Source organism: Miscanthus floridulus, chromosome 6, assembly GCF_019320115.1.
Source record: "Miscanthus floridulus cultivar M001 chromosome 6, ASM1932011v1, whole genome shotgun sequence".
NCBI classification, from domain to species: Eukaryota; Viridiplantae; Streptophyta; class Magnoliopsida; order Poales; family Poaceae; genus Miscanthus; species Miscanthus floridulus.
The window spans coordinates 25,338,552-25,410,342 of NC_089585.1; the positions used below are offsets into that span (position 1 = coordinate 25,338,552).

Genomic DNA, 71,791 nt, shown 5'->3' on the forward strand with positions numbered 1-71,791 from the left:
AACCACCGCGACGGCGCGATGGTTCCTTGGGGCACGTGTTGGCGGTTGGGCCGCCTATAAAAGGGTTCCTGGGGGGAGGAGAGTCGTGCTCTCCCTTCCTGCCCAAGCTCTCAAACGGGAAACGTCGTTTCGTTCCGTGGATCTTCGCTCGAGCTACTTCGGCTTACTTTGCGCGCTTCGGGACTTCACTCTTCGCACACTTCTCGCAGTTGAGTTTCGTTTCACTTCTAGCTATTTTGTTTTCGCTTGGAATTCCACTGCTTTTCCTTTTTCGTTTGTTTCACTTCTTTATTTTTACTATTTCGCTTCGTTCGTTCATTCATACTGCACTTGCATAGATGTCAAGTGAGTCGACGTCTGGCGACAGCTCGTCCAGCTGGAGCTCATCTGGTGGGTCTAGTTCTGAGTCTCGGACGAATTCGCCAAGTCGAGTGGAGAACTTGGTTGTCGATTTGCCCCCTAGGAAGAGCACTGACATGATGCCTGAACCCCATGGCTCGGTTAACATCCCTTCGCCCGGTGAAGAGATTGATGTAGAGATTGTGGAAGAAGGCAAAGAGGCTGAGACTGCGGCCCCGCACAGCCCGATGCGAAAGGCCAGCCGAATTTGTTTCCCGCCAAGTACCGATTGGGCCGGTCTCGGGTGACGGAAGAGGATCTTGATTCTTGATGAATATGTTGAACACCGGCTCCTTAAGGGTTCGCTTCGCTCTTGTTGTAGAGCTCCTAAAAGAGAAGTGCCCTATCCGGAGGCCTATGAAGCCGTTGTGTTTCATGATTTTTTTCGAGGCGGGGCTCCATTTTCCTTGCGAAGATTTCATCGACGAAGTGCTGCGACGCTTTAGGCTACAGATTCATCAGTTGATCCCCAATGCTTTTGCTTGGATGGGGGTTTCCGTTATGGCCCTAAAGATGGTTGGATGTGCTCTGAGCGTTGATACCTTCACTCGATACTATGAAATCCAGTGTAACACCCCTAGTGTTACGAGCTTGCTTAGCACCGAGATTTAGGTCCGAGAAGGATTAGCCTTATAAGTTTCCGGGTTTTAAAAATTTATAACGCAGGCGAAAAACAATTTCTATGAACAAGGATCAAACATAACATGTATTTAGTACTTAAATAAAAATTGAAGTACAAGTTTAGTAGATGGAAATGCACCTTTAACTTTTGAAAAATAGATGTTGTTAACTAGTGTTTCGGGAGCTCAAAAATCAAATTTAAAAATGTACAGCCAGGTCCGCTGTCATCGCCCTACAGCGGCTGGTTGCCGCGCTACTGCCCCCGCTGCCACCTTTTCCACCTCTCGCTGTGGTGCTATAGGTTGTCCTTCTTGCTATCAGGCCCATGGGCATGTCCCTGCTGCCGGCACCGGCGCCGGCACATCCGCGCCCTCTGCAAACCTATGCCGCTGCGTGGTCCCTATCCGATGGCACTGCCTCTGCCGCATGCGCGCTGCCGGCCTAGCCATGCGTAGGGCCAAGCCGACTCCGCTGGCAGTTGCCGTCTAGCTGTCGTGGCGCTCGCCTCGCCGTTCAATTCATCTACCCGCTGAGTCACTGTCTGCCTCGGCTATCTTGTAGCGCTGCGATCTCTCCCCCACTGCCATGCCGCTCACGCACCGTTGTCACCTCGATGCGCTGTGCCTAGCGCTCTTGCTTGTTCTGTTCCATCGTTATTCCCTCACTCACCGACGTGCCTATGTTACCGCCTCCTCAGGTCGTGTCCCCATGCGGCTAGTGCCCTTGTTGTGGCTTGACCGGTCCGCGTTAAGTCGAGGCCACTGTCCACAACATAGCAGCGGCAGCACACCATTCCTTCCTTTCAAAATCACCAGCTCAGGCTTCGCAGCTCAATTCCTCGTATCAGTGGGTGGCATATGTAGTCAGCTACTGCGCCCTGTTCTCCTCAAGCCTGGTCGATCACTACCGATCGGCAATTTGGCATTTTTCTCGTCGTCGGCCAGGTGAGCCGCCGTGCCAATGAAATTGGGGTAAGGTCCGAATGGGTTCAATTATTTGTATCCACGAGTTCGCTTTGACCTCCTCTATTTGGTGCTCGCGCCATTTGGCCAGGGCGCTTGTCGGAGACGTGGTGACTGCATCGGTATCTAGCTCGGGGCATCTCCGTCAGTGGCCGAGCGCACAGTGGCCAGACCGCCACAACGCTCCCTTGCTTCAACCGTTAGTGGGGCGTGCACCATGGTGAGCCACTAATGCTTATCCACCACTTCTACTCCGCCGAGCGTACGTAGGTTCGCCGGAACAAGTCACGTCGCCGCCACGGATAGCCGGTCGCCGCTGTAGGCTGCGACAGTGTGCCTCCGATTCCCTAACCGCTGCCCATCCTTGCGCATTTAGCTATAGATGGTGGTCGGCCCCTTACTCTAGTCATAGCATGCCTAGGTTGCCCGACGTGACCGCCTTATGCCGTCGGCCGTAGCGCCGGCGCGCACGGGGTTCCCAGAGTACCTTCCCGTGGTAAAGGTGAAAATATCCGAGGGTATAGTGATGAGATTACTGACTGTAGGAATAATATGCATAGTAGTCATGTTATTATCTGAAAGCTTGGGGGCTTTTCTGCAAAGCCGCCGTCGCGCTGCGGGCGCCCCTGGCCTTGGGCCGTGCTGGGCCACCACAATGCGCGCGCAGCCGCGACGCGCTGGGTTGTCGAGCCAGATTGGGTTGCTGCCGGCCCTTTGCTTTTTCTAATGCATTTTCTAATTTAGTTTCTAAGGATAAACTTATAAATTCAATAGAGATTTGTGTAGTTGGCCAAAAATTATAAAACTAATTTTGTTAAGTTTCTAAAATCATGATCTATCTGCTAGTATATTTTGTTCACATAGTTTTATAATATTTTTAGGAGTTATCTAATTAATTTAAGATACTTAATATTATTAAAATATAAACTTGTAGAAATTGTTGTGATAAATGGGTGATAGTGTTGGCTCTGAAACTTTCACAGTAAATTCCTATCATTATTAGGTGTTCACTTTAATTTTTGTAGCTCCATAATAATTAGTTTGCTAAGGTAGCTAAATGAGCCCTTGTTTAAAAATATTTGTTTAATCAATAAAATACCGAAACACCTTGGAATTTTAGAATTAAAACATTTTTCTGGAGACAAAGCCTTACTTGACAGCTTGGATACGTAGACTAGTACGTTGGTCATTAAAGCCAGCTCGTTAGCTTACGAAGCGTAATCATATTTTAGAGTTGTGGTTACCGTTGATTAATTGTGTCTGCGTTGTATCCACATATATCATAATAGGAACAACGATGGATCATGGAGTCGACTAAAGTAGCGGAAAAGATGATGCCTTGATGATCGTGTCACTATGATGGAATGCTAACTTTTGGTTATATCTTATCCAGGCAAGTCCCGGTGCTTAGCCCCTATTATTCTGCACTTTATTTTATACTTGTGCATTAAGTTTTAAGGAGTTGAATAAAAACCCACTTGCATATATATATCCTTATCCTATGAGTCCTATAAGTATGTCAGGATCATGTGGATTGCTATGTTATAGGATCTGATAGAAGTCGAGTGGTTACCCGTCACTCGCGAAAGATAGAAAATATATTATTGTTGTTATTATATTACTTATCACATGAAATATATATGAATGATAATTGAAGACCGGACAGAACAGTACTTTGGAGCTGGACTTGGTTAGGCATTCGAGTGAGGCTCAAATTGCACTTGTTCTGCCTATGTCGATTGAGGACCGTCCGTTGCTGTGGATGGTAGTCAGGTCACAGACTTATTATCCTGAGCACATACTTGCTTATGGGAGCGGGAAGGCTCGTTACGCTCTTGTCGTGGGTTCCTGGCTCTTTCCGGACCGACTGATTGGAGGCGGGGAAAGATGGAGGTCTAAGTACCATACTGAGACCGGGTCTCAAGTATGGGGGCTTGGAGTCTAAGTTTGGATGGAGATCTGGACCCCAGTGACAGAAGTGGAATGGGTTGGTCTTGTTTGTGCCTGGGATACAAACGGGCGTGTGTTTCGGGGTACCCAGCTGGGATACATTGGTTTGCGAATCACCGTTTCTACAAGACGGTACGACTTGGCTATGGTCTAGCACCGTAGTAAGAACTAGAACTATGGAAGATGGTAAAATTATTCTGATTGCTTACCACCTGCTTGAAAGTAGCATAGGTGCTTACATAGAATGGTTAGTTAATGAACTAATGATGACTGCTAATAAAATTGAATATAAGGGGGACGTATGTTTAGTAATGCTTCCGCAGATGCAATAACCCATAAGCCAAATGAGCCTTGCATATCCTTGGAGTCTTTTATTTTCCTCCTGTCGGATAAGTCTTGCTGAGTACAATAAAGTACTCAGGGTTTTATTCCTCCCTGTTGCAGGTGATCGGATGATACTTAGAGCTGACTCTTGTGTGTGAAAACCTCCTAGGTGGGCTCAGAGAGGACTCCTTTCACGCTACGACCGTAGTGTTTATTTATAACTCCCACTAAAGGTTTTTATAAGAAAAGATGTAAAATCTGCTAGCACCTCTTGTATAAAAATGTCCACTATGTTAATGCTCCACCATGTCGTTAAATTAATCTTGCTTCCTCTATAACTCTGATAACATTGTTATATTATCAATTGAGGTAATATTATGTTACTATAATAAAGTGATTTAAGAAATGACTTAAGAATGTTGTAAGCTTTATTCTCTCATTTATGATCCAGATGGAAAAATGTAGATTTTCGAGTTCTTCCATGGGGTGTGCTCGATGAAACTACGTAGTTTAGTGTCCTCTCTTGAGTACTTAGTGTCTAATGGAAGATAAGTACTCCTAGGAGATATTGGATTAGGCGGTTCTGCCACACCCAACTGCACCAGAAAGTGATAGAGGATAAGAGGACGAAGAGTGAGATGGTGGCTCACTATGGGTCTTACAATTTTGTTCCAAAGAAGACCCGAGGCACAGTAAGTATTGTTCCATCCTATCGTAATGAATGGCCACGCTGGACGAACTATTGGTTCTACCATCGTGTTTGTACAGACGATATGGTTGCTGAATCCATGTCTAAGAACCCTCCAAGGACTAGTATCCTGGTTTCGCAAATGATCCCAATGGAGGGCTTGCGTTTGGCTGAATTCTAGACAGTGGGGGAAGAGAACGTTGTTGTTGCCAATGCTTTCGCTCTGACGTCCCGCTAGAAGATTAGTCGGGACTTGGTTGAGGAATGGATTGCTTGTGACGGTCCACCGTTGAGCAGCGAAACTCGATTTTCTGGGTTTGAGCGGAAAGACGGTTACATATGTCCTGAGCTTGGGGTTGGCGTGCCAGATGCCATCTCCACGGATTTTGATTTCATCAATTTCATCGAGCACAAGGCCGAACAAATCATCAGGCTTTATGGGGACAAGGAGCACAAGGCGCGGTGCTAGTGCCTGGGCGGTAAAAGACGCTTTAACCGTGTATTCGACGCGATGAGCCTTTGTAACGCCGATTGTGAAGGCCCCTAGACCAGCCTTCCTGTCGACGATGACGCTCGAGGAGGTGAAGGGAGGGCCGCTCGAAGAGGTAGGGGGAGAAAATCGACGAGAGCCCATGGGTCTAAAACAGCCGTGCTTGAATCGCGCAAGCGAAAGCGCGGTGGTCAAGGGCAGGGCTCTTCTGAGTCGGCCGATATTCGAATTGGCAGGGAAATAGCCGGCGCTATTGGTAACAATAAGAAAGTTGTAATTCGAACCTGTCGCTTCGGGCAAGTTTGGACTCGAAATGGTAGTCGTGCAGTCGTGCTTTCTTTCTGTTTTTTGTTCCTGCTCACTCTTTCTTTTTTGTCTTCGTTGTTTAAGTTGATATGCTGACATACTTGTTGGGCACTGCAGGCTATCGGTGGCTCCGAGAGCATGGGCAGCAAGGGAACAGTGCTGATGTTTTCGATGCCTTTGCCCAAAGCGATGCCATGTCTGTAGGTGATGTGATTAGGAAAAAACCAAAGAGAAACTCCCGCAATTCCGTTGACCCTCCAAGGACGCTAGGTCGAAGAGGCCCAAGCTGATTGCGGTGCAAGATGTCGCGTCCACCCATCTAGCTACCGCCCCTTCGACGTCTGTTGATGTCTCTAGCTCTCAGCAGCAGGGTCAGTCTCGATTCTATTTGGAGTCCATTCGCTTGAGCGACAGCGTAGTTCGTTGGCAGCCATTCGGTCATGGGGAATTGCGACTTCGCTCTCGATCCAAGGATTACGGTGAGATAGGGGTGCATTCGGGGTTGAGCTCTTTTGGCAAAACCAGCTCGGCGAAGGAGGAAACTTATCGCATTGCTCGTTCTCTAGGGTCTGCCTCGCATTCCCGGGTGATCAGGAACATCGATCATCTCGTCATTGGGCTGCTGCCCAACAAGGATGGGGCTGAGTTCGCTGACACCTACGCTGGCTCAGTTGTTGCTCCGAAAGTGCAAAGGGACCTCCTCAAGGTGTCGGATGCTTCTCTTGCGGAGGCAATGAATTACCACGCCGTCAATGTAAGTGTTCGCAACTTACCTTGCTTTTGCTCGTTCTTCCCTCCTTTTTGTTCAAGTCTGTTTATGCTTCTATCTTTTTTCTTTTCGTTGTAGGCTATGCTTCTGGCTCCAGGGCTCCAGAAACAAGGGCAGGCGTATCGCCAAGGCCTTGATAAGGAGTTGGAGAAGAGGGTCGAAAAGATTCGGACCCTTGAACAGGAGCTAGAGGCTTCAAAGAGGCGGGCCGAAGAAGCTAAGAGGCTTCAAAGAGGCGGTCCTTAACTACTAATTTTAACCGCTAATTAAGACATAAAAAGAGGAGAAATTGACATACTTATGCACATATGCTTTTAGTATTAACCAAGTTCCACATGTATTTGGATATTTCTATTTTGCAGGACTTAAAACCTGAATACAGTGGAAAATACATCAAAAGGCGCAATCCAACAAGGCGTAATGCAGATATGTGCAAAGAAATAATAAAAGGCCCATCTATCCAGATAATTTGGTCAAAGTACCACCCAAGGAGTAGCCCAACCCAAGCCAGAGGCCCACCACTGCGAAGGCGATGGTGAGCTGGGCCAGCCAGGGTGCGGCCACACCCTAGGCGTGCCCGCACCCCTAGCACCGCCTCTCTGCCCCACCTTCGTCATGGCGGTTCAATCAATGCTCCTAGGACGGTTGCATGTGGGATCTCCTCTCAATATACTCTGCAACCGCCCTTAGCACTAGTATAGATAGATAGGGAGGGGGAACTCTCTCAACACACACCATTTGGAGCAACACATAATTCCTACCTTTGTACTTTTACATTTTAGTAGTCATTTAGAGGAAGGCAAAGCTACCTTGGAGGGCTTGACTCCTTAGGGGAGAGATCTTGGTATGAATAAAATGAATCATTTCTCCAAAGTCTTGTTCCTTACTTATAATTATAGTCATACTTATGAACTACAGTATAGTCTTTATGCTATGATCATAGCATATGAACTAGCACATAGTTTTTATGTTATGAGATTAGCATATATGACTTTATACTTAATCATTCATATGATTAATATGATTAGAATTAGAGCTCAGTTGAGGTGGCGGTTCATCGTGCCTTTGGGTGTGCCCATTTCCTATGCTTGTCGATCCGTAGGGTCAGACTCCCGGGGGGATTTGGGTCATTTCTGTATACACAAGCGTGGTGCTTGGGTATGAAGGAGCAGGTGAATGGCATTGTCCTACTCCATGGTTGAGGGGTAGGTGGTAGGTGGTGACAGCCCTGTTCGTCCCTTGTAATCCCCCATGTTCGTTCACGGGTGTAGGAGTCTAAATTGTTACATGAGGTTGCTGGTAGACCAGTACTCGGTGGCCTCCCGACCTATCTCATACTTAGAACTAACTCTTATTATGCAACTTGTATGATTATCAACTATTAATTCTTGCATGACTAATATTAGAACATGCCTGCTCTACTTAGAATTATTCTTTTATTCTCTATTTCTATTTTATCCTTGAGAAAAGCCCAAGTGTGTGTCCACTATCTTGATCATATCATATTTACCCCTGTTATGAATATTGGATCACTTTACTAGCATGTTAACTTGTTCATATCCATACTAGAGACTTAGGCTATGTTTGGAGGGGCTCCGACCGGCGCCGGCTCCTACACTGTAGCTGCACTGTGACGGAGCCGGCCGGAGCACCCAAAACCTAGCTCCTCGGGCTCGTGTCTAGTGGCAGGCGAAGCCGAAAGCCTTTTAAAGGCAGTGCACAGTGACGCACAGGACCAAACAGTGCAAGCACAGTAGAGCCGGAGCCGCTGAGAGCGTCACCAAACACAGCCTTAATCAATTAATCTTCCTTTAGGGAAAATATAAATAATGATACCCAGAATACTTTCGGGTGAAATGCTATAGTGATAAATCCGTGCATTTGTGGATAAATATCTAAAATTGTTAAGATCTATTATTAAGACATTTATGGCGGCATTACTAATTTTTAGTGGTGACATTAAGAAATGCCAACAGACCATCTCGACAAGTTCGAGGTCAAGGAGCCCATTTCTTACTGGAACGCTCCCGACTCCGCGCATGAGGCCGCCACAAAGTTTTTTTTGATGGTTTCTGGCACCCTGGTGAGGCGAGATCTCGCTCTCCTTAGAGCCGTCATGACTGGCGGCAGGGTGAGTGCCTGTGCCGAAAGCTTTGTTTCTTCCTTTTATATTGTGACAATATTCTTATTTGTCTAAATGCGATGCAGACTCCGGAGGAATGAGCGCCATCAAGGCAAAGGTGAAGAAATTCATCGCATCCTGGGACGCCAAGGAACGTGCGGCGGGGAGCGGTTCGGGTGAAGCAAATACTTCATCAACCCCGGATGCTGACGCCACCAGCACCCCAGATGAACAGGCAACTCATGAAGGGGTAGAGAATTAGGGCTCGAAGTTTGTAGCTTGAAAAAGAGTGTTAATTCGGTTGGCTATTCCTGTAAGAGTCTGTTTAAAACTCTGTTGGTTTCGGCGCGCAGGTTCCTGACACGGAGCCTGCGCAACCGTTAATGATTCGCTGCGGCGATTTCTATGTTGGAGGTGCTTCTTAGCTTCGTCATCGCCAGAAGTTTCCTACTTCTGGGATGACGAATTTTCTGAGGTCGCGATATCGGCGGATGCTTAGGAAAGAACGAATCCTTAAGGATTTCTACTCGGACTTTGACTCCGTTGTTTTGGGCGAACGAAAAACCCGTCGCGAACAATCCCAGCGAGAATGCGGGGAGGAGTCGTCATCGGGCTTGAAAGATCTGAAAGAAGAGCCCGTCGAAAATATGACGTTAGACTTGGAGAATCGGCGGTATAACTTTTTCCTTCGCCCTGCCCGGGGCGGTGATTAGTTCGCTTCGTGCGCGAGATGTATTGTTTGAAATGACAACTGTGTGTGAGAATGTTGTTTTGAGATACATTTTCTTTTTGTTTGAAGTAACGAGTTTTGCGGATTAGTCGATGTTGCTGCGTTTTGTTAGGCGTTGATTGGCTTCTGCGCCAGCCCTCGGCACTTGTTGTTTAGCGAAAAGACGTCGTCCGCCCCCAACCTTTCTAGGCGAGGGGATGAGCGAAAAGCCAAACACGTGAGCGGACTTCTGCGCCAGCCCCTCGGCGCTTGTTCTTTAGCGAAAAGACGTCATCCCCACAACCTTTCTTGGCAAGGGGATGAGCGAAAAGACAAACACGCGAGCGGACTTTTCTGCCAGCCCCTTGGCGCTTGTTCTTAGCGAAAAAACGTCGTCCCCCCAACCTTTTTGGACGAAGGAATGAGCGCAGACACAAACACGCTAGTGAACTTCTATGCCAGCCCTCGGCGCTTGCTTTTAACGAAAAGACGCTGTCCTCCTAACCTTTTTAGACGAGGGGATGCACTACTGGAGACGGCCTCTTTGCCGAGGGCTTCTGGGTTTGCCGATGGCTAGATTTCGGGCACTCGACAAAGGGGGTCCTTGCCGAGGGCCAGCCCCAGGAGCCCTCGGCAAAGAAACGGCCCTCGGCAAAATAAATCTTTGCCGAGGGCCTAGCCCTCGGCAAATATGGCCGGATGGGTCACGCGGCCACTAGCGTCAGTCTTTGCCGAGTGCCCGCCGTCAGGCACTCGGCAAAGTTTTTTTTAAATATTCTTTGCTGAGGGCCATTGGCCAGGCCCTCAGCAAAGATTTTTTTTTGTCTGTGGGCGGGGAATTCGGGCCGCTGGCCGATTTAGGATTGGGCCCTTTGCCGAGGGCCCAGATCTAGGGCCCTCGGCAAAGGTTTTTATTTTTTAAAAAAATATTATTTGCCGAGGGCCATTGGCCAGGCCCACGGCAAAGACCCCCTTTGCCGAGGGCCATTGGTCAGGCCCTCGGCAAAGATTTTTTTTTGTTTTTTGAACCCAATTTTTTTGTGGTGCTATAATACATTATTTAAAACCCTATTTTAAAATTTGGGCCAAATTTGACTTTTTTGATATATTTCCCTAATTTATTTCTTTTCGTTGATTTTTTCGAATATTTCAAATTTGAACTGCAGGTGGATGGAATAATGCAATTTAGTGATTCGAAAAATGTTATTCATGGTATTTGGTGTATGTTGAGTCGCTATTCATGAACTCGCATCAAATTTCGGGCATCTTCTTCACGTAACATGACAAGGAACTTGTCGAAAAAGTGTTTTTAAATTATATAAAATCCATACGAAGTCCGAAAATCATGAAACTTGTCGAGTTGTCATGTTATCGCATGTGTAGGCTGTGGTAAAAATTTGAGAATGTTTTGAGCAAGTTGTGACGTCGGATGCCTAAACCCCAGACATCGCCCCGCGCCCCACCGCCCCGCGCGGCCCGCCGCAGCGCGCCCTGCCGCCCCACCACCGCGCTGCCCCTGCGCGCCGCTCCAGCGCCGCCCCGCCGACGCCGCCCTACCGCCCCAGAGCCGCTCCGGCCGGCCCTCCGGCGGCCCCCCACGCCGGCCTTCCCGCCCCCATCGCCCCTCGACACCAGCCCCTAGGCCGCCCCCGTCGCCGGCTGCTATTGGAGGGGAGGAGGCAGAGGGTGAAGTAGGAGGAAGAAGAGAAGGAGAAGAGGAGAAGGAGGAAGGGGAAGAGAAGGAGAAGAGGAGGAGAAGGAGGAGAAGAGAGAAGGGAAGAGGGGGAGAGGAGTACTCCGACGCCGCTCGACCTCGCCGGAGAAGAAAGTGACCCCCGCACCGCGACGCCCGACTCCACCGCAACCCTAGGTAAAACTCTCGTTGTCGGCCTTCGTGCCGTATGTGGTTGTGTGGGCCTTCGTGCCGTAAATTGATATGAGGGCCTTCATGACGTTGTGGTTGTCGGCCTTCGTGTCGTTGTGAATGTCGGCCATCCTGTCGTTTTTTTCAGGTTTTGGAAAGCTCCCCGTGCAGGTCTGTCGAAATTTTTCAAGGCCGAAGAAGGACTTGAGGCCCAGGCGGATCTGGCGGCTGTCGCAGCTTGTAGGAAATACGTCACCGAGATGCACCATCATGGGCGCGTCCAAGCCCACATAGACTACTACAGGTCGGTACTTAAGCAGTCCCTCCCCAAGCCTCAAGCAAGACTGATTACGCTGACCTAGGACCAGTACCTTGAGGTAGGCGAATAACATTCATAATGATTCATTTTGATATTAAGTAGGTTCAATTTCATCTTCTTATATGTCAAATACTCGATGACTTGTAGGTGATTCCCTGGTGGTGCCGATCGTATCCCGAGTGCTGGGCCATGATCGTGGACAAGTGGTTATCACAGGACTTTGTTGACACGCACAAGAGGCAGCGGGAACATCGTCTGATGAGGCAAGGTCCAACTCACCATCAAGGCAGCCGCAGCCTCCCCGGATACAAACAAGCATACGTAAGTGATTTTTTTCATTTATTTTGATGCTCAATTCTGCTTGATTTCTCACCATCTTCCCATCTTTCTCGCAGGAGGCTGCGCACCCGGGCGAGGAGGTCTCGGAGTTCTCTGCGTGGGCTATGTCCCACATGGGCAGGGCGTCGTCCCCTATCTCCTTCGACCCGGCTGCCCCGCCCCAGGTGTACTCCGACCCGAACGTGTACACTAAAGTCCAAGAGTACACGTCCTCGGTAAGGGAGATCTATGGGAAAGATTACAATGTGCGCACTGAGCCCATTGATGCAGAGACGATCATGAGGCTCGGAGGAGGCAAGAAGCACGGGCGGCTGTGGATTGCAGACGGCGCCATCGACTCCACCACTGTTCCCTCCCTCGACGCTATCCGAGCACGGAGCACGAGCTCCAGCCAGCCCATACGCTCACGGCCTTCTCTAGCACTGCAGCAGGTCTAGGCACTCCAGGTAATTTCTGTTTTACTCGTCGTACGTTGATATTTACACACCTAAATTAGATTTGCATTACTGATACATTGGAGTAAAATATTATAGGCCGAGCTAGAAGAAACAAAAAGGCAAAGTCAAGAGCAGAACGCGGAACTGACCGCACAGCTGCAGGCCCAGCAGGTCGCGTTTGAGGCCGCGCAGAAGCAGATGGCGGAGATGATGGTGATCATGCAAAGTCTTGGGCAAGCATCGGGTGTACCTGTGCAGTTTTCAGCTCCTCCACCTCCTACTCCTGCAGCTATTCCTATAAGTATGAAAGTTCACTTTTCGCTTGTGCTTTGCATGTATGTCGGCCTTTGTGCCGTTGTGGATGTCGGCGTTCGTGCCGTTGTGGATGTCGGCGTTCGTGCCGTTGTGGATGTCGGCGTTCGTGCCGTTGTTTCTTGCAGGTTTTGGAAACCTCCCCGTGCAGGGGAGGTGCTGCCGAAATTTTCAATTGAGTCTAATCTTTTTGTATTCCTAGATTACTAGATGCAATCTCTAAGTTCCAAAACTGTTTTCCCGGATTACTCACACATGCAATCTCTGCTCCTTTGTGCAGCATCCGTCTGCGGGTTCCAATCATCCCGGTAGTGCGTCACCGGCTGATCCCGCCTTTCCTTCACCACCGTCTCATAGGCTACCTTGATGAGGACTAGTGCTAGGTGATGTGGATGGACTTTATTGTAATATTTGTGGTTTATGGTTCTGACTTGTGCTTGGATTTCATGAACTTGTCGTAATAAACATGTGAATGATGATGAACATGTGACTTGTCGTTGTAATATATTGTGATTTGTGGTTCACAATTATGGTTGTGATATATTGTGAGAAAATGGTTTATGTGTGGTATATATATGTATATATATGAAATGCTTGTGTAGATGGAATGCAAAAAAACAAAAAAAATTAAATTTCTGTCTCTTTGCCGAGGGCAATGACCAAGGCCCTCGGCAAAGAAGGGTCCTTTGTCGAGGGCTGTCCCAGTGCCCTCGACAAAGATTTTTTTGAAAAAAAAAATTCTGCAACATTTCTTTGCCGAGGGCCATGGTTGGAGGCCTTTGGCAAAGACTTTTTTTAAAAAAAAATCTTTGCCGAGGGCCTGCGTGGAAGCCCTCGGCAAAGATTTTTTGAAAAAATTCTGCACCTTTCTTTGCCGAGGGCCATGGTTGGAGGCCCTCGGCAAAGATTTTTCAAAAAATAATAATAATTCTTTGCCGAGGGCCCTCGAAAACGGCCCTCGGCAAAGACTCCATCCCAGGCGTCGGCGCCGTGACGGCTGCTTTTCTTTGTCGAGTGCCGCTCCAGCCCTCGGCAAAGGCTTTGCCGAGTGCCCGATAAAGGGCCCTCGGCAAAGACCCTCTTCGCCGACTCAAAATTCCCCGAGAGCTCTTTGCCGAGGGCCGCCCTCGGCAAAGAGGCCATTTCCAGTAGTGATGAGCGAAAAGACAAACACGCTAGTGGACTTCTATGCTAGCCCCTCGGCGCTTGTTCTTTAACGAAAAGACGTCGTCCCCCCAACCTGTTTAGGTGAGGGGATCAGCGAAAAGACAAATAGGCGAGCAGACTTCTGTGCCAGCCCCTCGGCGCTTGTTCTTAGCGAAAAGACGCCGTCCCCCAAACCTTTTTAGGCGAAGGAATGAGCGTAATTTTTGAATGTTTTCAGCCATTCTTTTGATAGCTTTTCCAGTTTTTGCTTTCGAACAGACGTTTTACATTGTTTGCTTTCGCTTAGGTGTATCGGCAGAAATGCACAATCGGTATCTTTCCTTCTACTTCTTGGCTCGCAACATCTTGCATGTTTGGGAGATCCACTAGGGTGAATTAGCTAAGTTGCTAGGCGAATTAGTTAAATTGCTGGGAGTTGTTGCCTTCAAACGCTTCCTCACCCATGGCGACTACCAAGATACAAATGACTGGAGTCGCAGAGTTTTGAGGTGTGGTTTCGCACAATCGGGGATGTTACGTTTTTTTTCCTTGTGTTTGCTTGTCGCTATGAACCTGGTAATAATCAGGCGCTTCTTCCTCTCGCGCTGCCTGTGGTCTTTGGTTTACGTGTTTTCTCGCGGCATCTATATTTCGCCGCAACTAAATTTAGGTCTATACATTCTCTTGTCCCATGTGCGACATGTTAAGCTGCTGGCGAAAAGTGGCGCTTCCTTTATGTTCTCATGCCTACTCGCTATCTTCATGGCTAAAGTGATGCTATGCTAGAGGGGTTGAGATCTGTCCGTATCCGAGTCCAGATATCCAACATCCGATACCGTATCCGTATCCGAATACTCAAATCGTATATTTATGATGTCGATATCCAATCGTATCCTATCCAACATAGTTGACACTATCCGTATTCGAATCCGAATCTGGACAAAAATATGAAAACAAATGTAATATCGGTGATATCCGTCCGTATCGATCCGTTTTCATCTTCGCTCCTGGTGCCTAATCTGGCCTTCTTGGCTTCCTGTAGGGCGTTGTATATATATATAGGGTGTGTTTAGTTGCCCAAACTTTGGACATCCAAAAAGCACACAGTGTATTTTGTTTGTATTTGGTAATAATTGTCCAACCGTTGACTAATTAGGCTCAGAACGTTCGTCTCTTAAAGTACAAACAAATTGTGTAATTAGTTATTTTTTTACCTATATTTAATACTCCATGCATGTGTTCAAAGATTTGATGTGATGTGATATGATGAAGAATCTTATACTGTGCAAAATTTAGAGGTGCAAAGTTGGTGGAACTAAACAAGGGCATAGATGTTTTGTGGTACGTAAACGTTAATTCTGGTTGGTGTGTTAGGTTACAGCATTCGGCCTGTTCGCTGGTTGGTTTCTGGGCTGGTTTGGGCTGGTTGGTGCTGGTTTTACGTGAGAGAAAAATACTATTGGTTGGTTGGTTTGAGCTGGTTGAAACCAACGAGCGAACAGGGTAATTAACTTTTGGCCTTACGGCTTTGTTTAATGCCCCTGTCCTTTGCACAGTGTTCATTATTGCCTGGCAAGTTTGCTTTTTGTTAGTGGCCCCCGATGGGTACGTGGCATTTTTTATTTGAGCTCATGTTTTCGTGCGCGAAAATGGCTTCTGCGCGGCTTTTTAGTCTTTCGTCTTCACACCTATTTACGGTGCGAAATGCTCCTTTCGCTCCCGTATTTTCCCGTGCTTTACATACTTTTCGAAATGCCGGATTGCTTGATTGACTTTTAAGCCTTTTGACTTCGCGCTCTCACATTTTCGGACAATCGAAGCGTTCGAATAGCCCTTAAGCTTGATTCGTTTATCCTCGCACTTTTTGGAGTGACAAAACATTTGTTATGCCCTTGGGCCCGTTGCCTTCGTTTTCTCACATTTTCGGAGGATCGAAGCGCTTATCAGCCCTTAGGTTTGTGGGGTTGCGGGGCCGTGGCCGCTGTATGTATGAGGCGGGCGCAGGACGGCGCAACCTTATTTTGCGGATAGCATCGTCGATAGCCAAGACCGGAAGTAAATGGGTCTTGTTTCGATGGTACAACACCGAAAGACGAATTGGGGAAAAGCGAATCTTAAATTGTTCAAGGGGTATAAAGGGTCACCTCATTAAAAAACATCACACCTTTTTGCAAAGGCTTCCCCTGTTAGAAAAAAGAGTGTGAACCCCCTTTTGTTTACTTTGTAGCTGCGAAATAAACGTAAAATTACAACCCACTCGGGGCGAATGTATGAATGTTGTTTGAAGGGTAGAAGCGACGCAAGTTGTCTGTGTTCCATGTGTGACTTGCTTCAACTCCTTTGTTGAGCAATATGTATACTACTGGCTTGACCATGCTTGCCACGACGAAAGGGCCATACCATTGTGACTGCAACTTGCCTTGCTTATCAGGGTGGCGAATGATCACCATGTCTCCCGGGTCGATGTTTTTCACAAAACTTTCTGTCTCTCCAGGTCTTTGTTTCTTGATGATACTTGTCAAGATTTGCTGCGGCTTGCAATTTAGTGTTTTTTGTGACTTCGAGCTCAACGTATCGCTGCATAGGGGTGGTTGCTGCTATTTCTGTTCGAAATGGCCCCAGCTTGAGTTCTTCTGGCGTGATTGCTTCCTCGCCGTACAACAAGCGAAAAGGTGTGAATCCCGTTGTTCTGGTTTGTGAGATGTTATGAACCCAAACAGAATTGACGAGTTCTTGCGCCCATTTTCCTTTCGCTGAGTCAAAAAGTGCTTTTGATATTGCTGCGAAAATGAGGCCATTTGCCCTTTCGATTGCTCCGTTACTCTTGGGATGATTGACTGAAGCGAATGCAAGCTTGATTCCCAGCTTGTTGCAAAATTTTTTGAACTCCATGCAGTCAAACTGCTTCCCATTGTCCACTATGATGTAAGCTGGCACACCAAAACGATATATAATCATTTGCCAGACGAAGCTGATCAGAGTACCTAAGGTGATTTTCGCTAATGCCTTAGCTTCAACCCATTTTGTGAAGTATTCGAGGGCTACGGTGGCGAAACGTAAGTTTCCCGGTGCTGCTGGTAACGGGCCCACTATGTCAACTCTCCATCTTTGCAGAGGCCATGCCGAAATGATCGAGTTTGTTGGATTTGCTGGCACTTTTGCTTCTTGGCGAACATCTGGCAATTTTCACAGCTGCGAACTAGCTCTTTTGCATCTTCGACTGTTGTTGGCCAATAGAACCCCTGCCTCATTACTCTATGGGTGATTTCATGCAGTCCTCTATGAGCTCCACACATCCCTGAATGCATTTCGCCTAACAACCGGATCCCTTGCTCCTTATACATTTGAGCATTGGAGCTCTCACTCTTGTATAACTCCCCTGCTAGGATGGAGTAGTGCTTGGTTCTGGAATTCATCCTTTCGATTTCATGCTTGCTTCCTGGTTCATAAGTTTCAGTGAGGTATGCGAATATGGACGATCTCTAGTCATCACTTGAAATAGTGTGTATGCTACGCAGATGGTCTTCTTCTCTTATAGCTTTGATTGTTAACGCTTGATAAAACACATCTGCTGGTAACGGCGCCTTTTCCGCGGCTGCTTTCGCCAGCTCATCAGCCTCTAAGTTTTCGCTTCTCAGGATGTGGCGAAATGAGAATCCAGCGAAATGCTTCTTCATTCTTTTTACTGCCGCTAAGTACTTGATTAGCTTAGGTTCTTTTGTGGTGAACTCCTTTTCGACATGTCCCAGTACAACTTGCGAGTCTGTCTTGACTACACATCTGCGAACACCGAGCGCCCTAAGCTTTCGCAGTCCCAACAGTACTGCCACGTATTCGGCTATGTTGTTGGTGGTGAGGAACTCCAATCTGCCTATGTAACGAAGCTTCGGCCCATTTGGCAGCGTTAAGATTGCTGATATTCCTGCGCCAGACATTCCCCATGCTCCGTCGTAGTGTACTGTCCATGTTGGCTTTGTCAAACTGTAATGTTGTGTCGAAAGCTGTTGGTGTCCGGTCCGCAATGAAGTCTATGCGTGCTTAAGATTTGATTGCTGATTTGTGCTCAAAATTGACTACGTATTCGTTCAATTCGGTGGCCCACTTCCCGATTCTGCCTATGGCTTCGCTGTTGCGAAATAGTGCTTCGAGAGGTTGCGCCGATAGGACCTTAATGCGATGGGCCTGGAAATAGTGCTCCAGCTTTCTTGATGCCATGACCATGGTATACGCTATTTTTTTCTAGCTCCGAGTAATTCAGCTTTGCTCCGGACAATGCCTCCGAGACAAAAATATATGGGGAACTGTTTCATTTTATTTTCGTGCTCCTTCTCTTCGACTAATACCGCACTAACAGTAGTGGGCGAGGCTGCCAAATATAATAGCAAGGTGGCTGAAGGCGAAGGCTTGGCCAATGTTGTTAACTTTGTCAAATAGCTTTTGAGGTCTTCGAAAGTTTGCTGTTGTTCTGGTCCGCATTCAAAATGTTCAGTGTTTCGAAGAATCCTAAAAAATGGCAGGCCTCTTTCCGCCAATCTCGCGATGAATCTGTTCAATGTCGCGAGTCTTCTAGTTAATCTCTGCACATGCTTCCTGCTTGTTAGTGGTTTCATGTTTACTATTGCTGCTATCTTTTCTGGGTTCGCCTCAATACCCCTGGCTGACACCAGACAACTAAGCAGCTTCCCTTTCTTGATGCCAAATATGCATTTGTCGGGGTTTAGCTTAAGGCCACTTTTTGTCAAGTTCTCGAATGTCTCCTGGAGATCTTGGATGTGTGTCTCCTTCTTGTCGCTCTTTATGACGATATCATCGACGTAAGCAACCAGGTTTTTCCCTTTTTGTTTGCCAAATACTTCATCTGTCATTCTAGAGAAAGTTGGGCCAACATTTCACAATCCTTCTGGCATTCGCCGATAGTAGTACGTGCCGCCAGGAGTGATAAAACTCGTTTTTCTTCGTCTTTAGGATTCATCCAAATCTAATGGTAACCGGAAAAATAGTCTAGCAAACTCATCATTACGCATCCTGCAGCGATGTCAACCAGATTGTCGATTCTGGGTAGCGGGTATGGGTCTTTTGGGCAGCACTTGTTGAGATCGGTGAAATCCATGCACATTCGCCACTTTCCATTTTTCTTTCTGACCATGACGACATTAGCCAACCACTCTGGGTATTGCACTGGCTTGATTACACCAGCGTCCAGTAGCCTATGTACTTTAGCTTTTGCCGCATTTGCTCGCTCTGTGGACATTTTTCTCAACTTTTGTTTTCTTGGTTTCGATCCTTGAGCCACATTCAGACTGTGTTGTGCCAACTCCCGGCTGACTCCCTGCAAATCCTTTGCGGACCAGGCTAAAATATCTTTGCTTTCATGAAGGAAATCTATTAGTCGGTCTCTTTCCTCTTGTGCGAGATCAGTGCCTATGTGTATGCACTTTTTTGGCGTTAGTTTAGACAGGGGAGTTTTCTCTGTGTCCTCCGCTGCTTTTGCCCTTGGGCTAATGATGTTTTCGCTTCTTGCCTCATTCGCACTTGGCTTCTTTGTCACCTCATTGATGAGACTGTAACCTGGTATTGGTTTGTCTTTTATTCGCCTGGATGCAACTTGATCCCCATGCACAGTGATTATGTCGAAAGGTGTTGGCATTTTCATGCACAAGTAGCTCTGCTTTATCACCACCTCAAACCTATTTAGCACACCTCTGCCGAAGATAGCAGTGTAGGGGTAATCCATGTTGACTATGTCGAAGGTTATTGTTTCGGTGTGGACCCTTTCACCCTCGGTGAATGATACAGGTATGGCTTTCTTTCCTAATGCATCAATCTTTTTCCCGCCGAAACCATATAGGGAGTTTGCGGCCGGTTGTAGGGTCGAGATGGAGGACTAGAGGGGGGTCAATAGTCCTTTCTAAAAAATTAAACGTGTCGGCTAGCCGATACAAGTGCGGAATTAAAACTATCGGTCTAGCTAAGACTACAACCATCTATCTATGTTCTCTAGCACCTTTCAAAGATCCTAATTACGTAACTAAGGTGCCGAGCTAGCTAGAGCTCACCTAACCAATTCTAGGAGCAAGGTCACACAAACCTATGCAACTAGTACTTTGCCAACCGGGGGAGCTTTTACACACTCTAGTAAGCAAAAGCACAAAGACACCTAAGCTCACTAGCAATGCTCAATAACAAAGCTACACAAGCCAAATTATAGAGCGCAAATTACTTAGCTACACAAACTAAGCAATGTGACTAACAAGGTCACTAAAACCAAATTAGCCACACAAGGGAGCTACTTCTATGCTACACAAGCAAGAAGGTAACTAGCCAACTACACAAGTAAACTAATTACAAGAGCAACTACACAAGCACAATGTATTATGAGTAATTGCACGCTTGTGTAAGGGGATTGTAAACCAAGGGAAGACAAGGATGACACGATGATTTTTATCCCGAGGTTCACATGCTTGTCAACACGCTAGTTCCCGTTGAGACAAGCTCCAAAGTTGCCAACACTTCTATTTATAGCCCCATGGGCTAAACTAGCCGTTACCCCTTCACTAGAGGCAACTCGAGGTGATCGGACGTGTTGGTCAAGATGACTGGATGCACCCGGCCAGCGTCCGGTCGCTGCGATCGCACCACGTGGCCTCCATGTTCAACCTTGGCCATGCGATCTCAACGGTCACTAACACCACCACAATGGTCAAGTGATGACCGGACTCATAGGAGCATGATAGGACGCAGCCACGCGCGTCAGATCCTCGCAAGCTCGCTCACGTCAAGAAATCGACCGGACGCGTTGATCCCTCCTTCTGATGTTGCGCCGCGTGGAGTCAGGTCGACTCTAGAGAGGCAAAACCATGAACTGACGCGCCCAGTCCAACGTGACCTGACATGGTCAACGTCCGGTCCTCTCTGGTTAGCCCACCAATGCCACGTCACCATATGTCACCAACGAACGGAAGCAGGAGCACCGCGTCCGGTCACTAGCAGGCGCCAGCGTTCGGTCATCAAGATCGAGACCGCGCCTCTCAGCCTACACTAACCGAATGCGTAGGTCCTACTGAGGCCTGCGTCTGGTCACTTCTAGTGACCTCCTTTTGCCTTTGTTTCTTCACAGAGTTGATCCACTTCAACTCCAACTTCTTCTCCTTTGCAAATGTGCCAACACCACTTAGTGTACAGCACCTTGTGCACGTGTGTTAGCTTTTTACAAACATTTTTAAGGAGTTAGCCACTCAACTTGCCACGCCACTCGATCCTAGCAATGATGCAAAGTTAGATCACTCGAGTGCACTAGATGACCGATATGCAAACAAGTTTGCCCCTCTTGATAGTACGGCCATCTATCCTAAACCTGGTCATAAACTTCTCTACACACCTACGACCAGTAAAATGAAATGCCCTAGATTATACCATTGCCTTGCGCATTCCATTCCAACTCCTTCGATGTTGATGCAACACATGCACCAACTTGATCGACAATGATATGATCCACTCCATATCATCATGTGACCATATTGGTTCATCGATCTTGACTTCACTTGCTCTTCACCGTTGCTTCAGTCATTGGCACCAAGTCATCACTCAACTTGCCCTTCACACTTGCAACCGGTCCATCGAGCCAAGTCATGTCTTGATCTTCTCCACCTTGATCACATGACTCAATGTCATGTCTCATGTGCAATGAGCTCCTTCATCACATGTGTGAGCTTTGCAACATCTCTGAGCCATTTCACCTCCATGGCATATGTTGCTCACACACATGTACCTGTGGACTAATCACCTATGTATCTCACATTAAACACAATTAGTCCACCTAGGTTGTCACCCAATTACCAAAACCAAACAAGGACCTTTTAATCTCTCCCTTTTTGGTATTTGATGACAACTCTACAAAGATATGGAAATTAAGCTCTTTTGGATTCATGTTGCTTGCCCAAGCAATTTTACCATGTGTAAATGATTTTGGACAAGTACCACAAACCCAAATTAGTAGTATTAGCTTTCCCTACATATGTGCTAGAGTGTTTGGTTTGAAGCTCGCACATATGCATAGATTGGAATTGTGGGAGAGTAACTACTACCAATGATGCTACGGTGTAAAAAATAAACCTTTGAAGCGTGATATCAATCAGAGTTGCACTTTTAACACGATCCTTAGCACCATGAGTAGCTAGACAACAAAAATACTAGAAACCCCATGAGATCAACATTATAAGTAAGGTTCTACTGCCACATGTAGAAATACAAGTCTAGCTACCATCCTATGCATGCTAGTTATCAAGTCATCATTCAAGTTCTACAACTAGCATACACCACACAAGCATGCATATCAAATTTAAAAACTTATGCAATGCAAGCAAGCACATGACTATGCACATATCAAATATAATCAATCAAAAGTTCATGAGCTTGCTCCCCCTACTTGTGTGCTTCTCTTGTTCAATATTTTTTATCCCTTCACATTCTTCCATGTTGCTCCCTCTTTGTCCATGTCCATGTCCAAATCCAACTTCCCATGATATCTTTGTCTCAATCTCTCCCAAAGCTTTTCATATCTTTGTATAATCTCTCCCCCTTTGTCATCAATTTCCATAAAAGGTGTGCTTCTTATTGATGCAAAGGCTTGTATTTGGGGTAGATGGTTGACACTTGAATCATTATTTTTGATGGACACCTCTTGTATAGCTCTTTAGACACCATGTGTAGGATCTTGTGACCTTGATACCAGTTGTAGTGGGGCTCCTCCCCCTATGTACAAGCATGGGTCATAATACTTGAGAATCTTGAACTTGTATACCACTTGTTGATGAGGGATGCATTCTTCACTTGATGATCACTTAAAGTTGAGGATCACTTGTGGAACCACCTTCTTGTATTATTGATACTACATGTAGGAATGTGATCCACTTGTATGATTGATTTGTCAATGAAACCATTTCTTGAACATTTGCTATCTTCATGAGTACCATTTGTAGGATATCACTTGTAAGTTGATCTAGACATCACTTGTGAATACCACTTGAAAAATTAATTGAGTCTAGATTCTACTTAAAACAATCAAACTAGATATCCATTTGCATTGTTGTCTTGTTCTTATACTCTTGTTACTATCATGAGCTTCTATGTTTGACTTGAACTAAATTGATTTGCCTAAGCTTCTAAGTCCGGTTTGAACCAATGACAAGCTTCTTCACTCCTCTTACAAGGGTTATCTTGCCAATGTTGTACTTGTCACTTGTTAGCAATCCAAAATAGATCAAGTAATTTGAGTTCACTAGCTCATGAACAAACTTATACACATACCACTAGATCAACTAATCATTCAAGCAATAGTGGTAGGCTATGAATTTTAAAATTTCATTTGTTATGCATGATCCTATAAGCATGTACTATATGCACTAACCGCATACCAGTAAGTGATGAAAACGATCATGCACATTACAATGATACCTTTGCTATCTTGGAGTAGAGGATAGTCATTAGTTTCCAATGAAGCTCTGTAATAGCAATATGAAGTCCAATTATAAGCTTAGTGAAGACCAATCATCATAGATGGAGTCCATTCTTCACCCATATGATTTGAGAACCACTAATGATCATGTGCACTTTCTTGTTGTGGTTGGCTTGCTTTTTTATTTCATCTTTGCTTGCATGAGAGCATCAATGTGAGAATACCACTTGAAATATCATGACTAGCTCTCTTTTGGGTGTTGCTTGCTTTTCTAGATCAACCCTTTTGATTGCTTCAACTAAGCATCTCAAATGTTCTTTAGATCACCACTTCCATGTTAGCCTTCCAAGTACCACACTTGGTTTACCTACAAAAGGAGGCAATCCCCTACACTAGGGAGAAGTGACCTCTCTCCAAAGAACCATTGTTGATACCCAATTGAAATGACTTGATTGATTGATTCAAGTGATGGACTTAACTTGATGGGTAATCTTGAATCCTTCTTTAAGTCCTTTTCTTTCTTCTTGTTTAATTCCTTTTCTTTCTTCCAAATGATCTCCAATTGTCACTAGAACTTAAATATTATCTTCATCTTGAGTTTGATCTTGATCTTCCAATTTGAGTACTAAATGTGTGTCACATACACTCCACAATTAAATGACCTTGTACTCATTACTTGTCATGTTTTCAGATCAATTCAAAACCAAACTTAGGCACCTCAACCACTTATAAATATGTTTCTAACTTGAGGACCTTTCAATCAAAGTGACTCTAGATCAATCCAACATTTGTTACTTTTCTGGCAGATTCTGTACCCTTCAAAGATAAATCCATAACTCCCAAAGTACAGATCCAAATACCACAAAATTTAGTAGAGATGTGCCTAACTAAGTCATCCAGAAGCTGAAAAAATTTGAGCTTCATTTGACCTCTAGAATGCTACCAGATTTCAAATCTTCCACCACTACTACATGCTGAAAACTGATGCACTATAGCTGACAAGATCTACTCCAAAATCAAACAATTTCTTATCCAATTCTCATAACAATTGTACAACAACTAATACCATAAGTCTAGAGCATGCATACCAAATTTCAAGCCAATCCAAATAGATTTGATCACTCAAACTCAGACTTGATCTCAGCTAGCTCAGTTTTTCAATTTTGGACAGATTTCAATCAATTGAGCTATACTTCATCAAATGTGAATCAAACTTGAAATTAACTTGTTTGAATACTTTCACAAGACATATATCCATTCAATCCACTTACTCAACGTCATCTCATAAATTTATCCAACACAAATTAATCCAAACTTTTACTAAGTTATTTATCCATTCAAACATCTCATAGCAAGCAACATTGCATATTTATCCAATTCAATCAACTCATATGCACTCAAATGAAATGATCAACTAGAGATATACCTTGGTTAGCTCATGATCATCCATACCAAGCTTCAAATCAAATATTTTTGCAAGCCATCAAATATAGCCAATAAATCATCCACAACTTGAATATGGCACTTGTATGTTGATAGCATTTGGACTTCACTCAATTTTCACTTGGGATTGGGTTTAGATGTGCACTAAGCTTTGTAACTTGATTCAACACATGATGAACAAAGAGAAACCCATTGAATCAAGCCTCCAATGCCTATGGTACCTATAAGCAATCATCCACTTTTTGATGGTACCCAAACTAGTTTGGGTCCTCTCAAGTTAGGTACAAAATACTTAGGTATAGCCTTAGTATGAATAGCAGTATGTTTTGCAATTACAAACAATGAGGTGCCATTGCCATCCTTTCTAAGCATATCATGATCATCAATTGAAATGAGCTTAGAATTTTTACCTAGGGGACATAAATGTGTCATGTGTCCCCTTTCTCGGCATGAGTAGCACTTTCTTTTTAGTTGAACCTTCTCTTCTTGCTCATGTGGTGCTTCTCATTGCCTTGCTTCTTCTTGTTTGTTTGAGTCTTTTTCTCAAGCTTGTTTGGACAACCCGAAGCTAGGTGGCCCAAATCTTCACACTTGAAGCACTTGATGTGAGCCAATTCCTTCTTCTTATCTTGAGTCTTGCTCATCATCTTGGCATATTGATCTAGCATTGGATGCCTTGCCTTTCCACCCCTCCTTGTTTTCTTCATCTTTTTCTTCCAGTCACCACCATATTCATGGTTGATCTTAATTTGCTCTTGGGGTGTCTTCTCTTGCTCATCTTGTGGCTTTGGTTGAGGCTCTTTTTGTTGCTTCACCAATTGCTTGGTTGGGCACATTGAGGTAAGGTAACCCCAAGTGCGGCACTTGAAGCACTTCACATGCTTGAGCCTCTCTTCTTCTTTCTTTAATTTGAGCTTTTCTTCATTTGGGCAGCCATTTGCAAGATGTCCCACTTCATGGCACGTGAAGCACATGAAATGAGATAGCCTCTTTTGTTCTTACTTATTTATCTTTCTTTCTCTTTTTCTTTCCCCCTTGGTCTTGCTCTTGTTGAATCTAAGGTCACTCTTGTCACCGAAGTTTCTTTGAGTCTTCATCATGTGCTCAAAGGTGACTCTTGAGTTGTAGCACCTCTCTAACTTGTTGCTCAAATTCTTCACTTCATTTTTGAGCTCATTATTCTCCTTCAAAATGTTAGTTTCACAAGACATAGAGGAGGAACAAACATCTATGAAGAACATGGCATATCTAGCAAATCATAGCAGGAGGTGGATACATGCTTCTCGCCTACATCACAAGGGTTAGCAACATTGTGTGATTGATCATTTGACCCATGTGATGAGCTCTTACTAGTTTTAATTTCTTCATTAGAAAGCTTATTAGTGAGAAAAGCATGGTCTTGTACCAAGTTATCATGAGCAACACTAAGTTCCTCATGAGCCAATTTTAGCTCCTCATGTGAACAACTAATGACATAAAGTAGATGCTTTTGTTGTTCACATGTGTTCTTTAGAAATGAGTTTTCATTTTCCAATTTACTTGTTTTAGCCATCTCATTTTCTAAAGCTATGTTCATGCTAGCAGGTCTACCCACAAGCTCATCATATGAATCATGACCAATTACATTGCAACTTGATACCTTAGTGTCACATTGTGACATGAGGCAATGAAGAGGTGTTGGAGAGCTTGTTGTAGAAATATCATCTGGGCATGAACAATCATCATCACCATCAAGTGTGCATGGGGTAGCATCATCATTTGCATCACTTGAGGCATCATCATCAACCTTGTCAAGTGAGCTTGTAGTAGATTAATTATCAACATCATCACTTGACCATGAGGTAAAGCAATCTTCCACAATCACCAAATTGTGGTCATGCTCAACACACTCATGTGCCTCCTCCTTGGGCTCCTCTTTCTTGAACTTGCCATCATCCCATGTGGAGGAATCACTGAAGTTGTGCTTGATTGATTCCCATATTTCACGAACGGTTCCCACATAGTTTATCCTTTTCATCAAATCAAAGCTCAAAGCATCTATTAGATAACAACAAGCATGTGCATCAAGTTCAAAGAGAACTTTTTGAGCTTTGGTTAGATTTCTATGGTTCAAGACATGAGTGAGACCACTAGTGATAATCCACCAAAACTTAGGTCTCTTTGCACAAAAATAATCAAGCATGTGATTTTTCCAAAGTGTAAAGTTTGTGCCATCAAAAATATATGTCTCACAATCACCTAGCCCACTAGACGTCAATCTCTCGGGTCGGTGAAGATCACAATGAGAGGCCTAGCTCCAATACCACATGTACGGTCGAGATGGCAGACTAGGGGGGTGAATAGTCCTTTCTAAAAAATTAAACGCGTTGGCTAACCGATACAAGTGCGGAATTAAAACTATCGGTCTAGCCAAGACTACACCCCTCTATCTATGTTCTCTAGCACCTTTCAAAGATCCTAATTACGCAACTAAGGTGCCGAGCTAGCTAGAGCTCACCTAACCAATTATAGGAGCAAGGTCACACAAACCTATGCAACTAGTACTTTGCCAACCGGGGGAGCTTTTACACACTCTAGTAAGCAAAAGCACAAAGCCACCTAAGCTCACTAGCAATGCTCAATAACAAGGCTACACAAGCCAAATTATAGAGCGCAAATTACTTAGCTACACAAACTAAGCAACGTGACTAACAAGGTCACTAAAACCAAATTAGCCACACAAGAGAGCTACATAAGCAAGAAGGTAACTAGCCAACCACACAAGTCAACTAATTACAAGATCAACTACACAAGCACAATGTATTATGAGAGTAATTGCATGCTTGTGTAAGGGGATTGCAAACCAAGGGAAGACAAGGATGACACGATGATTTTTATCCTGAGGTTCACATGCTTGCCAACATGCTAGTCCCCATTGAGACAAGCTCCAAGGTTGCCACCGGTTCTCTTGCTAGTGGTAACCCGCAAGTCACACTCTCCCACGTGGAGTGCTTACCACAAGCTCTAGCACATGACCCAGCCAGACCACTTGTCGCCTTTCGCATCTCGCTTTACTAGAGTTGCTCTTTGTGGCTCCCGTGGGGTGAGCACAATCCCCCTCACAAATCCTCCTCCGGAGCACTACACAATCTTCTCACGTGCTTCAATGGAGTCACAAGCCAAGCCATCTAGGAGGTGGCAACCTCCAAGAGTAACAAGCACCACTGTCTTGCAACTTGATAACCTAGTGTCACTCGATGCAACCTCATGATGCAATCGTACTAGAATCGCTCACTCACTCGATTGGATAAATACTATCAAGCTCAAGTGAGTTAGAGGGCTCCCAAGCACACCTACACAAGACACCAAGGCTCAAGGGTGCTCATCTAGCAGCCAAAGGATGGCCAACACTTCTATTTATAGCCCCACGGGCTAAACTAGCAGATACCCCTTCACTAGAGGCAACTCGAGGTGACCGGACATGCTGGTCAAGATGACTGGATGCACCTGGCTAGTGTTCGGTCGCTGCGATCGCACCATGTGGCCTCCACGTTCAACCTTGGCCATGCGATCTCAACGGTCACTGACACCACCTCAACGGTCAAGTGACGATCGAACTCACAGGAGCAAGACAGGACGTAGCCACGCGCATCAGGTCCTCGCAAGCTTGCTCACATCGAGAAATCGACCGGACACGTCGATCCCTCCTTCTGATGCTGCACCGCGTGGAGTCAGGTTGACTCTAGAGAGGCAAAACCGTGACCTAATGCGTCTGGTCCAACGTGGCCTGATGCGGTCAGCGTCTGGTCCTCTCTGGTCAGCTCACCAACGCCACATCACCATACATCACCAACAAACAGACATAGGAGCATCACGTCCAGTCACCAGCAGGCGCTAGCGTCCGGTCAACAAGACCAAGACCATGCCTCTCAGTCTACACTGACCGGACGCATAGGTCCTGCTGAGGCCTGTGTTCGGTCACTTCCAGTGACCTCCTTTCACCTCTGTTTCTTCACCGAGTTGATCCACTTCAACTCCAACTTCTCCTTTGCAAATGTGCCAACACCACCAAGTGTACAACACCTTGTGCATGTGTGTTAGCTTTTCACAAACATTTTTAAGGAGTTAGCCACTCAACTTGCCACGCCACTCGATCCTAGCAACGATGCAAAGTTAGATCACTCGAGTGGCACTAGATGACCGATATGTAAACAAGTTTGCCCCTCTTGATAGTACGGCCATCTATCCTAAACCTAGTCATAAACTTCTCTACACACCTATGACCAGTGAAATAAAATGCCCAAGGTTATACCTTTGCCTTACGCATTCCATTCCAACTCCTTTGATGTTGATGCAACACATGCACCAACATGATCGATAATGATATGATCCATTCTATATCATCACCTGACCATATTGGTTCATCGATCTTGACTTCATTTGCTCTTCACTGTTGCTTTAGTCCATCGGCGACAAGTCATCACTCAACTTGCCCTTCACACTTACAACCGGTCCGTCGAGCCAAGTCATGTCTTGATCTTCTCCACCATAATCACATGACTCAATGTCATGTCTCATGTGCAATGAGCTCCTTCATCACATGTGTGAGCTTTGCAACATCTTCGAGCCATTTCACCTCCATGGCATATGTTGCTCACACACATGTACCTATGGACTAATCACCTGTGTATCTCACATTAAACATAATTAGTCCACCTAGGTTGCCTCCCAATTATCAAAACCAAATATGGACCTTTCACCGGTCAAGGTTCATTTGCTCGAAAGGTTTGATGAAGAGAATGTATGCGAAGCTTCCATTGTCTATGAGGATGTTGTGCAATGTGAAACCAGCCACATTGGCGGTTGCAACGAATGTGTCTGTATGGGGATAATCTCGCACCTGGAAATCATTTTCGTCAAATGTTATCGGCACCATAGACCATGCTGGTCTATTCTAATGTAGTATGGGCGAAACTGTGTGGACCCTTCTTTCATAGTCCCTTCTTGCTCTTTTGCTCTCGTGCTCCTGGTTAGACCCTCCAGTGATGGCGAATATGTGACCCTGAGAAGGTAAGATGTTGATGGCTTGATGTTCTTGGGCAATCTCTTGTTTGGCTAGATGGATCTGGCTAGAATGATGTTGCTCTTGTTGAGCTGGCAAAGACACGATAGCTGATTGCACCGGATGTTGTGTGAAATGCTGATATGTTTGGTATGTAGGCTGTTGCCAGGCATAAGGGGACTAGAAGTATCCCTGTGAGTAGCTGGGGTGTTGAAAGGTGTTGTTGTTTGACAGCATATAAGGGTGGTTGAATACCTGATGATGCACAATTTCGCAGTTGGCGCTATGAAATACATGTTTTGGTGCTTCGCTGCTTCTTGCAGCATCATCTTTTTCTTTGAGTTCTCTTGCCATTCTATTGTATTTGCAGTCCTTTGTAATGTGGCCTGCATTTTCGCCACAAACGGCACAGTATGGGAGCCTGTGGCCTATTCCCATTCCTCTGCCATTGCGCCCGCCACGCGTGCCACGGCCTCCCCGGCCACCGCGCATAGGCTGATCAAAACTTATGTACTATTGATTTGGTGGTGGTCCGGGAAGTGCTTGATCTAGAGCTGACTGCCCTAACTCCTCTTGGAGGTTGTTAATAGAGTGAAAAGGCCTAACATTTCGCTGCGTGGGCGTCTATGATGGTTTCGGGGCCTTGTTCGCTTGCCTTCATGAATTGCGCGACACTTTTTGCTTTTGAGATCATCATCTGACCTAAACTGACCCATACTTCGAACAACTCCTTTACTATCTGGGGCTGGTTTCTAGCGAAATGAGCCGCACATTGGCCTATGGCCAAACCTTCAATTGATGTTGCTATCAGTGTCACTTCTAGCACATTCAGCACCTAGGCCTTGATCTGAATAAACCTTTCTAAATATTCTAACAAGGGCTCGTCATCTCGCTGCACGTAGTTCAAGAGATGTCTTGTAGTTTTTGCCCACGATTGGTAACTTTGGAAGGTTGATAAGAGTTCTGCTTTGATTTATTGCCAAGATTGGATCGAAAGGGGTTTCAATGAGGTGTACTAGTCATGTGAAATGTCTTCGACTGCCATGATGAGTCATTTCGCCAAAGTTTGGGTGTTTCCTCCAGCGGAAACAACATTGATTTCATAACAGGCTAAGAACTTTTTTGGATGTCTTTCCATCGAAAGCTAGAATGCGTGGTTTGTAACCTAATGGCCAGGGGTACTGCTGAAGTTCTTTTGGTAGAGGCGAAGTGAGGTCGTACGCTTCTGCATCTTTGCCCTATACGATGGCCTCAGGCATAACAACGTTTTCGCCGCCCGAAATGGCACCTGCAGCTCCTGCTCTCTGCAGTCCCTGGATCTCCCTTAGCAATCTTTGCCTCTAAATTTTGGCTTGGCGGATGGCCCGTTGAGTTTGCTCGACTCTGGTTCACACTGCCGCTTGCTGTAATAGCTACTCTTTCTCTTGCTACAGCCTTATGATTTCTTGCTGATACTGTTCCAATTTCCTTAGGTCTCTTGCTTGTTCGGTGATTTCACCATCTTCATCTTCTTCTGCGATCTCGTTCCCATCTTGATGAAGTTGCACATCTCAAACAACGCCCTTGGGCGTTTCCTCTAGGCCACGAGGCGGCACCGTGTCATCTTTATGCACCTGGGACGCTGGCGGTTCCGCCGATGTTGCACCTATCGCGCCATCCCACGGGGCTGCTTCCGTCGCTGCAGCGACAGCTGCCTTGGACGGCTCTGCTCTATCCATTGGTAGCTTCGGTCCTCCTTTCTTTAGTGGCATGCTAAGTTCGAGCGACAACCATGGTGAGTGTCAATGTTGTTCTAGGCCTCAGCCTTCGAACACCGGGTTGCCACACGAGCGAATGTATGGGACAAATAGACAAAAGGAACACAAGATGAACAAAGTGTATATAATTGATTCAATGAGTCATTCTTCCTCTTCCTTACAATCCCCTCCTGGGGGCTTTTTATACACGCTCATAGGCTTTTCATGGACCTAAATGCCCCCCGCAACTGCTACATATTCGGGGCATATTCCTCTTTGTCCTAGACCTAATTGCCTTTCAAAGATGTCGCCTGCCTCAGATGCCACCGGGCTTCGGTCTACCGCTCGGTTCCACGCTGTGTCACCACTTTTTTGACCCTGTGGGTCCAGCTGGACAGGAGTTGTCGGCATCCTGTCCCCCGGTGGCCTCCTCCAGCGCGAAACCTGCAAGGGCAATCACATACGTGACTGTTACCACGTGAGCGAGCGCGCACCGCTCTGTCTATTCACCAAGGCGAATAGCCGGAGCCTCGGAGTGTACTACACACGCTCCGCCACATCGGACCTGAAAAAATAGATTTAATAATTTGCTAAAGAGAAAATAAATGCACGGCCAGTGCTCCGCCACAACACCCATCGCAAGGGCTCTTGAGAGTGCCATTTTGCCAGCGCGAAATGACATTCCTCAGTCCACCGGGCCTCTTCACCATGACGAAATGGGACGGCACCGGAATCTGAATTTCCCTCGACTTTGCACGTGCGGCCATCGTTTCGCGTCGGCGAAACGTCTACTGCTTTTGCGGACTGTGGCCCGGCTTTGGCCAGGACGCCTTCGCCTAGGCGAAACTATGGACGTCATATCCTGAAAGGAATGTTGGCGCCACTCCGCCATTGCGAAATGGCAACGCCTCATCAGGGGGCGGCGGTCGGTGCCCAGGGGTGCCTAAGGGTCGGTCCTTCCCCCAACAATAGTAGACAAAGTCTTAATTTTTTCTGCACCAGTTGGTTCTTTTTTATAAAATTTGTGTTTTGTACAAAGTTTGTAAACTGCATGATTGGATTCCCCTGCAGACTTGAAGTCTTTTGTACATGGAGGCATCCATTGAGGATGGATTGGCGATGTCAGTGGTTTACCCGATTATATGGACGCTTAATACTAATCCAAATCTCTAATCCTCAACTAATCCACGTCATGGATCCTGTGCTTCATCCACCTCAGCGATCCGGATGATATGATCCACCGTGGCAATCCGTGTGATGAGATCATTTGAATCTGATTGGTTCTTAACATACTCCCTTCCTCCCTCTCTGCTACAGCATGTCTTTGGCCAAGCCCAGTATGATCTTTGTAGCTATGAGTTAGTCCTGCCAACCACCCCCACCAGTCCACCATAAATAACAGACAAAAAATCCATTTGACCATCTTCGAATTTGCTTTAACTTTGATTCCCATTCTCGGATAACCGGATGCTTTTTTAGATAATGGAAAGAAGTTTTCATCTTCATCCTCATTAAACTTAGGATTAAGTCCACTTTTGGCCCCTCAACTCTCATGTCGGTCTAATTTTGACCCCCAAGTACAAAATCGTTTGGTCTGGGCACCGTAACTTTCAAACCCGTTCAGTTTAAGCCCCTTAGCGCGATTCAGGTGGTTTGCGCTAACGTGTTTCCAGTTTTGACTGACCACGCTAGCGTTGACGGACACGAAGGATCACTGCGTGGGTTAAAAACATGAGCTAGCTCGCTCAGCTCTCTCTCCATCTTAGTTCCTATCCCCCGAACCCTAGATGCTGCCGCCGCCTCCATCACCGCCACCACCCTAGCCGCTACCGCATCCTCTCCTCCGGTGCCTCTGCGTCCGCAGTCTCCCCTCCGCCTGGGAGTCCTCCGCCGCCACCTTCGTAGTCGTATATGGCGACCTCAAGCGGGTCCAGTCGAAGTTTAGGGACCCAAGAGTCGCGATGGCGTCGCCATGGCGATTCCCATGCTGATTCGTCCTCACCCATCCCCTATCGTGAAGGACCACTGGAGTATACCCCAGCTGTGCTATGCAAATGCGGTGCAAAAGCTGCTAGGTTCATATCTTGGAGTGATTTGAACCTAGGATTGCGGTATCTGAAGTGTGTGCGGGCTCGTGTAAGTTGTTCTCTTCGTGATTCATAGTCTATAGATGCATCAGTGATTGAGTGTGTCTCTGATTTGTTGGTTATTGGTTTGTTTCATAGGATGGTGGTTGCGACTTTTATAATTGGGTGGATCCGCCAAACAGTAGTTTCAAAAAGCAACTTCTGCTTGATTTGCGAGATGCAGTGAAGCACTGGAAGCGTGCAACTGGAGTAGCTAAACAGAGTTTGGAAGATGCAAGAATAGAGACTGCAAGACTCTTGGAAGGTGCAACAAGGGAGAATTAAAGACTGCAGCTTCAGCTGGAAGGCACAAGGGAGAATCAAAGACTACAGCTTGAGTTGGAAGGCACTGTCAGGTACAATGAAGACAGAGGGGCCATGTTTGTTGCAACCAGGAGAGATGTGGCCATTATGCAAGGTGAATTGCAGTTGGGAGCTGAATCTAGAGTTGAGTTAGAGGTGAGGATAGGGACATTGGAGAAGGAGAGGAAGTTCTTGTTTGCTGCTCTATTTGTGTGTTTAGGATTAGTGCCTGCTTCCTGGATGCCTTGGATCATGTAAGTCAATGGGGTGTTAGCCTTGGTGTAGTTGTAGTTGTAGTTAGTAGGATCCATGTTGGTACTGAAAACCTGTTCAGGTTCTATTATGGGCTGTGTATCAGCTTAACGCATGAGCATAATGCTCAGGACCATGTATGAGTATCAGGTTAATGCTCATGTCCTAATGTTTTAATGAAATGTGGTTGCATGAATTCTTTTATATGTGTAACCGTGAGCTTTGTCAAATTTTTTATGGCGTCTGCACAAAGAGATGACTAAAGTTCAATACAACACAGATCCATACAACACATGTCATTCAGTGATTAACACATGTCATTCAGTGATTAACACAGATCCAAGTTCATTATAATAGTTCAGGTTGCACACACACAGACTCATGAAGTAAGGTAGAAGGATAGATCCAAGTTCATTATAGTAGTTCATTACAATAGTTCCAGATAGCATAGATAAGATAGATCCAAGTTCATTACAATAGTTCCAGATAGCATAGATAAGACACAGACACAGACATGGGCTCAAGGATTTGGGCCTGTCAGCAGTAAGGTAGGAGTGACTCCCTTGTGATCAGCTGCACTTGGTCTTCCTTCCTCTGGATAAATCTGCTTGGCTGGTCCTGTAGCTGACACAACAACCTTGGAGGTAGAAGCACCTAAAACTTGGAAGCTTGCTTTACTGTGCTTTCTAGACATCCCTGGTATAGTGGCCTCTAGGGGGACCTTAGCCCGAGCCCCTTCCTTCAGCGTTGTCTTCACTCTTGCTGATGACTTCATAGCTTTTTGCCCATCCTGCAAGACAAAGGAAGTATATAACTAAGACAAAGAAAGTATATTACTATTAAGGATGACCACATGGAATAAGCAGTTAAACTTATATTGCAGTGTCTTTTGCTACTAGCAGCAATAGATGAAGGGCATGACTTCCTTTTTGATGAGCCTCCTCTACCAGACTGTGAAGCACCATCACCTCCTCTGACAGACTGTGAAGCGTCACCACTTGCATTACCAGACTGTGAAGCACCACCATTTACATTACCAGAACCTGTCCTCCTGCTACAAGTTGTCTTGTTGTGTCCAATCCCTTTATATACTCTGCACCTTATAGTTGTTCCTTTCTTGGATAGCTTACCCTGAGGTGGCTTCTTCTTCTCCCCATCTTGCCTTTTCCTCTCCTTTGGTCTTACAGGCATCCTTACATACCTAGGGGCAAAGGCTTTTCTCTATTTGATACTGGCCAAAAGGCCTTGCCTTCCACTGGTTGCAGGCAGTGTGCATATGTCTTGTTGTACTCCTCAACGGAATAACACTTGGCTATGAATTCTTCTAAAGGTCTAGATGCATAGTAGATGCAGGAAATAGCATGAGGGCAGGGCAAACCAGACAACTGCCAGAACCTACAGGAGCAAGTTCTCTCATCCAAATTCACAGTGAATCTGTGATCCCAGTAGGTTACTTCATAGCAATTGTTGCCATTGTTGATAGCATGGTAGAACCCACTAGCTATGACATATGTCATCAGCTTCTTGTAGGTGTTTGGACAGATGAGACTTGTCCACCTTTCTGCCTTGTTCCTGTTCTCATGGATTCTTACCATAACTTGGCGCCTTATACCTTCAAGCATACTTATGATTGGAAGGAACCTTGCTCTACTCCAATGCTCAGGATCAGTTCTCAAAATAGCATCAGCCCCATGTGGTGTCTCTGCCCTTAGCTTGTTCATGTTGTAGTTGAATAGATTCATTGATGAAGACTTTGCACATCTCCAAAAAAGCTTCTGATACTTCTTGTTAGTGAACTTCTTCCTCCAGTTAGCATAGATATGCCTGGCACACATCCTATGCTCCACCTTAGGTGTCCACTTGTTTACAGCATTGATGAGCCCCTTCTGTTGGTCAGAAATGAATACCCAGCCATCACCATCACCAAATTGTAGGTCAGTGCTCAGCAAAGATAAGAAAAGGTCCCAGGACTCCTTGGTCTCCCTCTCTACAACTACCCAAGCTATTGGGTACATTTGATTGTTGGCATCTCTACCTAGTGCACAAAGCAGTTCTCCATTGGTTAATCCCTTAAAAAACAACCATCCAGTCTAATAACCTTCCTGCAACCAACAAGGAACCCCTTCTTGCATGCATCAAAGCAGACATAAAACCTCATGAACATGGGTTCAAGTTCTTCAGTGTCAAGCTTCACTACTATTGTACTCCTAGGATTGCTTCTCAGCAGTTCAAGCTGGTAGTCAAACACCAGAGCATACTCCCCCTTGGTTGCATCATACATCCTTTGCATCACAATTGATTTGGCTCTCTTAATCTTTGAAATACTGACATCTGCAAAACATTTCCTCCTGAATTGTTTCTCTCATACTCTCAACTGACCACTATGGGTTAGCCAATATCAACTCCTCATATTTATCTGCTATTCTCATTGATGTCACTAAAGAGTTGTCTCTCCTTGGTGGGCATGTGTGCACATCTTTACATGTGGCTATAAGCCAACTACTTGCCCTTGATGTCTTTGACAGATGCAAAACCCAAGTGCACTTTGGCCATGAACAAACTGCTCTACACTTTGTGCTCTCATTCTTCACAAACTTAATCACCTTCCTTTCTGCTAGCCCATACTTGATGTCAGCCTCCCTGAATGTTGACTTATCACTAAAAGCCATCCCAACAGTGAATACTGGCACTGGAGCATTGGCATCAAACTTGAGAAATTTCTTCTCATTCCTAACCAACTCTCCATCAGATGTTTCATCATATGAATCATCCTCTTCATCAGTATCCATAGCATGGGAATCACAGCCATCCTCTTCATTAGCACATTTCACATTGACTTCACGCCTTTCCTCATCAACCACCAACATGCCTCCAGCTTTTAATTTCTTCTTTAAATCCTTAGTTCCGCTCTAATCTGGATTATCTCCTCATCCTCTCCACTGCTCTCATCATCACCAGACAAGTAATCCTGGTCACTGGAATCATCCATATATGAACTATGTTCCTTCTGTACAGGAGCCTCTTCATGAACAGACACTTCTTGCATAACTAACTTCTATATAGGAGCCTCTTTCTCTCTAACCCAATGCAAATACTTAGTAGCACCTACTAAGTCCTTCACTTGTTCTGGTGATGACATGTTCATTATAGCCAAATCCTCAACCACCACATTGTCTTCATGAGGTTTTTTCACTGTCTACTCTTTCACTCTCTATTTGAGCATCTTCCTCCTAGTCACTACACTGGTCCTCCCCATCCTCTTCCTCCTCAGTCTCCATGCCATCAGCTTTCACTTCAATAAGCTCAACAAATACATCTGCAACCCCTCCATCAGTAACACATTTAGACATGTCCAAACAAGCCTTGTCATCTACCAAAACTTTGAGCCCATTCAGTAAATCCTTGCCAGAGAACAACCAATGGAGAAGAACAGGCTCTGAAGCATTGTAATGGTCTCTAAGATGTCCAATTACTTCAGACAAAGATATTTTGTCACGCTCGATGAATGACATCTCCTTATTTCCACCTAGATAATGAAGCTTCTTCCCATCATTGAAAAACTCGTCACCAAAGTGAAATCGAACACAAAGAAAATCCAAAGGGTCCATTCCTACAACAGATAGTACAATCTTAGGACTACGGATCCAAGATAACTAACCTAAGAGTACTTCCATCACTACATCCAGAAATACAGAAGGATTCAATCGTACCTGAGCGTGTTCGTTTCAATCCTCCAAGCCCATACGACTGCGAAGGCAACGACAAAGGACTCCCAGACGAAGGGGGAGACTACAAACGCGGAGGCACCAGAGGAGAGGATGCGGTAACAGCTACAGCAATGGAGGCGGCGACGCTGGAGGTGACGATGGCGTCTAGGGTTTGGGGGAGAGGAACTGAGAGGAAGAGACAGAGCTGAGCAAGCCGGCTCGTGTTTTGACCCGCGCGGTGATCCTACGTGTCCGTCAACGCCAGCATGGCCAGTCGAAACCGAGAACACATCAACGAAAACCGCCTCAATCGTGCCGAGGGGCTTAAACTGAACAGGTTTGAAAGTTACGATGCCCAGACCAGACTGTTTTGTACTTGAGGTCAAAATTAGACTGACATGAGAGTTGAGGGGCTAAAAGTAGACTTAATCCTTAAACTTATTACAACCAACTCAGCCAGTAACAAAATTTAGACAAAACAAACTCAATACCCAATTCTAAATTTTAAAGGCCATTTGTAAGTGCAGAGCGAAGCAGTCAGCCTATAATATTTTCACTGAGTGCTCAAACACAGCATTAAAACACGATGCCTCTTCTACATCCTGCTCAGCTGCTCATGATAGAGGGCCTAGTCCTAGAGGTCTTATCTTGTTATCCACTACGCATAATCCTTCGACTATTTAGAGCCAACAAATAATGAATTCAGTACCCCATCGTTCTCTACCATTCTACGCCATTACGCTCTCTAGGATTCCCCGTCAGAACTATTATAGGAGTACGTTTCAAGTGCAGCCTATAATATTTTTTCCTCGCTACCTACTATGCTCAACTATGCTTCTCGATCGCTACATAAATAGGAAAACGATCAAAAAAAGAAAGAAAAACATGCCGTTCTAATCAGCTCCTCCGACGATGGCTATGCCGTCGCCTGTGTGGTGGTCGCATCGGCAAGGACATGGGGTCTGCGCCCTGGGCCCCCCTAGAGTCAGTGATCGCTCCACCACCATCTCCTGTGAGCCAGTTCAGCGCCTCGCTCGCAGCATCCTTCTCCGCAAGTTTCTTGTTTGCACACGGCTGCCCCACGAACTGCATGCCATGGAACTCAACCGTTGACCTGAAGAGATAGCTCTTGATCTGCTTCGTCTTGTAGGTAGGGTTGTTGTGCCCGGCCCGGGTCAGGAAAGTCTGGAGCTGGTTCTTGGCATTATCCCCTCCGTTACCACCACCGCCACTCATGGAGGATGGCAAAAGCATCGTCTTTGCTTTCTTTGATCTTGGCTCCTGTCGGCCGTAGACGAACCGCCCACTGCATGGGTCCTCAGTCACCAGCAAACGGATGGCTGATAGCAGCTCTTCACTCGTTTGGATATCCATCCTTGGGTTTTGGAGCTGTTAGAACGAAATTTGTTATTAGCAAATGATTGATTCCTGAATGAACTCAACCAAATGACCACACAATGTGCATGTCTTAAATGATGAGATATAGCAGAATTCAACCAAAAGACCACACAATGCACGGGCTACGGAAACGGTTCGTTGTGCAAAGTGCTAAAACTCTTGGACGCCCACAAGCACCCAGCTAGTTAACGGGGGTTGGAAGCCCAAGGTGTATCTGTGAAGTGTTACTCCGTCCTGAAAAGGATGCATAAGTCCTTTCCATAGTCAAACTATCCAAAGTTTGACCAAGTTCACAGAAAAGAGTATCAATGTTTATGACAAAAAAATGGTCTACTATCAAAATATTCATGATGAATTTAATGACACTTATTTGATATCATAAATATTGATTCTTTTTTATAAACTTGAAAATGATTTGACTCGATATTAATTGCATGAAACCAAACAGTGTGCACCGAGTAGCGCCGTTGCGAAGATAAATTTGGGTGTTTAGTTGGAACTGGAACTGCCTATTTAAGACTATTTATTATAGATTCAGAATGCAGATCAAAAGTTTAAGAGCATGATGAATGCAGGCATAGAACACCACTACAACAACAACAACATAGCCTTTCAGTCCCAAACAACTTTGAGGTAAAACCCACCAAGAGCCCCAAGTCACGGTTCGGGCACTTCAATAACTGTTTTCCAAGTACTCCTATTCAAACATAGATCTCTAGGTATATCCCAAGCTTTCAAATCTCTTTTTATTGCCTCACCCATGTCAATTTCGTATTATTAGCTTGGCTTAGGACTCCAAAATGCACTTGTGTCTCTGGAGGACTCCTTTGGACATGGCCAAACCACCTCAACCAATGTTGGACAAGCTTTTCTTCAATTGGTGCTACCTCTAGGCGATCACGTATATCATCGTTCCGAACTCGGTCCATTCTTGTGTGACCGCAAATCCATCGCAACATACGCATTTCTACAACACTCGAATCTTTGTAGGCCAATATTCTGCTCCATACAACGTAGTCGGTCTAATCGTCGTTCTATGGAACTTGCCTTTTAGCTTTTATGATACCCTCTTGTCACAGAGAATGTCAGAAGCTTATCGCCACTTGATCCACCCTGCTTTGATTCTATGGCTAACGTCCACATCAATATCTCCATCCTTCTGTAGCATCGATCCCAGATACCAAAATGTATCCTTCTTAGGCACTACTTGACCTTCCAAACTCACATCTCCCTCCTCATGTACAACTCCACCAAAGTCGCATCTCATGTATTCGGTTTTAGTTCTGCTCAATCTAAAACCTTTAGATTCAAGGATCTGCCGCCATCACTCTAGTTTCCTATTTACTCTCGCCTGGCTTTTGTCCACTAACACTACATCATCAACGAACAACATACACCAAGGGATATTACCTTGTATGTTCCTGGTAACCTCGTCCATTACCAAGGCAAAGAGATACGGACTTAAGGCTGACCCTTGATGAAGTCCAATTTTAATCGAAAAGTAATCTGTGTTACCATCGTTGTTCGAACACTCACAACATTGTTGTATATGTCCTTAACGAGGGTCACATACTTTGATGGGATTTTATGTTTGTCCAAAGACCACCACATAATATTTCTTGGTATCTTGTCATAAGCCTTCTCCAAGTCAATGAAAAACAAGTGGAGGTCCTTCTACTCTCTAAATCGCTCCATAACCTGTCTTATTAAGAAGATTGCTTCTGTGGTTGACCTTCCGGGCATGAAACCAAATTGGTTTGTTGATACCTGTGTCGTTCCTCGTAGGCGTTGATCGATGACTCTCCACCATAACTTCATAGTGTAGCTCATCAACTTAATTCCCCGATAATTAGTACAACTGTGGATATCTCCTTTGTTCTGGTAGATTGGTACCAATATGCTTCTTCTCCACTCCTCAGGCATCTTGTTCGATCGAAAGATATTGTTGAACATCTTGGTTAGCCATTCTATAACTATATCTCCGAGACATCTCCACACCTTATTGGGATATCATCAGGGCCCATCGCTTTGCCCCCTTTCATCTTTTTCAAGGCTTCTCTGACCTCCAATTCTTGAATCATCCGCACAAAGCGCCTGTTAGTGTCATCAAACGAGTCGTCCAGCTAAACGGTGTTCTCGTTCTCAACATTGAACAATTTATCAAAATACTCTTGCCATCTATATCTGATCTCATCCTCCTTCACCAAGAGCTACTCTCTCTCATCCTTTATGCACTTAACTTGGTTGAAGCCCCTTGTCTTTCTATCGCGAGCCCTAGCCATCTTATAAATATCCTTCTCTCCTTCCTTCGTACTCAAACATCGGTAAAGGTCCTCATAGGCCCGCCCCTTTGCCTCACTCACCGCTCGTTTTGCAGTCTTCTTTGCCACATTGTACTTCTCTATGTTGTTTGCACACCTGTAATGATACAAGCGTTTATAGCACTTATTTTTCTTAATAGCCTTTTGCACATCTGAATTCCACCACCAAGTGTCTTTCGAGTCGCATCCGCTCCCTTTGGCCCCTCCAAACACCTCTGAAGCAACCTTCCTAACGTATGTTGCCATCTTCTCCCACATGCTGTTTGCATCACCTTCATCATTCCAAGAGCCCTCTTCAATGACCTTTTCCTTAAAGACCTTTGATACATCCCCTTCTAATTTCCACCACTTCGTTCTAGCAACCCTAGCTTGTTTGTTCCCACGAGCTTGCACCAGAAAGCGGAAGTCAGCCACCACGAGCTTGTGTTGAACGACCACACATTCTCCAGGTATCACCTTACAGTCCACATATGTTCGTTTATCCCTCCTTATAAGGACAAAGTCGATTTGACTAGAGTATTGGCCGCTACTGAATGTCACTAAATGGGACTCTTACGGAAGAAAGTGTTAGCTATTATCATATCAAAAGCTATGGCGAAGTCTAAAGACTTCCTCTCCCTCCTAGTTCCTACTACCATATCTGAAACCCCCATGAACCGCCTCGAAACCTGCACTTTATGTACCCACATGGCCATTAAGATCACCTCCTATAAAGAGCTTCTCGCTACTAGGGACAGCTCTAACCAAACGATCCAAGTCTTCCTAGAAATGCCGCTTAGCACTCACATCATGGCCTACTTGGGGGCATACGCACTAATTACGTTTAAGACCATATCACTAATGACAAGTTTAACTAAGATGATCATATTCCCTTGCCTTCTCACTTCCACCACACCATCCTTGACGCACTTATAAATCAAAACTTCTACTCCATTTTTATTTGAAGTTGTCCCTGTGCACCAGAGCTTGAAGCCGGTATTGTCCACCTCCTTCGTCTTCTGCCCCTTCCATTTAGTCTCTTGGACGCATAAGATATTTACACGCCTCCTAACCGCTGTGTCCACTAACTCTCTTAAATTACCTATAAGGGACCCTACATTCCAGCTACCTAAATGGATCCTAGTTGGCTCGACTAGCTTCCTTACCCTTCGCACCCGCCGAGGTAGGTGTAAAGACCCTTGCTCATTTTGCACCACACCCGGGCGCCGATGTGGCGCGCCACTAAGGATGCGACGACCCGATCCTTGCTCACTTGACACCGTGTCCAGATCGCGACACGGCGCGTCACGGAGGTGACGACCCGGCCCTTGCTCATTTAACACCATACCTGGGTTCCGACATGACGCGTCGCTAAGTGGGTTACGCCCCAACGGGATTCTTTTGGGTTTCATCTCTATTGAAGTGGCTAAGTTTTTATATTAGCTCGCCGCGCCTAACACAACCCTCCTCCTTTACCAGAGTTTGAGACTTGCTATGCTGGGACACCAAAGGCGCCCCACCATAGGCGGAGTTTGGCATAGAACACTACTAGAAATCGATAATACCTTGCAATGGATTAAATTCTCAAGTTCATTCTTCAGACTCAAATAAGTTGAAGCAAGATCACGATTCATGAAGAACTCAATATAACCTCCAAGCATTTTTAAGTGTCCATCCTGCAGCATGCAACAAATATTATGCAATGATACATCAAGTCAGAAAAATAAGATTTCCGATACAGCAATGCAAAGGAACATACCAAGCCCCCTTGTTTTATGCAGCCTCCGAATAACAACAATATAGAATCAGATATAGCAGTTGAATCCCGGAGGAAAACAGAATTCACCTTCACCTTCTCATTGAAAACTAGCCAGGGGAATGGAATCTTGGCTTCTTTACCATTAACCGAACTCTGGAAACAAAAAAAGAGAACCTAGATGAAACTGCCATGTAAAGCCACTGATAAAATTCAAATTTATGTAGAACACAAAAACTTACCGAATAAAGCATAACCTGTCCATCCTCCATTGTCTTGAGGGAGATGGATTTCTCCTTGTTCTGAAATTATCAAGAACCAAATGAAAAATCACAAATCACGACTTAAATTTTCACAATATATACTAGCATCAGACCATTAACAGTAGTTATCTTCCACAAAAAGCATAGAACAATAAAACCTTAATAAAGCATAATAAGTGTGAAAATAAGCAATCGTTAAAAGCAGGGTATGTAAAATAAACTTAAACAAAAGAAACTCACCACAACAGAGGAAACACCTGGATATAGTCCTGCACAAATTACCGCCCGAACTAGATTTTCATCACGGCTCCATTTATTGCACACAGTCATGTTTTCATCAACCAAACCAGTATCCTTCAGAAGAAAGAGAAACTGACGCCGAAGAGAATCTATTGCTTTCAATGTTTGCACCGAAAGAAATTTTTTCCAGCAGTAGTCATAACCAGCACGGTCTCTTTCAGCCTCCCTCCATCCTTCATATGCACGAACAAGTGCAAGATGATCACTGTAGTCCCGACATGAAAACTGCAATTTAGCTGACTCTGCAAGCTGCACAGACAAAGTAAGCATCATTTCCACTAGCAAAGGAAAAGAAGGTACACCAAAAAACTAGGAAAACAATACTACCTCCAGTCACAAATACTTGATGCTTTGACCGCAATACAGTCAAACTTTTAAAACAGTAATCATTAATAGCTTTTCAAATATTTAGTTTGGAAACATAAATCTTAAATGTAGATTTTCTTTAAAAGTAGTTTCACAATCTAATATATTTATTAGATGTTATTATAATGTTCTAAAAAAATAGCCATCAAAGTTGTGCACTGAAGAGTGAAGACCAAAGTCAACATCGTCAAGTGCTTTTGGCCAGAGATACTAATAGAAATCAAAACACAATGCGTGCTATATATTTGAGTGTTCCAGAATAGGCAAACAAAATTGGAATATTAAGGTATACTTACATCTTTCTTATCGAAGGGGGTCAAAAAAGGATCTCTAACACTAAGTCCAGAAACTATGGTTAATATGGGGTCCAGACAATTAAAAATAGCCCCAAAAATAAGCATCTTTCCTAACTTAGGTTCAACTGGAAGCATAGACAAGTGCTTTCCTGAAAATGACAAACAGTAAGCGTAGTCAGCATACAAGCTCCAAAAGCTACAGAGATGCAGAATAAAGCAGTGGTAATGTGAAAAATTAATCTTTAGGGTGAATCTGGTACCAAGAACCGTCAACTCTTCATTCTGATCAAAAGCTCCAATGACTTTGAGATATTCAATGGCATTTTGTACCTGGAAAAAGAAATAAATTAATATATCAAATCCATTTGAACAGAAAGAAGAGCAGAACTTTTGTTAGTGATGATAAAAAAAAAAGCAAACCAAACTTACTGATAGAGATTCAGGTGATTGTAAAGCTCTGGATAAAAATTCTGATATACTTCCTAGCCTCAAGCTTTTTATTTGCAAACAGAGGGATTGGAGAGGGGTTCTCAGAAGTTCTGGTAACTGGTAGTCAGCAAATGCATCATATACAGATCGTGGATAAAGTTGGTAGCACTCCCCTGGTTGGACTCGACCAGCTCGTCCTCGTCTCTATATTATATTCACTTATTCAGTTAGAAAACTAAAATGAGGTAAGTGATGAAATAGAATGGATTTAGACAAAGTTTCAGGTTAAAAGCCACATCAATTGTTCTATTGACATATCTGTAACCACGGCAATAACTAATCAAAGTAAGAGCAGTGGTGAAACTAAAGCGTTAGTAATATGTATATAAGAAAGAAAATATTACTTGTCTGGCAGAAGCCTTGGAGATCCAGGTTGGAAGCAAACAGGGAGTATTATTCAGTGCATCGTAAGACGTCTCTTTTGCCTTGCCACAGTCAACAACAAAAACTACATCGTTGATAGTAATACTAGTTTCAGCCAAATTCGTGGCAAGAACTATTTTCCTTACTCCAGGCTCAGGCTTATCAAATATTAATTTCTGTACAAAAGGTGGACAAACGTGTCAACAGATTAATGCATACTCATTACACCAGGAGAAACGAAATGGCAAAAAAGATTCGCTCTTCCACCCCTGACCAACATTGTGTATAACATGACAACAGAAATGTCTATCGCACAATCGCCTTAAAAGTTATAGCTCATTAAAAAATAAGTTACCTAAGAAACGAAAAAAAAAAAATTAATGAAGTCACAGAACTTCCAAGCACATCTATGCAGACATTAGCTAAGCAATTTACAGGCAACCAAAAATAGGATTTCAATATCTTAGATATGTTAAATATAAATCAACAACATAAATCTATATAGATAGTTGCTCTCATACAACCAATATTGTTGAAATTCCAGATGTTCTCAACAAAGTGTAACGTGCTAGCCAGTACTCACTCCATTTCACAATAAAGCCACCACTCACTGAGTCCAAAGGAGTCTCAAGCCTAAGAAAACGTTGACACCAATATTGACAACATATGGCCACATCAAATTGCAAAGTGTTGTGGCCTTTTCCACACTAACTAAGTAAGGGCAGTGAGTGAAAAACAAACCAATAACACCATCATTTTCTCTAATTAACTTGTAATGTGAAACAGACTCCAGAGTTTACAACATATTGTAAAACAGAGACTCTACTATTATGGAATAACTAGTAAATAACTTGGGCAATCAGACAATATAGTGTCAGTATCACCACCACAGTTAAATATTTTGTTGCTTGAAATATACTCCCTCCATTCCAAATTATAAGACGTTTTGACTTTTCTAGATTCATAGCTTTGGCTATGCACTTAGATATACACTATGTCTAGATGCATAGTAAAAACAATGTATCTAGAAAAGCCAAAACGTCTTATAATTTGGAATGGAGTATAACTTTTTTTTTGTTCCAAAAGTTCAAAAGTAGGCACACTAATGCAATACAAATCATTGTAGTAGTCTTGGTAATACCTGCTCTGAACTGGCCATCGAACCATGACAAGCGAGCAACAAAACTTTGCTTGGATCTCCAAGCAGTGGATTTGCTTGCAGCTGATCTTTTAATGCATTAATGTCATCCCACCCAGTCATAAATACAAGTATTGCACCTGATCGTTCCTTTTGACAAATATGGCATAAGACATTTTCTATTAAATTAAAACCAATTGAATCAGGATTCCAACAGGATAGAGAATCGCGAGTTCGCGAACTATAGTCTCTCAAATCAGCAGCTTCAACTGCATCCTGTTCAAAAGCAAACTTTAGAGACCAAAGCTTTGAGCATAAAAAAATGGCCAAGAAAATATGAACTACCGTACTTCCACAACAGAAGCGATTTGGCTCTTCCGCTTTCGTAGAGCTTGCTTTTGCATCTTCCAACTTTTTTCTTGGCCATAGTCATCAATTTGATTGTAAGGAGTTAACCGGTGCCCAGTAATTTCAAGAATATCTTCCAGAAAATGACTCCGAACAGGATAGGTAAAACCCTGAGTTGAGATAAATCCAATTGTTATGAAAGGACATCGAGATAAAATTTACACAAGGAGCTATGGCAAAGCACAAAAGACTCAAACAAATTTCATTCTAGCAAGGAAAGTGAGAAATTTCATATAAGAAAGCAATTGATGTAAACAAGTGCACAAATGAATGTAAAATAATAGGAAATATTACAGAAGTAGAACAACATATATAGTAAGTATTACAAATTGATTTGCAACATATGGCTTCAAGTTCAAATAAAAAAAATGCGATATGGAATTGATACCTAGATTGAGCATGAGATGCTATCTTTTGTTCAAGGTGGTAAAGCTGCTAAACTGGCAGGTTGAGCAAGACTTTTCATGATTTTGGTGTTCTTGCCCTTGCTGTAGAGGCCAATGGTGATTTTAGCCTTTCTTTTTCAACTTTGTGATTTACCCTTGCATTTTGGAAATGAATGAGTCGTCTGCCTCTGATTTGGACGGCAGTTAACTCTGGCAGGATTAAAAGAATTAAAAAGAAAAAGAAAAACGAAACATATGGGAAAAGGACAAAAGTGCCCCTTATCCACTTATCCTCATCCCATCCCATCATTTCATCGACGCGAAGCAAAGACCCAGTAACATCCCATCCCCATCTCCCATCCCGTTCGCATCAAGCGCTAGTGGCAAAGGCTGGAGGCAAGAGGTGCGAGCGACGGCCATGGCAGGAGGCGCACACAGGGTCCAAACGGTAGCTGCAGCACAAGGAGCTGCGCTGGTCAAGGCCGGCGGCCACAGCTGCTATGTGGCCCAACGGACGCAGCAGGAGGTGCTCACAGGTCGGACAAGCTCTGCGTGACATGGCTTCAGGCCGGCTACGGCGCGGTGATCAGGGCACGGGCGGCAAGCACGCGTGGTGCGGTGAGCTTGGCATGAACAGCATGTGGGCCACAACATCTGCAGGCGCATGCGGCACAGAATAGCAGAAAGAGTGTGAGGCACAGGTCCAGGTGCGCGACCCGCTTGCACAAGGCCAAGGTGACTGAGGCGCGCTTGCTAACCAAAGGCGCGACAAATCTGTGATGACAGAATGGTCATTGGCCGGGGCCGCCATGCACTACTTCGCCGCTTGCATGTGCTGAGGAGACCAATGTGGCACATATGTGCATCGCCGCAATAGAGACCATCACGTTTGCCTACAATTGGATGGCTCATGGCTACATGAACGAGCCTGACAGGTAAGCAGCTCCGCAGCTTGACGTGGTGACGCCAAGCAGGTGCTCGGAGAATTGCCTGGGAGGCTTTTGTTCCATTCCTTGACTGCATACTACTTTCCATTGTCGCATGTGTAGATTTGTAGTGTCATCATGTTTTTACAAGGGCAACTGATGTTTCACATCTGATCTCCTCGCAGGACACATGGAATTAGGAGCATTTGTGCTACCACTTAGATTAGATGAATGTCTTCAGTAATATATTCAATCTCCGTGGCATGGTTAGCTAATTGTTGCTACTCAGACTTCTTATATGGATTGGGCAAACTCAATCACCAGTTTGAAAAGGCGAGGGCAAAATCACCAAGTTAAAAAAATAGGGGTAAAATCAACATTGACCTTGGAAGCAAGGGCAAGGACAAAAGAAAACCCAGACTTTTTATAGCATACTACTTATGTTCAGGATTATATGACAATGAAGAAGGATGGGAGTGAAGTGTGAACCAATGCCTATTGACTAATGACAGACAAGACTGATGAATGCAAAAAGGTCTTAAAAAAGTATCTTACAGGTATGTGTATCATGGGTGCTCCACCAAAGTATGAAGAGAATAGCTCAGCGTTAAGGGTTGCACTCATCAATATAAGTCTCAGCTCAGGACGACGTGGAAGAAGATCCTTTAAGACAATAAGAAGAAAATCTAGCACAAAGACCCCCAAAATAAAGATTAGCATAAATTTACAAAAATGAGCCCATTGCTAAACATTTTTAGTACTAATAGAAAATAAGTGTGACTAACGCAGACCTTCATTCATGCCCCTCTCATGGATTTCATCAACGATAACATGGGTAACACCTTTCAAATTTCTGTCCACCAACAATCTCCGCAACAGGACTCCAGTGGTGCAGAAAAGAAGGCGTGTATCCCTTCCTCTCATGCCTTCCAGTCGAACTTTGTAGCCAACCTAAAGATAAGGATACATTGTCATGATAGACAAAATTCAAGAAAAGATTATCAAATTTTGCAAAAATATTTAGCTGCAGATCACAAAAGTATAAGGTGAGTGATACTACTCATCTTAAGAGGGAAAAAATACAATAGGCCCAATAGGCCACTGGAGCATGACTCCTAGCCGAACATCAAACCACTTATGGATGGCAAAAATGATCTAAGCCTTTTTGGGATGTGTTTGGATTGGGGACGGTTTTGGGATAGAAGGATCTGACCTATGTATTTGGTAGGAGGGATAGAACCATCCCAGTTTTGTGTTTGGTATGAGGGGCAGGGAGCAAGAGCATGGACACCGTTTACTAATCCGTCATCTACCATCTCCTGTGGGACCTGGATGTCAATCACACAAAGGACACATCTGGCCATGGCACAAAGCAGAGGGGCAGTTACCGCCGCATCAAGATCCCACCATGGCTCACCGTCAGGGGCAATGAGGCCACGCTCCAAGCATGCCATCCACCATCAGAGCAGCGTGGCAATGAGGTTGAGCATCTGCTCCAGCATGATGAAGCAGTATGGGGAGATGAGGTTGGTGTAGGCGCGTAGCAGCCTGGTGGAGCAGCATCAGTGAAGGCACAAGGTCCCCTGAACATCTGCCATTGGCCGGAGGCCCTATCCAAGCAGGCTCTCACCCTCGCTGGACGGCCACCATCAGGGCTCGCCCTTGCCTAGAACTTTCTCCCCAATCAGGATCCGAGGGAGGAGGATGGCATCAACGCTGAGTCGAGCTCAACTTGGATCGGAGGAAGAGGATGGCAACCACGGCAGCAGGCGTGCATGCCATCAACCTCCACCACGGCCACCATGGACGCCCTTGCCACATGCCAGCGGATAAGGGCAGAGTTGGGCAGGGAGGTAGAAAAATGGAGAAGATGAAGAGAGACGAGAGGCAGAGAAACAGAACCGCACGGCGATGAAGTGAGGTGGCTCAATCCCCTTTTTTTTGCGGGATTCACTCATCCAATGTTTCCTGTGTGGGATGTCTCTATCCTACCTGTCCTGAATCAAACACCAATAAAATTGGGATCCTCCCGTCCCACCCCATCCCTTGAACCAAACGCTACCTTGGAGTCCTGGAGAACATCTTCAGACTAGAGTACTCAGGAATTCCCCATAGAACACCACAAAATCATATACTCCCATCATTAAAAAAAAGATTGTAATAATTCTGCAGGTACAATTAGCTCACCGATTCACCAATTTTCTCGTCTCTTTCAGCAGCAACTCTTTCGGACACAGCAATTGCTGATATTCGTCTCGGTTGAGTGCAAATAATACTGCACGTAGCACCACGAGCAGCATCGATTTCAGATTCTAGAATGTACTGCGGTAGTTGTGTCGTCTTACCGCAGCCAGTCTCACCTGAAACTACAATGACCTGCTCAACCAAACAAGACATGTTAGCCGCTAACATAGCCCAACAACAACAACAAAGCCTTTTAGACCCAAGCAAATTGAGTAGCCTAAATGCTAACGAATATTCAGCCAGAAATGCTATATGATAGTAAACTTGCAAACAAATACAAGTTGATTTATTGGTTTTCTGATGCTAAGAAGGATGTGCACATTAAAACTTCAACAGATATCCAAGGTTCTAAGGTTTTATAACAAAAAAAAGGGAAAACAAAAGGAACTGGTAGGCTCATTTAGCTACAAGCAATAAAATTTGTTTGACATTTTTGCTAGATCATTTAGTTTAATGCTTTTTTCCAATAATATGTGCTATCGTTGCACCACTACATGTTCATCATTCATTTCAAATCTTCTTACATTAGCTGCAATTCATTATGATAACAATTGTTCATCAGTGTTGGATACTATCGCACACATGCATATCTGGAACAAGAACACTCATTTCAAATCTTCTTACATTAGCTGCAATTCATTATGATAACAATTGTTCGTAGGTGTTGGATACTATTACACACATGCATATCTGGAACAATAAGAACAGCCGACGAGGACCTGATTCTGTGATATAGCTTCCAATAAAGTTTGCTTCTCTTTATAAGCAGGAAGACTGCGACGAAACTCCATCATGCTTTGACCATCATTTGATTCCTGAAAAGGGTACAAGTTCAGTCAATACAGTACATGGCATGAATCGAAGACAATCATCATATCCTATGAAACTGATTCAAAAAGGGCAAAGTTCAGCAGAAAGAATTAACACCAAATCAACGGTGCTAAATCAAACCTACCACCAAAAAATCCAAGATGGAAGTTTTGGCAATTTAAATAGACCAATTTGCAAGTATGTTCTTTCCAAGAGAGAAGAGTATGATTGTTCAATCTGTCAATAAGTAGTGATACAACAATACATGAAGCACAGACTCACAATACCCAAGAAACAATACCTTTAAAAACAAACCCAAAGAAAATTGATTTCTATAAATCATAGACAGAACAGATTAAGAGAACATTGACCTAAAATAAAAGCCTGAAACTATGACTAACATGCACACTCACTATCTCAACAACAGAAAACTAAGGTGCGGTAAGAATATAGTACTCCGTATGACTCATACTTTAGATTATTAACGAATACAATGTTGTTTAGAAAAGTGGCATGAAAATACCTCAAAAATCTATTAATGGATTTGCTTTCACATATATATATTTTGCCTGACATAAAATTACGGTGTACTTTCATCATAAAGACAATAAAAGGTACTTAAGACATAATACGGAACAGGAGCTAACGGGAGTTAGCAGTGCATGCAACAACAAAGCCTTTTATCCCTAAGCAAGTTCAGAAGGCTAGAGTTGAAACCCAAAATGAGCCACCACAAAAAGAGAAAGAAAGAAAGAAAGAGAAAAGGTAAATAACTATACGCAAGGCATCACTAATAGTGATATTATTAAGGGAATCTAAAGCCTGTAATTCAGGCACTAGAACCACAAACTGATTTCCATGTGCGCTTATTCAAGTACAATTCCTTGGGTATATTCCATCCTTTCAAGTCCTGTTTTATTGCATCCTCCCATTAAGTTAGCAGTGCATACAAAGAAAAATGCAACCAGTCGGCTTCAGCGTCCCTTATTAGCAAATAAAAAACATTTTGCAATGTTTTAAAAAAAAATCCAAATATAAGAATGTATTTAGCACACAAAAAGTTCAATTTCAAATTCATCTTTGATATCGAGATTCTAAAAGCAAATTTGATAAGTTAGCACGTGATAAACAATGCCAGGCTGCTTGTGTAACTTTTTCTTAACATATAGGATACATCTGAGAGACTGAAACTGGATATTTGTAGGTTTACTTAACTAGACGTATTGCATACATAATTTCTTTTTACGAGTTTTGCAATTTGCAATACTGCAACAGGCAGATTTCGCCAATGAGGAGATCGCCAGAACCTCTGGATATATAATGCACAATCTTCAAAACTTCAGACTAACAGTGAAGTGCCATTTGAAATGGATATGTTATCAGAATAATGCAAACATTATCATAGGAACTTCCATCTTCATCATGTCTTAAGGCTAGGAACGCGATAGCAAGAAGTCTAAATCTTAAAATCAAACCTGCCAAGCAGCCTGCTGATTCCGCAACTGCAGGCTTTTCCTTCGTTGGATTCTGTCCATCACAGCACTAGTGGAAGTTTGATTATCTTGCTGATCAAAGAAGCCTTCATCAGTTGCAAAACTGTCTGTGCTGCTTGACCGTGAGAAGGCTGAACTAGGGAAGTTCCCGATGTTTGTTCTCTTCCGTGCAACATAATCTGCAAGCAGAGCATCAACTTCTCTTTGCAAACCAGCAGGTATAGATACCTAAAAAACAAATACATGAGTTAACATCAATACACACAGCACACACATTTTTTAAACATTTAAGCTGCTAGAAAACTGGCTCACCTCTCTTTGGGGTCTTTTGTCATCAAGATCTGATCTATAATTAGGCAACGGAACCTTACTGAACACAACAACTTTAGAATACTGACGGCTGGCATAATGTAGACTATTGTCAGATTATAATGTAAATAATATGCAGTATCTGAATCTGCAAGGGGCAACGAAATACCTGTGCAAACGCATTCTGTCAGCCAGTTGGGCAAGTTGTTCAAAATCTCGCCTATCCTTTCTTTCCCTTGAGATAATCTCTTGTTCATCATCATTACGAAGTAGCATGTGCAGTTTCCATTTCCACTCATCAACATTATCTAAAGTGGATGCACCCTGGAAATTTTATTTAAATACAACTATAATGAAAATAATAGAACACAGAAAATGTTGGAAAGGACCTTTGTTAATCCGATTGGCCAGGAACACATTTGGGAAAATATACTGAACAAGATCAATAACTCAGAAGCCATCAACCTTTGACCTCCATCATTTCGCATTAGAAATTAGATTTAGATTATTTTAAATGCACTAAACACATATGAATGTTGGAAGAAAATGTTTCACGTAAGCCAAGTTTCTAGAAGGCCACCATACCAAGTTGAGAGTACTCAGACCCACAGTCCTCGAAAATACATGAGTCTTATTCACTACAGATTTTTATCGAGCTTACAAAGCATGATGGTAAGCTCTCTACACTGGCAACTTGGCAAGTGGTAACAGCATTATGTACATGTCCAAAAGGGAACAGAGGCAAAAATACAACCGACAAATATGGTGCCTACATTTCATGGATTCTAGTTTCTAGATATTTTATAGTTTTCAAAGACTTCATTTTAGCACTGGAACTATTAGGTTTGCGAATATTCTCTATACATGAATAAATGAATGCACTCTGATATTGATATGGCTATCCGTGGTTTCACTATACTTATTTACCGTACATAAGATCCTGTACAGACCATGGAAAAACTCGAGGCAATCGTGCTAAAAAATACATCCACAGAAAAGGAAACTGCTGGCACTTGAATTGAATCAGTGTGAATGACAGATAGCAACAAACCACTACAATTAAAACCCACATACCCAATTTCTGTAAACACTCTAGGTTCAGTGTAGTCAAACATAACTGAGTTTCAACCGGTCATTTTAAAATGTGAATCAATCAGTAACTGGGCAGAACAAGGCACTCACCTTGCTCGAAACTGACGTGCGGTCAATGTCCTTATCTGAGTCATCCTCAGAGAAATCATCGTAGGCATAGCGGGCATACCCAGCGCTCTGCTGCCGGAAATGCTCTGGCTGGGGTGGCCGCGGCAAGGGAGGTATATCGCGCCGCCGCGGCTGAGGCGGCGAGGGGGGGCTGAGCAAACGCCCGTCCACCAGCCACTCCGGCGACCGCGCCGCCTGTTGTGCCTGCGCCGCGGCGGACGGTGGTGGCGCGAGGCTCCCGTTGGTGGACGCGATAACGGAGCGGAGCCGCCGCATCGGCGGCACGTAGACTCCGGTGGTGCCCATTGCGGCCGACGCGGGGGGCGACGAGAGGTGGGCGTTAGTGGTGCCGGGGCTAGGATTAGGGTTTCTGGAGAGGAAGAGAGGGGAGGGCATGGTCAGCGGGCGGGGCCAGCGGAGGAGGCGGACGCGACCCCGGAGGACGGAGGTCAGGAGCATCACCACCAGCGCTGCCGTCGCCGCGACAGCAGGCTCACATGTCTCATGCAATCCGCCTCCGGTTCCGCTGCGCTGCGCGCGGCGGGGGCAGCCGGCTCGTCGGGAGGGTTCGTCGCCGCTATAGCGTGAGGCTCTGGGGCTCTGCGCGCGAGAAAACGCTGACGCCGGCGTAGAAACGGCGGCGGCGAATTCGCGGCGTGGTCGGGGGAGTGGTTCCCTGCGGCGGCCTACCCGGGGAGGTAGGGATGGGATGGCGGTAGTGGCGGTGGGGAAAGGGAAGTGAGCAGTCCCTGGGTGTGGGAGGGTAGGTCGCTGACAAGTGGGGTTTGCGCGCTCGTGTCGCGTCGCATCCACGGCGATACCTCTGCAACGCGGGCCCGCACACGCGCGCGGGTGCGTGAACCTGAGGGCGACGTGGCCGCAGTTCGAACGTCGGTACATCGACGGTTGTTTGGTCCGCAAGGGTCCTGACTCCGGACCTGGCGAGCACTGACTGGTTGATAGACTGGGCCCACGATTATTCTGTGGCTCTGTGTGCTTTTCCCACGGGCTCCCTTCTTTCTTCGGAATGGAATTTTGGGTCCTGGCCTAAACTGCCAACCCTAAATCTTAAACGGACTGGGCCTTATGCCTGATGAAGGCTTCCACGTTCTAGTTGGGCCTTGTGTCGCGCTTTTGAGTTTGTTCATCACAGAAGAAACAACCAAACAAAAAGTACAGAAACTATACGGCGAGCTGGCCTCGGTGGATCCGCCCGGCGGCGGAGACGGCAAAGGAAAGGAGTATCGAATATTGTTATTGGTCCTCGTTGTATTCTGTATTTACGGACACCCTCAACCCCCGGTAAAAAATACATTGACTCCGGGCAAATTGACCAAAGTGAAATCAACCAAAGCTAACAATATATATATATATATATATATATATTGAAAATTTAAGATCATAATATACATATCTTCTATAATCTGAGAAGATCTTGCTGGTCCAAAACATGGTTAGAACAACCACTTTACATTCACAAAAAATAATGAATGGCCATTTTATTTTACACTTACAAACAAATAAAGGATAGGAGGTGTTTTAGAAATGAAAATTTAAATCAAGGAAAGGAAAGGATCTAGGCATAAAAGTTACCTCCTACTAGTTTCTCTCACGTCTCGTCTCGTGACTCTCGTCTGCCACCAACCCACCACCTATTCTCCGCGTCGCGTCGTGAAACCAAACACCGATCGCACACACTTACCAACCTCTATGGCTATGGCGACGGCGAAGCTGAGCTCCCCGGCTACCAACTTGCTCGCTGGCGGCCGCACGCGCCGATCCGCGCCCGCCAGCCGCGCGACGGTGATCCGCGCCGCCGCAGGCTCCTACTCCGACGAGCTCGTCTCCACCGCGGTGAGCCCCCCACCACCAAACCCTACATCTATCTGTCCCTTCAGTATGAGTGGATTGACTGCCGGCCCGGAGGATCTGGCTTTTGGAGTGTTGCACGTGTCATACGCGGCGATCTGTGATGTGGTGATGATTTCGTTGTTTGTATCTGTTGATCTGTGAACGGTGATGGGGACTGTTCGGCAGGACTAGGATGATGAGGAAGACGCCGATATTTCTTCTTTTGGTTTACTCGATTCAAATTTTGGTTGAAGAAACATTTTCTTGGTACCTATTCGTTGCGATGCATAGGTATACATGTCAACATCTGGGGGGCATAGTGTTCAGTCACAGAGTGCTTTACTTGAATGCAAGCTGCATTGCTCATTGTGTTCTTCCCCATGCAAACCAAAATTGAGATGCCAGATGCGTAGAAGTGCTTAAGAAATTAGGCGATGTGCTAATATCCTGTGTTATTTAGGGATGTCCAGCTGTGGTGCATAAAACCATGTTTATTGTGCTTTATCTGCTCAAAGATCCCATACAAAATCTGATATATGGAATACTTGAATCGAATTGACAAAGTTCTCACTGACTTGACTGTTTCTGGTCTCTACTAGACTTCTGGTCGTAATCATGTGAATTGTGTGCTTATTGTTGGGTGTTATTTCTTATGAACTGATTACCAACAGCAATTCACCTACTCTGTTATTAGTAGTTGTGTGATCCAATTATGGTTCATATTTTGATATGATTAAAGGCTATCTTGATTATCTATCTGCCTCTGGGCAGGCACTTAAAAATGAAGTGTGCTCATTTTGACTGCTTCAGTCTCTGCTCAACTTTTCTATTAGCATGGACTTCAGGGGAATGTTGGTCTGAAGACTATCAAACTGCTGAGGTCACCAAATGGGTTCAAAGGCAATACAAGCTTTTGACCTTTTGTGGCTTCTTAACTGTAATAACTTATGCATAACTATTTGTTAAAATGCTGATGTGCAATTCTCTGCATCTGATTTCTGATTAATGTTTCAATGCAAGGATCTACAATGTACAAAACTTACAAGTAGTGCTAGAGTGTGAATTTGGCACTTCCTCTGTATACTGTGGATATTAGAGTTTATGTGATATCAACTGTAATGCTTCTTTGTTTGTGTCTGTTGATTGATAGTAAGTTCGTGCAAGCCTAAAAAAAAAGGGCGTACCTAGTGCAGAGAGCTCCCGCTCTGTGCGGGGTCTGGGGAAGGGTGTCAGTGGCAAGCCTTACCCTCGCCTATGCAATGCGAGGAGACCGCGACTCGAAACCGGGACCTTCCGGTCACAGGCGGTAAGACTCTACCGCTTGCACCAGGCCCGCCCTTCTTAAGTTCGTGCAAGCCTGTCAACCATATTTTGAGTTATGTGTTTCATCTATTGGAATTGACACTCATGACTGTTTGATTGGTTGAGCTTTGGTATGGAAATATGTTCTTCTAAGTTCTAAGTCATTCTCCTTTCCCACTATTGCTTATTTCTTCTTAACCGTGATTCGTTTTTTCTGTTGTTTTTGTGAATACCAATCTAATTGTTGCAACTTTATCTGCAGAAATCTGTTGCTTCGCCTGGGCGTGGTATTCTAGCAATTGATGAGTCAAATGCGACATGCGGAAAGAGGCTATCGTCAATTGGTTTGGACAACACAGAACCTAACCGCCAGGCTTACAGGCAGCTTTTGCTGACAACTGCTGGTCTTGGTGAATACATTTCTGGTGCTATTCTTTTTGAGGAGACTCTTTATCAATCAACTACAGATGGCAAGAAGTTTGTTGACTGCTTGAAGGATCAGAATATCATGCCCGGCATCAAGGTTGACAAGGTATGCATGTCATGATCTTATTCTTATATCATGTTAGCACACACATTGCTTCTAACATTATTATTCTCACTACTTGATTGCTTTGGTTTCATGAATCAGGGTTTGGTTCCATTGCCTGGATCCAACAATGAATCGTGGTGCCAAGGTCTTGATGGTTTGGCTTCAAGGTGTGCTGAGTACTATAAGCAGGGGGCGCGCTTCGCAAAGTGGTTTGTTCATACTCCAATTATTTATGTGTCAACTAATCTTGTTGGTGTTTCCTTTCTAAAGTTGCTATTGTTACTGATATTCTCCAGGAGGACTGTTGTTAGCATCCCTTGTGGTCCATCTGCATTAGCAGTGAAGGAAGCAGCTTGGGGACTTGCTCGATATGCTGCTATTGCTCAGGTAACAAAATAAACTGCAACTGTGGAAACATCTCAATAAAATTTTGTTTGATGGCTCATGGAGCTTTGGTGATGTACCTTTCTGCATTCATATGGGCACTTGTGCTGTTCATAAAATTATACACATTAGTTGTGCTGCAGTCACTGTGAATAGAAAGACATGGTGTTTGAATGGATTGAATGGGGGTCAGACTTTATTTTGGACAGAATGATGTATGAATTTATTTGGTGTTCAGCCTGAGGTGTTTATAAAGATCTAATATATTATTATGGTTAGGCGCACTTCTATTTGAGCTGACACCACACATGTATTCTTAAAATGAAGCAAAAAAGAAAAAGGAATCATGTAGCGTAACCTTTGCAACAGATTCTTACAGCCCGATTTGGGTACATGCTTTGCAACATTACACCGGTCAGAAATAATGTCATCTTTGTTTATCATGTTTCAACATGAATAATCTACAGGATAATGGCTTAGTGCCAATTGTGGAGCCAGAGATCCTTCTTGATGGAGACCATGGGATCGAGAGAACTCTTGAGGTGGCAGAGAAAGTGTGGTCTGAGGTGTTCTTCTACTTGGCCCAAAACAATGTTCTGTTTGAGGGTATCCTGCTGAAGCCCAGCATGGTCACTCCTGGAGCTGAGCACAAGGAGAAGGCTTCTCCATAGGCCATTGCCAAGTACACGCTAACAATGCTCAGGAGGAGAGTACCTCCTGCTGTTCCTGGAATCATGGTATCATCTTGACTCTTGGAGCAAGTAATCTGCATATAAAATCAGATCATCAATCGTTATAACTGATTTCTTCTGCAGTTCCTTTCTGGTGGACAGTCTGAGGTGGAGGCAACTCTGAACCTGAATGCAATGAACCAGTCTGCGAACCCATGGCATGTATCGTTCTCCTATGCCCGAGCTCTGCAGAACTCGGTGCTGAAGACATGGCAAGGGCGCCCTGAGAACGTGGAGGCAGCGCAGAAGGCCCTGCTGGCGCGCGCAAAGGCCAACTCACTGGCACAGCTCGGTCGTTACACTGGTGAGGGTGAGAGCGATGAGGCAAAGAAAGGCATGTTCCAGAAGGGCTACACCTACTAACATGCCAGCGAGATATTTCCATGACATTATTTTTCTCGAACCATTTCCATGACATTATACTTATCGTTTTGGTGTCACGCTTTTTTTGGGTACGCATGAGTGAATAATAACCAAATTCTTGGTGCCAACAACTTCTAGCAGTGCATTTAATCTTAGAGCTCCTGTAGAACCTATAGAACGAAGATGTACTCTGAGAAAGTTAAGTGATATTTGCAATCTGGTAAAATTCTATTCCTAGCCAAGTTGCCACCTGTGCGGCTGTGCCAAGCACAACAGGTGAAAACCTGCCTTGATTTTTGTATGCGCAAGTATCGACAACTCTCAGCTCCGTTAAACAACGCTTATCTAGTTTGATCTTTGGGTGAAAACTTTGGTTTGACTGTCATTCACTGTGCTTACTGCACTACTAGAGGATTTTACAATCAGTAATGATTTATGTCACTATCGGCGGTTTGTGTTATTAGCTGTTAGTCAACTTGCAGGCGGGCTCGTTCGCGGCCGGCCGCTAACCCGCCTCGCTTGCCGCAAAGTTTATTAGCGGGCTTGCGGCTTGCCACAAAGCTGTGGATCTTGCGGACAAGTGTTCCGCGGACACAACAAACTTGTATGCAAGACCCGCAAGACGGACAAGTGTTCCGCGGACTCAACCTGAAGCTCAAGGAAGCACCTGTCAGCACCCTCATTGGCAATTTTGGAAGCGTAGGAATGGAGTGGTTTTCAGAGCTCTGAATGCAACGATTCCAAGTGTAATGTAATGTAATCAAAGAAAACGGTGTAATTTGTAAAATCCAACGCCTTAAAGGCGGGTTATGATCAATAAAATTCAGGTGGAGATCCTCTCCCCGCGGTGACCAAGTAATTAGTCCAAAGTGATTGTTGTTAACAATGCTTGAACACTGTGTGTTATGTTCTCCCATGCTGGCGAGCACCACTGAAAACATCCTAGCCTGGCCCCTTCTCCTTAGGCTCAACACTATTCAGGAAGATGCTGCTGCTGCTACAAAGCTAACACTGGCTCCTGGTGGAATTTTCTATCCAATCCGAAACAGCCAGCACGATTTGGATTCCATTTTGTCCTTATCACTAACTACAAGTGTTCGATTGACGGACACAAGGAGGCAGATGCTCTAACAAACTAGAGACAATCTCTCAGCCCTCGGTACAATCAGTATCTCTTGTTCCTCCCATTTTGTTTTTTGATTGAGAAATGAAGACGGAGAACATCATATGATACGGACCCATCGTCGTCAGGTTTCGAGCTCTTCTGAGGCATCTCCGATAGAGAGGAGTTATAAAACTCAACTGCTGTAAACACCGCCGCGCATTGCACTGCATTTGTTCTTGCAGGAAAGATGCAACTGATATGAACCAATCGGTGTGGTGGTTGCAGGAAGCCAGGAGAACCTGAGGATGGAGGCACCTCGCTTCCAGAACCAGTCACCTACAGGCATCCGTAACACCTGACATAATCATGAAAACCTCAATATGCAAACTCAAGAAACTCACAAGCCCTGACAAACATGCAGTTTTGCGTGACGGCCAGCGTGGTGGCTCGAGCGAGTGCGGGTGAGCGTGGACAGCGGGCAAGCGCGGCCAGCGAGCGAGCACGGTGGCGCGGCCGAGCGCAGCCAGCTCGGCCAGCAGGCGAGCACGGCCGCACGCCCGAGCGCAGCCTGCGGTGGCACAGCCGGGGCGGAGGCACGGCGACGGCGCGGGCGCGCGACCTACGCGAACGGGGAGCGCAGCCTGCGGCGGTGCGGTCAACGCGTACGACGAGTACGTGTGGCCAGCGCGGCGGCGCGGCTTGAACGGGAGGGCCGGTAGGGTTCAGGACGAGCCGGAAGGGAGAGGAGGGTGTTGCGGGTCTTGCGGGTTGCTGCGAGGCTTCTCGCTCGCCCAACGGGCTTGGATGGTTGGAAGTCTTTGGCCACGAAAAAATTACAGCCCGTCCACAACAGCCACGAAGCCTAGTTTTGCGGGACGAGCGGGCGGGTTACGTTAACAACCCGCCCCGCCTGCAACTTGAGCTGTTAGTGATACTCAAACTGAGTATACTCTCGTTTGTGTGGGTATGTATCATTAGCTGGTTGTGATGTTTTTCCTTAACGACTGACCTGACTTGATTTTTATGTAATCCGCTTTATTCTTCTAAGTTGGCGTTCATAGGTCTTTGTGTTGTGTGTGTGTACTCCGTGTGGTAATCTTGCCCTCCTCCAGTGATCTCCATGGAGGACGTGTCGGGTATCAATATTAGAGATACCTGGAGAAAGAAAGTTAACGACCATGAGCGTTAATTTGCTCGGATGGTCCAAAACGTATTTAAGGTCTCACCCGACCCTAAGGGCGTGGCCTCGGGCACGGGCTCCGTCTCGCTCGACCCCTCGGGCGTGGGCTTCGTCTCGCCCGACGGGGATCCACACCGCCTCCAACCACTCGGGTCTAAGAGTACGACCCCAGGGTTAAACTTCTGACACCGGGAGGGAAGCGGGCATGTCTCGACGTGACCCGTGGACACGACGGACCGTAACTGGGAGCTCACGTCGCCAATAGTGTCGGGCGTGCCGGCGCTGTGCTGCATAATCCCCGTACGACAGGAGTACCTGTTGACCACGCCGTCCGCCGAAACGGAGTGGAGCGTCGCGACTAGCTGACGACGCCTGCGTATAGTGCCAATGACGAATAGGGCCGCGACGTGGAGCTGTCCCCGTCATCATCTACAGGACCGGCGGGACCCGCATAAAAGAGATGAAGGATGCCGCGACCCTAGAGGCCTTCTTCTCCCTCGCTTTTCTCTTTTTCTCTCTCTTTCCCTCTCTATAACCTACGTCTTCCCCTTCACCTATAAAAGGGGAAGCAGAACGCCCTAGGAGAGAGGCACGAGCACACGGCTGAACGAGCTCAACAAGACTCAACTATGTTCGATCTTTTCACCAAACACTTGGGACCTTCTCCCTCTCTCGCCCGTTTGTAACCCCTAATACAAACTAGTGTCGGTAACACGAGCAGCAGCAGACTAGACGTAGGGATATTCCGCCCGAACCAGTATAAATCCTTATGTCCTCTGAGCACACCATCCGGGCCAGACGCGCAGATACAAATTTACTAGCCGGTGGTTCGAAACACCGACAATTGGTAGGCTAGGTAGGGGGTTTTTGCGCGTCTCGACGTCCACATTAGGCCTCGAATGGCTAGTTACGGCGTTAGCTGGGTCCCGGGTGCGCACGTGCGCTTCGGGAGCCTGGACTTCATTGTCACGAAGGAGGGAGAGTTGGCGCAGGCTCCCACCACCGTCTAGCCTCTCCACTCCGCCGACCTCGACGTGATCATCGAGGCGGTTGAGGAGCTACAGTTGCACGTGCCGAAGGCCCGTGTCCCCAAGAGCAACCGGCTCCTCGGCTTCGACTACGGGAGGCTAGAGCGCCAACTCGACGCCTTCCTAGGACCCCGATCGTCCCAAGTGGAGCTGCGCTGCCTTACTTTCTCCATCGCCAATGCCATGATGCAACTCGCCGGAGGGGAACTGCTCTCCCAGGAACACCTCACTCGAGGCACCCCAGCAGTGTTCCCATTCGGTCTACGCAATGCTGCGGGGACCGTTGGCCACCTCGTGGTGCAGCGCATGCACCCATCTCCTATGAACGATGAGTTCATGGGGTTGACCGAATACGTCATGGAATCTTTCCATGACCTTCTCACGGGAGATTTAGAGACGATCTCTGACTCTAACTCTAGTAGGGGAAGCCATCACCCCTCGTAAGAATGTTATATGGCAGGTACCATCGAGGGACGTGTCGAAAGCGTCCACAAGGGAGGGCTACCCCACCAAATGACCTCAATGTTGAGGTCGAGGAAGATGCAGGGGCCCTTCCTCGCATGCAGGTGGAACAGCTAAGAGCATGGCACCAGGAGCTTGAGGATGCACGACTACAACTCGAGCAGGAGCGCGTAGAGCTCGAGCGAGAGATCGAGCATCGCGAAGACGGTGGGCGTGCGCGCACCATGGCCCGCGACATAAACTGGAGGATCATCGAAGACGATGGAGCCCTCCCACACTTCACTCGAGCAAGCCAGAACATCGCTGCCATGATGGCCTTGCTCCGAGGGCTCCTAGAGCCCACGACACCCCAGGATCGTCGAGCCCATCGCGAGATCTGCACGTTGCTTGAGCACGCGGCGGTGCAGCAGGCGAAGAGCTCGCTATCTCGGTGATGCTAGCTCGACGCTAGTCAGCGTGTGCCCTCGGGAGGACATGTCGGGGACATGTCTGTCCACCAGGCACCGCATGGCGGTGGGGGGCACGCCACGGCTCCGGTGCATGAGCATCTCAGCCTCCACCATGATGCGTGTAACACCCAGGATGCCTGTAGGCGTGGACGAAGCGACGAGAGAGAGGAAGTCGGCCGTGGCTACCACCCTCGTTGTGACGGACACTATGATAGCGGCGAGGACCAGAGCCCAAGCCCCGACCTACCGAAACCTCAGGCCTTTGGCCGACACATCCTCAACGTCGCCTTCCCATCATGGTACCGACCACCGACCAGCATCCCAAAATACTCTGAGGAAACAAACCCCAAACTATGGCTCGAGGATTACCGACTTGCTTGCCAAGCCGGTGGAGCGGATAGTGATAGTTTCATTATCCGCAACCTCCCATTGTTCCTGGTCGATTCGTCACGAACATGGTTGGAGCACCTTTCGTCTAACCAGATTCAAAGTTGGGCAGACCTAGAGGAGATTTTGGTGTGAAACTTCTAGGGCACCTACACGCATCCTGGGAACCCGTGGGATCTCAAAAACTGCTGATAGAAGTTCGGGGAAACTCTTCGTGAGTACATCCGGTGCTTCTCCTGGCAGTACAACGAGCTGCCCGACGTCGCCGATGCCAACGTTATAGGAGCCTTCCTGTCCGGGACCACCTACGAGTCCCTGGTTCATAAGCTGGGATGTAAGGATTCATGAACCACCAAGGAGCTCCTCGACATCACCATTGGCCATGCCTCGGGCGAGGAGGCGGTCAGAGCAATTTTGACCATCCTAAGGGCAAGGCGAAGCAAGACAAGGACGCCGACGAAGGCGCCTCCAACCACCCCAACAAGAAGAAAAACAAGCAGTGGCGTAAGGACTCGCTCATGGCTGCTGCCGACCGCAAGGGGGGTCGAAAGCCCACTGAGGGTAGCCCAGACCACTTCGAGAAGCTACTCGAAGGGCCATGCATGAACCATGCCTTCCCCGTCAAGCACCTATACAAAGATTGCGCCCTCATGAAGTGGTTTCTGTCCAGTGGCTCCAAGAAGGATGGAGCTAACGTAGACCCAGTGGCAGAGCCTGACCCTCTTACTGACTAGAGGACACCTTACCTCGATTATCTCCTCTGTGAGGTGCTACGAATGGACAAAACGGAGGCTCACGCGTTGCGCCAAGTCCTTCATTGTTATTGAGGGGGAGCTCTATAAGCGAAGCCACACCGGGATCCTACAGCGCTGCATCCCCATCGAACAAGGGAAGTAGTTGCTGAGAGATGTCCACAATGGGGTCTGCGGTCACCATGTCGCACCTAGGACCCTGGTCAGAAATATGTTCTGATAGGGCTTCTATTGGCCGACCACAGTAGCCGACGCTGAACAGATTGTGCGCACCTGCGAAGGGTGTCAATACTATGCTCGGTAGACTCACCTGCCGGCCTAAGCACTCCAAACGATCCTCATCATGTGGCCATTCGTGGTCTAGGGGATTGATATGGTCGAACCTCTCAAGAGAGCATCCGGGGCTATACACACTTGCTTGTCATCGTAGACAAGTTTACAAAGTGGATAGAGGCTCGGTCGATCTTCGTGATCATGTCCGAGCAAGCCATGCTATTCTTTCTTGATATCATCCATCGCTTTGAAGTCCCGAACTCCATTATTACGGATAATGGCATGCAGTTCACTAGAAAAAAGTTCCTTCGATTCTGCGATGAATACCACATCCATGTCGATTGGGCCGCCGTGGCGCACCCCCACATGAACGGGCAGGTCGAGCATGCAAACAACATGGTCCTACAAGGCTTCAAGCCTAGGATCTTCAACCGGTTGAACAAGTTTAGCAAATGATGGGTCATGGAGCTCCCCACGATGCTCTGGAGCCTAAGGATGACCCCCAGCCGAGCCACCGGCTATACACCCTTCTTCATGGTCTATGATTCTGAGGCTATCCTCCCAACCGACCTCGACTATAGAGCACCGAGGGTCAAGGCGTACAACAAGGAGGGAGCCAAGGCGTCCCTCGAGGATGCCATGGATCAGCTCGACGAGGCGCGCGATGTGGCCTTCCTCTGCTTGGCTAAGTACCAGCAGGTGTCATGCTGGTACCACAGCCGTCAGGGGTGGGGTCGGGCCTTCAACATCGGGGACTTGGTACTCCGCCTCGTCTAGAGCAACAAAAACCATCACAAGCTCTCTCTGTCATGGGAGGGACCATACGTCATCGTAGAAGTGCTTCGACCCGGCACCTACAAGCTCAAGACCGTCGATGGCAAGGTCTTCATCAATGCATGGAACATCGAGCAACTACGTCATTCTTACCCTTAGCATATGCATGTACCCATGAAAACTAAGAACGGCGTTTCTAAAATACAAAAATGCTTTTTTCGCTATCTCATCCTCGATCCTTAGTGACACTCGACCCCAGCAACGGCACGAGGCCAGGCCTCACTTGGGGACTGATAAGAGCATACCTATTCAGAAACAATCATGGTGTCCGACCCCTACTCACATTAAGACCTAAAAGCAAGAGCTGTGGAAATCAACACTGAGTAAAGTTGGTCGAACTGCAAGGAACCTACGCCCCAGCGGCTACGACGTTATTGCTCAGCAGCGTGATCAGGGTTCCTTCGCCTGCGCCTTAAGCTTTGTAGCCTTAACAACGGAAAAAGGGTCGGAATGCAGTAACCTTTTTATAACACAAAAAGAAAAAAGTACCCAAAAGTTTGTTTGACTGAAACAAAAGAACTAAAACTTATTCATTTATTACAAGACCACCACTTCGTTTATCTAACTAACTAATTTTTTAGGGGGATGATCTCATCCTTTATCTTGGCAGATAAGTCTAGTGCCAAATGGGCTCCCTCGAAGGATGCACTGGATGATGGTTCGCCCCATTCGATGGGCCAAGAACTGCCACAGGTAAGGAGGGATACGGAGCTGAAAACGCTGCCACCACCCATTCAGGCCTAGGAGTTCGAAGGTTGGTCAACCAACGGTGTCGGGTTCATAAACTCGGGGTCCCTCGGGAACCGGCTTCCACGCCAAGGCTTGGCCCAAGCCGACAGCACGTAACTCATGGGCCGACCCAAGAGTCTAAAACGACAGGTCGGAAGGGCGGCCATGTCACCGATTGGAAGGTCTGGCCAAAGAGGAACAGCGCCCGCTCATCAGCTGCTTTGGCCCACCTCTCCGACTGGAGCGTTCGCTTCGGCTCCAGCCACCACCGGATGGCCTCTCTGATTAGAAGGCCTGGCCCAAAACACTACTTCTGACTCCAACCCCGCGTCTCTGATCGAGGATTGTAGGAACCCTTCTCACCGCTCTTCTCCGACCGGCGCACTCAAAACCGACTGGAGCCATCCGACTAGGGACGCCCGCTCGGTAGGAACCAGAAGACGTGCGAAGAAAGGTAAGGCAAGACTCACAAGTCAAAACCACTGTACCAAGGACCATACCCTACATGGAATAGTACTCTATAGCCACCCTGACACAAACAGTATTGTAGGCACTGACATCTCCCTCTATAGTATTGTAGGGGCCGCTAAAACTCCCATACGGTAAGGCCCTCCACGTGCCTCTGGGCATCGATAGCGGTATGGGCGCCAGGATTTACCGTACCGGGTGAACATAGCGAGACTCCTCACATGCCTCTAGGCATCAAACAGTATTTGCAGGTACTGATGTCCACCATCTCTGAAAAAGGCAGCATGACCTCCCGTATGCATCTGACATTCTACAATGACATCAATAGTGTTGTAGGCACCTACCATTATCTGGTACCCACCGGTGTGGGCAACAAGGCTCGGTAGGCATGGACAACAAGGCTCGGTAGCATACGTACCCTCACCCTCTCACTTGTAAAGCCATCCCCTTTATCTATAAAAGGGGATGCGCCCCCTCCAACAAAAGGGAGAGCCCTTCTTGAAGATAACAAGCACCGATCAAGTTCTCTAGCTCACAACCACAGAACCACCGGGTTCATACTCCAAGCACATGCTTGAACACTTAGCTCATAGCGTAGCTCCTATCACTCTTGGCCCTTCCGACCGAACCTCTTGTACACCCCATCTTTCTCCTTCTTGTTTGTAACCTCACTGCAAACTTCGAGCACTTGGGCTTAGGAATAAAGTCACTGACCAACCCAAACTAGACATAGGGCACGTTGCCTGAACCAGTATAAATCCTGTGTCATTGAGTGCTAGGCCACCTCCTATCACAACGTACGGTAAAACTACAAATATTCACTAGTTGGTCACTTTCTACACCAATAGTTGGCGCCGTTCGTGGGGACGACGTTGTACGTTCAACACTTTTTGGTCATCGGATGGCCCACTTTTCCGCCACCCTCACCGTGGTGGGCTTGAGCGATACGATTCGCTTCGGCTCGCTGGAGTTTCCCACACTCTCACCCGCTAGGATGCGGGTTCTACCTATCTTCGAGCCATCCTAGGCCTTCCTCTTCAGAAGCCTAAACTTCATCACCGACCGGCTCGACGTGCTACATCTCCGCGAGGAGGCTCATGTCCCAGCACCCGTCGGAGGAGCACCCTCCATCAACTCCGGGATGCATGGCTTCGACGACGGGGCATCTGCGCTTCTTTCCGAGCAAACTATCTGCTCAAACCCCGCTGTGAATAATATACATGCTGTTATTTACTTACTATTCTTTATCTTCCGCCGATTACCCTACGGAACCCCATTGTCCCCAACGCAACTGTCGTATGACCGGTTCCTCTACGGCCTCGCGTCTTTTGTGGACGCATATGCCCGGGAGCTCCGAAAGATGCCTATGCCACCCCTCTCGCATCTGAATTCATGGGAATGGCGAGCTATGCTCCCACTTGTTTCCTCAACCTCATGGATGATGATAGCGAGAGTGATGGCTCCAGCCTCGGCGACATGGCACCTAGCCACCGTCTGTCCCGAGAGTGCGCCGTGGCAGACCCTTCGGGACACCCACCAATAAAAGCAGAGTCCTCACGGACTCACACCTCTCTAGACCCTCACATGGACACCCCTAAGCTCACACTTGAGCACGGGGAGGAAATGCGACAACGGTGGCTGCATCAGCCACCAACTGTGTCGGCACGTTCGGCGCACCACACTGCGCCCCACGCGCATAGATCGGTGAGTGGCGCCCGGGGGCGCACCCGTCAGGTTCAGCACAACACCATGGACAAGGGGAACAACCCCCCATACTTCGCTCGGGAGAACCATAACATCGTCACCGCAGCAATTCTTCTGCGTGGCCTGTCCAAGTCGAACGACCCTCATGAACTGGCGATCCACCGGAACCTCCGAGCTCTAGTGGAGACTGTCGCCATTCAACAAGCGGAGTGCTCCATATCGCGATGCTAATACGCGTCCTCGCTCTTCGCCAAGGGAACAAGAACATGGTAGATGGGTCGCTCCACCCGATCGCCGCTACAATCGCCGAGTGCGGCATAGGAGGCCGCACTAGCACCTTGTCTTGACCCAGTAATGGCTCCTCACCGATCGCCTATATTCACGTGACTCAGACCAAATTGAGACACACGTAGCAGCGACCGAAGTCCCAGCCCTGATGGCCCGGGACCACGGACCTTTGTCTAAAACCTCTAGCAAGCACCGTTCCCACCGAGCTTCAACAGAGGCCTCGGCAAAGGTAAGGCCAAGCGCTAGGGTCAAGACGAGGGCCCCTCCATGTAGAGGGGAAAAAAGAATAGAAAGGGTCGCCGCCGACCGGCCAACTTCGCGTCGATCGCCGCGGCCGATCACGCGGGCACGCAGCCCCAGCAAGACCCTTTGGGCCACTTCCATGATCTCATGGAGAGCCCATGCACCTTACCATGACTACCCCATAAACCACCTCTACAAGGACTGCCAGCTCCTCAAGCACCTGCTGAGGTAGGCTGGTAGGCCAAAGGAAGAAAAAGGCGAGGAAGCAGCGACCAAAGAAGGGGGCGCAGCGGGCGAGGATCCAGATGACTAAAGGTTGAAGTGATCCGACCGGACGCGTACCAACCGAAGGATGACAACGACGCCCATCTCTCCGAACTACTAGAATAGCTATGTCGTTTTTCCTATGCTTCAATCTTACCATTATTTACTTAGTATATGCTCCTACAAAAGCACCCTGACCCGAACACTTTTTGGCCCGGGGCGCTCGGGGGCTCCACTAGAGTACACTACTATCATTATGCTTAATGACTACCTCCCTGTTTTGTTCACATTTGGTGAAATTCCTTCTTACCCAACCAACATGATAGTTTGTTCCTTAGTTTTGCTTTACGTAGCTTTGCTTTAAAAACATCCCAACCGATCGCACCCCGCCTTTCCCTACGGGTACGAACAGCCGAGCCTCGTGGCGACGCCCCGGGCTCCCAAGGTTGCGACCTATAGGACAAACGGGCAGGTACAAGAGAGAAAGAATAAAAAAATTATGCTAAGTAAAAACTAAGGAACGAAAGGGAATAGGCTCCCCCGAACGGAGCAATTCCATCACAGAAAACAAAACCGACGGTAGTCATTAAGCACACAGTAATATTTACACGGGGACTCCCCAACAAACTTAAACTTCTACCTTCACTAAACTACTTATATTTTGTAAGCTATTGGACTAGCCTGGCGGCATCTGCTGTCGGAGCGACCAACGGAGGCGCAGGCTGCTCACTCCTCGGTGGCACGACATTTGGCTCGGCCGAGGCCGGGGCGACGTTCGCCTCCGCCCCAGGCTCTGCGCCATCTACAGACTAGGCAGCGTCTTCTCCATGCATGCTTCTGGCCATATCTTCACGGTGGACGTCCATCACCCACTAGGCAGAGACTTGCTCCACCACCGACCTTGTGTGCGGCAGCAAGCCCTCCCCGATCGACTGAATGTCCTCCATGCTCAAGGCTTCAGCATACCCATTACAGATGGCGGCGAAGTCCAGGTTTGGATGGTGCGTCTCCACTGATGTCAGCACCCCCGACGCCCTATAGAACAGCCCGCTCCTGATAAGGTCCCGAACCGCATCCAGGACCTCTGCCAGCTGGACCACGGGTGCGCTAGTGCTGGGCGCCGACCCGAAGACATCCGAGACGACAAGCTAGGCAACGTTGCAGATCTGGTCAAGATCCCCCTTAAGAGCACACCGCTCTTCATGGGACTTGGCTAGTTCCTCCGCATTCTGGCTGAGGGTCACCTTGATCATTTCTAGGTCCCGCTCTAGTGTCTTCACCTTTCCACCCAGCTCTGAGAGAAGAGTGACAAGCTTAGAAATAGACTGAAGGAAAAAACCAACAACAAAAAATAGAAAAAGCACGTACCGACGCGGAAGTTCTCAAGGATGGAGAGATCCTCCACCTGCCAGGCCACCTACTCGCACAGCCGGGCACTCGCGTCCTTCGTCCCCATCACCCGGCCTCGGAGGGCGAGCACCTCCTGGTCCACTTCGACCGGGCCTTCTGCTCTGCCTCTAGAGCCTTCTGTGCCGACTCCAAGGTGTTCTGCGCTGACACCAAAGTGGCCCGCTCTGGCTCAAGGGCCACTAAGGACTCTCGCAACACCGCCTTGGTGTTCTCTAGGGATGTCCACAACCCCGCCTCGGTCTCCGCCTGATGGGCCTTTGTCACCTCGAGCCCTTGCTCGGCGGTAGTCGCCCGCTTGGCTACACACTGCCCCTTCGCCCACGCCATGGCTGCCTCGGCCACCCAGTCCTGGGACTCACGATGGGTGAACGCTAGCTGACGCTCGAGCTCGGCCATCTAGGCATGCTTTGTTCAGAGAAAGCGAGACTTGTGGGATGACGTCCCCTTCAGTCTCTATGAAAACAAACATGCTAAGGCAACCAACAAAATATTCAAAGGTCAAAGACAAGTCCATGAAACTCACCTCTGCAGCAAGCTGTAGGTCAACCTTAATCAATTGCTAGGTGGACTTAACCTGCTCCTAGGCGTCTCCAAACTTCACGGATAGATTGGCGAGTTCAGACACCACGGCGTGCCCCTGCTCCTCGAGGATGTCCAAGAGCTGACACTCCTAGGAATCTCGAAGGACAAACCACACCTTCGCTGGGTCCTTAGGGCAGGGCCACTCTAGGTCACGCTCTGGTAGCCCACCGGAGGGTCCAGCCTTCGACTGGACCACCGCCAGCTCC

General features: G+C 46.3%; 2 protein-coding genes, 1 long non-coding RNA gene and 2 pseudogenes across 3 annotated transcripts; 3 read left to right on the forward strand and 2 right to left on the reverse strand.

Annotated features, from left to right (window-relative positions):
• The first annotated feature begins 110 nt into the window (after nucleotides 1-110).
• On the forward strand, nucleotides 111-7,308 carry LOC136457897 (uncharacterized). The gene is made up of 5 exons (XR_010759842.1): nucleotides 111-208; nucleotides 3,272-3,375; nucleotides 5,858-6,219; nucleotides 6,307-6,494; nucleotides 6,588-7,308. It is a non-coding gene; the product is annotated as an uncharacterized lncRNA (long non-coding RNA).
• Nucleotides 7,309-33,342: 26,034 nt separating this feature from the next.
• Nucleotides 33,343-34,289, forward strand: LOC136460369 (uncharacterized; annotated as a pseudogene).
• A 1,016-nt stretch (nucleotides 34,290-35,305) lies between these two features.
• LOC136460370 (uncharacterized) lies at nucleotides 35,306-36,979 on the reverse strand. Its single transcript, XM_066460097.1, has 3 exons — nucleotides 36,682-36,979; nucleotides 36,195-36,443; nucleotides 35,306-36,147 (listed from the first exon to the last, which is right to left on the reverse strand). The coding sequence occupies exons 1-3, from the start codon at nucleotides 36,977-36,979 to the stop codon at nucleotides 35,306-35,308; spliced, it is 1,389 nt and encodes a 462-aa protein (XP_066316194.1).
• Nucleotides 36,980-38,224: 1,245 nt separating this feature from the next.
• On the reverse strand, nucleotides 38,225-55,008 carry LOC136461889 (DExH-box ATP-dependent RNA helicase DExH3). The gene is made up of 19 exons (XM_066461250.1): nucleotides 54,247-55,008; nucleotides 53,234-53,388; nucleotides 53,068-53,155; nucleotides 52,738-52,983; nucleotides 51,172-51,267; nucleotides 50,396-50,584; nucleotides 49,000-49,159; nucleotides 48,764-48,894; nucleotides 46,839-47,006; nucleotides 46,492-46,764; nucleotides 45,332-45,526; nucleotides 44,928-45,131; nucleotides 44,759-44,828; nucleotides 44,499-44,647; nucleotides 43,777-44,085; nucleotides 43,516-43,575; nucleotides 43,277-43,429; nucleotides 43,083-43,193; nucleotides 38,225-39,208 (listed from the first exon to the last, which is right to left on the reverse strand). Exons 1-19 carry the CDS (start codon nucleotides 54,721-54,723, stop codon nucleotides 38,717-38,719), a joined length of 3,726 nt encoding a protein of 1,241 aa, XP_066317347.1. The 5' UTR covers nucleotides 54,724-55,008; the 3' UTR covers nucleotides 38,225-38,716.
• Nucleotides 55,009-55,899: 891 nt separating this feature from the next.
• Nucleotides 55,900-59,664, forward strand: LOC136461890 (fructose-bisphosphate aldolase 3, chloroplastic-like; annotated as a pseudogene).
• Nucleotides 59,665-71,791: the final 12,127 nt, after the last annotated feature.

Excerpts from the sequence above, each read along its gene's own strand:
- LOC136460370 (XM_066460097.1), bottom strand. The coding sequence starts at position 36,979 with ATGTTGGTGGTTGATGAGGAAAGGCGTGAAGTCAATGTGAAATGTGCT. Across the intron at positions 36,444-36,681 it reads GAAGAATGAGAGCACAAAGT|ATGTCAGTATTTCAAAGATT; the intron begins GTAGAGCAGTTT and ends AATGTTTTGCAG. Across the intron at positions 36,148-36,194 it reads GAAGGTTATTAGACTGGATG|GTAGAGATGCCAACAATCAA; the intron begins GTTGTTTTTTAA and ends TTTGTGCACTAG.
- LOC136461889 (XM_066461250.1), bottom strand. The coding sequence starts at position 54,723 with ATGCTCCTGACCTCCGTCCTCCGGGGTCGCGTCCGCCTCCTCCGCTGG. Across the intron at positions 53,156-53,233 it reads GACAGAATGCGTTTGCACAG|CCGTCAGTATTCTAAAGTTG; the intron begins GTATTTCGTTGC and ends ACATTATGCCAG. Across the intron at positions 48,895-48,999 it reads TGAGAGGGGCATGAATGAAG|ATTTTCTTCTTATTGTCTTA; the intron begins GTCTGCGTTAGT and ends TCTTTGTGCTAG.